Raw genomic sequence first — 71,017 nt, forward strand, 5'->3', positions numbered from 1 at the left:
TGGCTGCCCAGATGGTCACCGAGAAGGCCAGTGGTGCAAAGGGGAGGCCCTGGGACTCAGATGGCATGGGAGAGCTGCAGGACTGCTGACCCAGAGGTGCCCTCAAATGCCCCTGCTCTGTCAGTGACCTCTGCACTTTTTTTTTTTTTTTTTTTCGAGACAGAGTTTCACTCTGTCACCCAGGCTGGAGAGCAATGGCATGATCTTGGCTCACCACAACCTCCGCCACCTGGGTTCAAGTGATTCTCCTGCCTCAGCCTCCTGAGTAGCTGATATTACAGGTGTGCACCACCACGCTCAGCTAATTTTTATATTTTTAGTAGAGACGGGGTTTCACCATGTTGGCCAGGCTGGTCTTGAACTCCTGACCTCAGGTGATCTGCCTGCCTCAGCTTCCTAAAGTGCTGGGATTGCAGGCATGAGCCAAGGCGCCCGGCCCCCCTGCACATATCTGTGTCTCCTCACACGTGGTTCCTCTTCCTCATTGCCAAACCCTAGTCCAGCCTCTGCCCTCCCAGATGTCCCCACTGGCCTGTCTGCCTCAGTCTCCCCATGCCTGCACCATCCCACTTCACCTGCCACTATCAGACAATCAGACAAAACTGCCAGAAATACCATCATCCCTCCCGCCCCACTTGGAACCCTCAAGGCTCTCCGCTAGCAGCAGGCTCCTGTGCCTGCAGACAAGGCCTCCGGCTCCATGCGTAGTCCACGCGGGCCCTGTGTCAAAACCAGTGCTCAGATGGAGCACATGGCAGACTCTCAAAGCATGCTTGCTGGAAGAGTGCTCAGTTAAGCCCATTCCTCCAGGAAGCCCTCCCAGCCCTTGCATGCGGCTGATGTCACCATCTGCCTGGATGTATAGTAGTGTGTGCAGCAGACAGGGCCAGCCCTCCCTCAGAAACACCCACTTCCCCAACCCTGGTTGCTCCAAAGGTGGATGGGGCCTGTACACAGCACCCTGACTGATGACCCTATACTGTACCCAGCAGGTGATCAAGACCCCTTCCTCCCCTTGCTCCTGGAGGGCAGAGCTGGCGAGTTCATCCTGCACACACTGGGTGCTCAGCATGAGCCTGCTAGATGTCTGTCAAAGGACAGCCTCCGCCTCCACCTGCTCCTCTCCAACTGCAGGCTGGAGCAGGGCCTGCGGGGTCTGGCTTAGACCTGGGTTAGAGGCTTCTCAGTTCACTTCCACACCTTCGACATCACCTGATATTCCCACTTCCTTGGACAATAGGTCTGGGTGAGGCAAGGACAGCAGCATCTTCTGGTACAGCTGAGGGCAGTGGGCTTTAACTGGGCAATGCTGGAAAGAATACTGGGCTGGGAGTCAGAGAACCCATGGCTGATCTCTGGCCCTACTGGGGTAGGTTAAGGGGGATGATTTGTCTAACTTTTTGGGTGCCTCTCATAAGTAAGGCAGGATGGAAGAATGATCACCGTATCAGGCTTGGAAGCGGGAGGCCTGAAATAAATCCTGACTCTTTCACGTTGAAGCTGCCCTATCCTGGCCTCAACATTTATGCCATGCATCTCTCTTAATCCTCATTGCAACAACCTTGGGAGAGGGTTCGTTCCATTTTTCCCATTTTACAGATGAGGAACACTAAGGCTTAGACATAAGGTGCCTTATGCCTCAGTTTCCCACATACAGGATGAAGCCACCAATCCCTGCCCACCCACCTCAGAGGGCTGGTGAGGGTTAGCAGAATGGAGTTTGTGTGAGTAGGAGGTCACTACCCAGGATCCAGGGGGACTGATTGGTCAAAGAGTCCCCTCTGCAAGTCACCCCCCATCCAAGACTCTGCCCTTTCCTCTTTTCCAGGCACCAGATATTCTGGCCTCCCAGCCAAAACCCTGGGGGGTTCCTTTATGGAGAGAAGGCTAAACAGATGCTTGGTCCCTGAAGGCTCATGGAAGGTCAATGTGGGGAAGGAAGGAGGGAAAGGAGGAGGGAGGAAAGGATGGAGGGGAGAAGGAAGGGGAAAAGAGGGCTATTTCCTCCTGTCTTGCCTGATCCACCCTGCTCATGGCAGCCTTAGCACCAGCAGGCCTCCAAACTGAATCCTACAGCCCTCCACAGGCCAGCCTCCCTCACCTCTGGGTCTGGAAGTTTCAGCAGCCTCCTGTAGAAGCAGCCCCTGCCCACCCTTCAGACCTGCTTGTCTATCCTGGGTGCTGTGATCCTTCAGACGTCATCCATATTAACGTTTGGTGGCTCTGAGCCATGAGTTTGGTCTCTGGAGACCGCCCCGACCTTTCTACGTGAGGCCCCTGTTCCTGCATTCACCTGATTCCTCCTACCCTGCTGCCTCAGTCCTTGCTTTTGGCCCTGCCGGCTCCTCACAGTTCTGGCCATGCCAGCCCCTGCTCCCGCCCCACCCTGAGCTTGTGCTTTCCTAAATGGCCCTGAACAAACATGCCTTTTGTGTTCTGATGTTGGTTTCCGGCGTTTTTCCCCTGCCTTGCTGGGTCGCATTTCTACCGACCGCAGTCCTGCCCTTTCTGATGGACTATTTCAGCTCAGTAGTAGGCTGAGTTAGAAGTGTATGTAAAGTAAGGGTTAAGTGGTAAAATGCTGAGGCTTTAGCTGAGCAAGGCCGAATCTGAGCCAGGCATTGGCTGTTTGGATGCCATTCTTTGGCCTTTGCATTCCTGGCTGCGCTGTGGTGAGGTAAGGATGCCAACTGATTGACCTTGGGTCCTGGCCACAATGCCCCACAGGCCTCTCTTGTGACAGAGGGCCCGTGTGGTCCAGGGGTCCAGCCTGCCTCTCTGCAGCCCTCTAAGTGCTGAGAACGAAGCTGGCTCCCAATGAGTTATCAAGACACCTGTTGACTGGCTGCTCAACCCTATGTGGGTTCCCCATTTCCCTCTGGTTCCTCTACCAGCCACTCTCCACCAGGCAATGACAGCAAAGCTGACCCTGAAATACAAATCTGGTCTGGTCCCTCTTCCCCAGCTCAGAGCCCTTTAATAGCTTCTTCAGGTCCTTAGGGGAAGGGCCCCAAATTCTCATCTGTGGCCTGAAGGCTCTGTAAAGCCTCCTTTCCCTCCAACCAGCATCATTTCCCCTCAATCCTCCCACCTCCCGCCTTTATCTCTTCCCCCAGTAACGCAGCTCCCAAAGCAGTAGCATGGTCTCCTCTGCAAGCCTTCTCTGACCTCTGGGACCAAGCCAAACCGCCCTGCTATGGGCTCTCGGAGTCCCTCCTGGCTGTGGTTCCGAATCACTGTAATTTTACCTTTGGGTTATGCGGCCCGTGGTGGCCTCCCCTTGGAGTCAGTTAATCCATATGGGTGGGATCATATCTGTTTCGATCAACATGTGTGGTGCCTAATAGGTACTTAACAAATGCTGAATGAATTAACCACAGGTGTCCCGGGGCTCTCTGGATTTTTGTCTTGGAAATCTCTGTCAGTCCACTTTTCAAATCAACTTCCTGTGTTCCCACCTACACTGGAGTCTGGACTAGGACGTCAGGTCCTCCGGGAAGATGGCACTGGCTGAAATGGTGGGGTGGGGATGAGCCAGGTCCAGCATCCCTCTCAGGCCCTGTCTCTACCTGCACCACCCGGCTCTGGGTGAACATGGGGTTGGGCTGGGTTTGTTCTTTGGGTCGGAACTCCCTTCCTGACCACCTCCATACGGGGACGGGGGTCATCTCCAACGAAAACTGAATCCAACCAAAGAAATGAGCCCCGAGGGACAGCCCCACTTGGGGTATAACGTGTTTGATCTGTTTAAACATCTTCATGACGATATGTTGCAAGAACTCTGGGATCCAGTGATTCGACTTTTGGGAAACGGCTTCGAGGAAACAATCCCACATTGTTTGGAGAAGAACTGGGACACACAGGATGTTCCTTCCTCATCATAGCAAACAACTGAAAACACCTGCGTCGCCAGCACCGGGGGCTGGTTCCACCGTCACCATCAGTGGACGGAATGTGATGCAGTCTTTTGGAATGAACATTATAAAGTCTGCGTATTAAGGTGCAAAACAGCAACAAATAAAATGAGCAAAAAGACAGAATATATGATCCAGTGGTCTCCCCAGGATGAATCGCACACAGGAAGAAACACTCACAGGGACACTGAGTTGTGAGATGGGGTAGAATCTGGGACGCTGTTTTCTCCTTTGCTCTCCTTCACAGACTTTCATCCTGGGCCATGCCAGCCTAGCGTGGGCTCCCTGTCTGCTGCTGGGCTGCCTGCCCTCCCCAGAGCTGTGAGTTTCCTGAGGGCGGGGCCATCATACTCACCTGGGCACTGACTCCCTACCTTCGCTCCTATCTATGCACAAAGCCCAAGACCCTGCATACCCTAGGTGCTAAATCAGTGCCTATTAAAGAGGCACTGCAAGCACCATGACAGCAGGAGCCACAAGCTCTCCACTGGCATCTCCAGTGGTGGAACAAGGCAAGGCACTCAGAGATGTGCCTGCTATTTTGGAATGAATACAAGAGTGGGGCCAGGGAACAAAGATGGCATCGTAGAATGGTTAAGAACTACGTGTGGATGGTGGCTGTGACCCAATTTGTGGGAACCATGGGGGCCCCGGGTTAGAAGTGGGTTGTGGCTCATTTCCAGCAATCCAGAGACGAACTTTGAAGCTCTGCCATCAGCGACCTGGGGTTGAAATTCTGCCCTGGCCACTGCCAGGCTATGTGAGGCAAGTCAACATTCTCTGCCCCCACATCCAAGGTCCATCAGGGGCCAGGCCAGGGCAGTCCTGGGCATGAGGCAGCTCCGGCAGCACCTCCTCACCTCCAGCAAAACATGTTTGGCTGAATAGGCCACTGGTTGGCCATCTTCCTGCCCTCTGCTCAGTCTCCCTGGAAAGTGATGTCCTCTCTGAGGTTTCAGTGGCCATCCCTCCACACTCAGACTCCCAGGGTCTTTGGCCCCAGCCCTATCCTCTCCCCTGAGCTCCAGACCCAAAACCAACTGACTGTATGAATCCTCCAATTGGGTCCTCCAATGATCCCCAGTCTCAAATTCAGCAGGTCCCCACATGATTTTCGCACGCTGCCCACCACCCCTCTGGTCTCCCACTGGACACCCCACCCACCAAGGAGCCCCAGCCTCATCCTAGACTCCTGCCTCTCCACTCCCTATTCCTCACCAAGTGGGCTAATCTGCCCCCTAACTCTTCCTCACACCCTGAACCTGTCCCTCCTTTTTACCAGCAGGATGGCTAGGCCCCCGGCCACACTCTACCCAGCAGCCAGGTGATCCTCCTAGAGCAAGCTTGTCTAACCCCTGGCCCATGGATGCACGAGCCCCGGCATGGCTCTGAATGCGGCCCAACACAAATTCGTAAACTTTCTTGATACATTATGAGATGTTTTTGTGATTTTTTGTTTTTGTTTCTTAGCTCATCAGATATCGTTAGTGTTAGTGTATTTTACATGTGGCCCAAGACAATTCTTCTTCTTCCAATGTGGCCCAGGGAAGCCAAAAGATTGGACGCCCCTGTCCTAGAGGATCCGTCCGACCCTGTCATTCCCTGCCTAACCCCCTGCCGGCTCCTCTGTCAGTGAAGAGGTCAGCGTCCTCACATGGCCTACAAGTTCCTGCACATCCTGCTCTCCACCCTCCCGCCGGACTGCGCACCAGGCACCCTGCCCACGGCTCTGGTCTCAGCCCTTCACTCCAGTGACACCCTTGGGTGATATTTATGCGTCTACCAGGCCTAAGCTGAAATGTCCCTGCCTCTGGGGGGCCTGTCCTGACCCGCTGAGCCTGGGTCCCTTGACCTGAGCCATCATCACACCCACCAGCCCATCTGTAAAGCCGTCTGTCCATTTGTCTGTCGTCCTTCTACACCACCACCAGCATGATGGCCAGGCCCACGTCTGGGCCTTTGCAGTGTTTCCCTGGTGACCTAGGCAAAGTGCAAACGTTTGTTGAGTGAATGAAGGAAGAAGCCTCTCGGTGGCCTCATCTCTCATCCCTGAGGCAGGGTGGTGGGGCAGACGGAAACCATCCAGGCAGCCATGGCTCAGCTCTGTCCCAGCTTCACCACTAATTTGCTGTGTGCTCTTGGGGGAGCACTCGCTCTGTCTTGTTTCTTCATAAGGGGAGGGAGCTGGTTGGATGACCTGGTCTCTAAGGTCTCTCTCTGATCCAAGATTCCCCTTCTACACACCACAGACAGGCCGCTCGCTCCATTCCTGCCCATGAAACCCCCTTTGTCTCTACTGTTCCTCCCATGTGAACTGTCCCTCTGTCCCTCCTCTTTGTCCCACCTACCCAGTGCCAGTGTCTCCACTGTGTAAATTTCTAAATTCTCTTTTCTAGAGTTTTCTTTATAATGAACATGTATCACTTCAATTTTGAATTTTCTTTTATTATTTTGTAAGACACAGAAGTAACCTATGCTCATGATAAAATAAGAAGTCAAATACAGGTGAACCGCCCTAATCCAAAAGCCTGAAATCTGAAATGCTCTAAAATCCTAAATGCTCGCGACCAACAAAACAGCACAGGCGGTAAATTCACACCTGACTCCACGTGACAGGTGCAATCCAAACTTTGTTTCATGCACAAAATTATTTAAACTATTATATAAAATTACCTTTAGGCTATAAGTGTAAGATATATAAGAAAAAACCAATTTCATGTTTAGACTTGGGTTCCCACCCCCAAGTTCATTCATTATGCATATGCAAATATTCCAAAATCCAAAAGAAATTAGAAATCTGAAACGTTTCTGGTCCAAAGCATGTCAGATAAGGCATACTCAACCTGTAAAAGTATGACACTGGGCGCGGTGGCTCACGCCTGTAATCCCAGCACTTTGGGAGGCTGAGGCAGGTGGATAACCTGAGGTCAGGAGTTTGAGACCAGCCTGGCCAACATGGTGAAACTCCATCTCTACTAAAAATACAAAAATTAGCTGAGTGTGGTGGCGGGCACCTGTAATCCCAGCTACTTGGGAGGCTAAGGCAGGAGAATCGCTTGAACCCGGAATACAGAGGTTGCAGTGAGCCAAGATCATGCCACTGCACTCCAGCCTGGGCGACAGAGCGAGACTCCATCCCCCCCCCCCCAAAAAAAAAAAGGATGTAAAATACGAAGCGAAAATCCCTCGCCCCATACCACACCCAAAGGTGACCAACCACTATGACCAGCTGGCGCATTTCTATAATCAGAACAAAAATCAACACGTATTTATTTCAGCCAACACCAACAAACGAATGCTCCCACTCTTTCAGGTCAGGCCCACATGCTCACCCCTCCACACACGCTCCTCCAGTACTCCAGGGCTCTTTCTTTTTGAGGTGGCTCTGACATCAGACTGCCTGCCACTTACAAGCTCTGCCACTTACCTAACCTCCCTCTGCCTCAGTTTCTTCATGCAAGTGTGGATAATAACAACGCTCTGTTGATACAGTTATTGCGAGGAGTAAATACTCTTGCACATAGGAAGCTCTTAGAATGGTGCCTGGGTGAACTGAGTGCCTTCCAAATGTCAGCGCTTACCACTGTTATTGAGTAACTATCCTGTGCTGAGCAACAGGGATACCAAAGTTTGGGTACAGAACCCCTGTGTCTTCTGGGAGCTGACAGTGGCACTGGGGGTCAAGGCACCTGCGTGCGTGTGCATACACACAGCCCTGCCTACAGGTGGCTCTCCTCAGCCCTTAAAACACTCAACACATGTTATCTCATCTGATTCTTAGGATCATCCTGAGCAGGGGCCAGTGCTGGCATCTCAGAGGCTCAGAGGGCTTAAATGCCCAGTGTCAGGGCACACAGCTAAGAAGGGCCAGCCAGGATCCAAACCCAGGCCAGCTGGATCCATGACTCCACCAAAGAGCCACAAGAAAGCACTACCCACCCACCCAGGGTTAAGTGGAGCCCAGCCAAGCACAGTGAGAGGCGGGCCAGGAGAAAGGGCAGCGGGGGCTTCGGGAGCAGTGGGGCAGGCCAGCAGGGCCTGAGACACTGACGTTTATTATTCCCACGCGCTGGCCTTGTCTCCGCAGCCAGGCCACCATGTCCCAGAGGGCTGGCCCACGCCTCAACCTCGTGGCCTACTGCCACCCTCGTCCCATGTGCCGCAGAGCTGGCCACACATTCACTGGCTGGTGTCTGCTTCCTCAGCTCCTCTCACTAAAGCATCCATGACACCTGGGGAAGCAGGTTGAGGAGGAAAAGCTGCCCGCTGGGCCAGAGGCAGGGCCGGGAGGTAGAGAGGATTGAACACGCACAGACCTGGGTCCCGGTGTGGCCTTAGCCTCTGACTATTTTGGAGTCCCCAGAGGAGCCACCCTGCCTTTGTTAATCTCAATCACCTCGTCTATAAAATGGGCAGACTGTTACCCTCTCTTGGGGCAGTTATGAGGGTTAAGGGAGGGGCCTTGGGAAGATGCTCTGGACAGCAGCGAGCCGTAGTGTTGTCTGCGAGTGTGGGGGCTGACACACTTGTTGAACACTGACCTGATGTGCTTTTTCTCCTTTCCAGGCAAGAATCAATATTAATGAGCCCACTTAACAGATGGCACCCAGAGAGGACAAAAACCTGCCTGGGTAATGCAGTTAGAAAGTAGTGGAGCTAGGATTTGAACCCAGGTCCCTCTAAGCCCCATGTGCTTCCACTGTAGAGGCCTCCAGGTGAGGAGGCAGTATTTGCATGGAGGCCTCATGTGCCATGCCAGGTGGAGTCTCAGACCTCAGCCTGTGAGTCTAAGGCATTATCAGAGAGCTGCAGCCCTGGAGCCTTCAGGCCCGGCCTCCTCCATTTGGCTCCCTCTGATCCTCCCAGCTCAGCTCACGGCCTCGGGGAAGGTTTCTGGGTTTGATGATGCCATTAGAGATCCCCAGGGGTCTCTGCCCACCTGAGGACCTGGGAGCCAGTGACCCCTTGCTCCCAGGAGGGGCTGGCGCCAATAGCCCAGCTGGAGCCTGGCTGGGTGGTGCCCCAGGAGAGGCGAAGGCGCCAGTTCTTGAGATGGGGAAACAATGAGGTATATCTAAGCCTCCCTCTCTAGGCCCGGAGCAGTGACTTCGGCCTCTTCCTCCCCACCAACTAGGGGTCAGAATTATGGGGGAGGTACATCTGTTCCTCCTCCACACAACACTCACCCTTCACTTCTCTGAAATGCAACGGCCCTAACACCAGATTGGGGGGTAGGGGTGGTGGAATGGGAGCTCAGGTCAGGGTTCTGGGTATTTAACCCAGCAGGGATCTCCCTCCACACCCTCGCTGGCCCTGGCTACTCCCAAGCCGACTTCCCTTCCCACAGCCAGGCCTAGGATTCCCCAGGTTGAGGCTGAGCCTTCAGCGCCTGCCCTGAGAGACACACCTGCCCAGGTCGGTGCTGCCCAATCCAGAGGGGCCTGGCGGCCAGGCCTGGCAGGTAGGCCCATCTGGGCAGGCAGGGCTCGGGGAGGGGCCGAAGACATCCTCCTCCCAGCACCAACAACGTCGTTGCCCCAGGAAACTGCGACCCCCGCCCCTGCAGGCTGTTCCCAGCTCTATTCAGAAACCTTCGAACTGGGCACAGGCTAAGATGCAGCTTGCCTGCCCGCTCCGGGATCGCCCCGACCCCAGACCCTGCCGCAGCCCGGAGGTTGGGGAGAAGGCGGCCTCCGAGCCCCCTCCTCCAATTCCAGCGCAGACCTCCCAGCCTAGGACAAGGAATGGCGGAGGGAATAGCCTCATGAACATGCAGCGGCTACCAGTCCGGACTTGAGGCTGGCGGGGCTTCTTGGGGGGCGGGGTGGGGCTCTGTCCCGGGAAGAGACCCCATTCCCACTCTGCCCTCTCGTTCCCGGGTTCCCGAGGTTCTGGGGTGGGGGGCGGGCAGGGCAGCCCAGGCGAATCAGTCCCGGCTGAAGGGCGAGGCGCGCGGCGGCTGGGGACTCTCACCTGAAATTGGGAGGTGACGCGATGTGCAGCCCCAGGAACGGGGAGGCGGCGGGCGGGGACGCGGCCCCCCCGCCCAGGCCGCCGCTTTCTCGCTCCGCCATTCTCGGGCACAGCCCTGGCCATCCGGGCGGAGCGCGGCGCGGAGGAGGCGGCGGCTGCGAAGGAGGCGGAGGCGCGGCGAGGGGGCAGCCTCCGCCGCAGGGCTCGGGCTAGGCGGGCGCGGCGGGCGCACCTGTGTCTGGCAGGGCGCGGCACCGCACCGCGCACGGCTCGCGGGACTGGCGAGAGCGCCCCGCGCGCGCCCCCGGGCCCCGGCCGGGGTCTTGCGCGCCCCGCCCCGGCCCCGCCCCCACCCTCCAGCCCCGCCCCCGGAGATGGCGCTCTCCGCGGTGCTGAAGCCACGGCCCCCGCGGCCCTGGGCTTGGCTCAGCCCCGCCCTAAATCCGACACCGACTCTCCTCCACCCCGTGGCCGGTGTGGGCCTTATCCCTCCGGGTGGGCTTAGTGCCTGGGTATCAGATGACTAATGGCAGGACACTGGACCCCAAGATCCAGGTTGGCTCCCCGCAGCAGAGACCAAGAAGGCAGGCGGAAAAGGAGGGTAGTGCAGGAAGGCAGAGAAAGGAGAGGATGTCAGTGGGCTCTTATAGCGTACAGGTTTGGAGTCAGGTAGTGTGAATTCACTGGCTCCACAAGTGACTGGACAGTGGGGCCTTGCATTAGTGACTTCAGAGCACTAAGGTTTGGTCTTCTCATCTGCGAAATGGAACAATAACGGTCCCTCTCATGGTGGTTGTGAGAATGTAACGTAACACAAATGTGTTGCCACTGAGACCCGGAAACACTCCACCTCCTGCGCTGGGATCCAGGCCTCACCCCGGTCCTGTCCCATTACCTTGAGGGGACCCTCCCAAAGACTCTTCCTAGAGGCTGTCCTCTCTAAAGATTGACCCAAACCTCTCTTCAGCCCCAAGCAGCTACTCGTGGTGAATTGAGCCATCCGGGCTTCTCAGTCTCTCGCCAGGACCTTCCCAGCGTTCTTCTTAGCGCCTCAACTTCATTTCCTGCAAAGCACCCCTCTTCTGCACCCACACACACACATTCTAAGACTTGGGGCCTTTCCCTCGGCTCCCACTGTTGACTTCTTGGGGTCATTTTGGTTGTTTCTGTTCCCTCTGGCACCTCCATCCCTGCTAGTCTTTGGCCATGGTTTCTTCCTCATTGTCTTTCCCCTAAGAGGGTGTTAAGCCTGGACTTTCAGGCCTTCAAGGCCCTGTGTTTCCCGATTGAGTTATTTCACAGAGTATGGACTGCCAAGGCTAGGGCCCTAGCTTTGGTGGATCATAGAGCCTCTGGCCAAACCTCATTGGCTTCTCTGGTCCCTCAAGAGAACCCTGGAGACCCTGTCCCCAGGGCAGGACAGGGCAGAAAACGTGCAAACTGTGCCACAACTCGTGGAGTCCTATTTGCAAATCTGGACCGCCGACCAGTCATGCTGGCCCCTTTCCTTCAGTGCAGCACCTAGTAAGGAGTTGGAGGCACCTGCCCTGCAGAAGGCAACCCTCAACCTCCAGCCTTGAGAATATCCCAGGACCTAGAGCCAAAGGTCATGGCTGCTTCTCTTTTCCCTACCCTTGGGGCCCAGAGGGGTGGCCACTACTTTCTCAGCTTTCGGCTCAGGCCCCTTTCACTGGGCCTTCACGGTAACCATCTGCTGCCATGGCACCTGGCTTTTCCTCTCAGGAAAGTAGTCCTGCCATCATGGCTACTAATCGTTCCTTAGAATGCGGACTTGCCTCAGCTATGGAACATTCTCAGCAGGTCAGGGGTGTATGTAAAGGACAACTCCCTCTTCCAGAACTTTTTGCTCAAGACAAAGATACCTTAGATCCAAAGGTCAACCCAAAGCCATTATTAGAGAGAAGCCAGGAGAAGGGCAAGAGGGAAAGGCAGGCCCAGGTCTTGGTAGGAAGGAGGCCAGCAGGAGGAGCTTCAGAGCAGAGAGAATGAGACAAGTCCCCAAGGCAGGTTCCTCCCCTTTCCTCCTTTCTCACTCTGTGCAGGCCAGACTCTGATATTCTTGGCCTTTGCCTGGACCTCTTCCCACAAAGTTGGGGTGTGAGCTAATAAAGCCTTCAGTCCAAGGCTAGCATCCCCTAGCATGGAAGCAGAGCACACTGCACAGAAAGGTGCCATTCTCTGGCCGGGGGGCAGGAGACAAAGCCAGCATCCAGGCACTCTAGGCTTGGCTGTGGGCAGATCTCAACCACCTAGTCACAGCCAGAGAGTCTGCATCCCCTACTCACAGCTCACCCCTGGGCTGCAGCTTAAGTGGCTGCACTGAATTAAAGGATGGATTGAGGGCCTGGAGAAGGCCCTGCACTGACTGACCCCCAGCCTGGGGGTGTTTAAGTGGGCTGCGAGGCTGGGTGGCACTGCAGGATGGCACTCAGGACCCTCACTCTGGGCCCAGAGTGCTCTGTACTATTCTGGCCAGTTGACCCCCAACTCTTGACCAAGCTGCCCCAGTCTGCTTTGGCTGCTTCCCTTCCTAAGGAGGAATAGGAGGCTCCTGACTCCCACAGAACCAAGATGGGGTGGCCGATAGCTTCATTCAGGCTCAGCCTTACCAAAACCCTGGTTTCCAGACCTCCCACAAGATTGACGACAGCACAACCTTACTCAGACAGGTCAGACATTTATAAAACAAGTGAATATTCACAAACAAACTATGGGAGAAACACACTTTCCCAGCAATAGAAAATCTCTATAAAGTGCATTTTGCCCGCAACCATCTCTTCCCCATGCTGACCCTTAGGTCAGGATTTGGGGCATTGTTCCCAGGGAGCCCTCAGGGCCACCTGAGCTGGGAGAAGGGAGGCATGAAGCCACTGTGGAGCTCCAGGCTACTGGACATACCCTCTCCACCCTGCCCCTCCCTCCTGGCTCCAGGAGTGCACTGACAGGTTGCTGGCCTGCCAGGGATGGTGGAGAAGTAAGGGGAGGTGGTTCTGCCAACCTGTACCTTAGGAGAGAGCCAGCATCAGACAGGCAGGAAAAGAAATCATCCTGCTACCTGAAGGCACTGCTAGTGAATACTGAATGTGGGCCTCAGCCTTTGGCCTTCCCATGGTCTCAGATTTGTCCTTCCAGGTTTGCTTTACTCTCTTTCTGGCAATGGCCCCTGATACTCTTTCCTCTCGGCTGGGGCTGAGGGAACAGGGAAGCCCCCAACCCAACGCTCTGAATGCACACCATCCCCTGTGCCCTGCTCCCCTCCAACGATGACGGGACATTTCTAGTGAGGGTGACATACATACAACAGTTGGACTCTAAAGGCAGCTCTCTGGCTAAGAGAACCTGAGGACAGGCTTCCAGGAAGAAGCCTGTCAGTGTGGTGGACAGCTACAGGAGATGGGTCTGGCCCCAGGGTTCTGGTCCAAGGACAGAGGACAGTGAGGGATCGGGCTGGGGCCAAAAGAATTAACAGATCTGAGGCTAGGAAAGGTCACAGGGGAGGTAGAAAGGAAATGGCCCAAAGGCCAGCTTAATGATACATGTGAGGACAAAAATCCAAACAGGAATCAGCCTCATAGCCACACACACACATACACACACACACATACACACACACACACCACATACACACACACACTCTTTGTGGCTCAAGTGCAGGCCACAGGGTGGAAGGAAGACTTGCTCTCGTTAGCCACTATTGTCCTTTCCATGACATCTTTCTCAATGCAGGCCTTTGGCAGTGGGAAGGAAGAGGTGGGAGGCACAGGCCACTCCTGGAATGCGAGGGTTGGCTTCTCTGGGTCAAACCTCCCACCTACTGCTCCTGGAAGGGATGGTGTGCTGGGTGTAATCTCTGCTCGGACTTTTGCCAACTGCCCCTGGCAGTCCCCATCCCTGAGTCCCTCCACCTGAGTCCTTGGAGCTCAGCTACTGGGAGAGCTGACACGGCAGTCTGGATGCTGACAAGTCCAGGGTAGCCCCTGGAAGCCAACAGAACAAAGACTAGAATGGTTTCCCTGGCTGGGTGTCAGCTGTCCTCACTGGCAGCACTGTGGTGGTGCCTTGGAGTGTGGCCAGAGAAACCAGGGGACCTTATGCCACTGGAACCTGGGCTCCTCCTGGCAGAGTGACTGAGTTTGACCCTGGCCCCTCCACAGCTCCTGGGTAAGCTCTGAGGCTGGCTCTCAGCTTCTGGGAAAGGAACCGTGACAGCTGGGATTCTAACTTAGGTTCTAAATCCTGAAAAGGTAGGTGTGCTGTCTTAGGCTCCTATTACAGTACCAGGCATATCCCACACCAGTCAGGTATCTGCATGTACTTCTGTAGGGTGGTGGAAACTTTTTAGATCTGTCTATGGCCTCATATGCTCAGTCCCAGATGCCCAAGGAAGAGCCTGGGACTGAGCCCAGTAGCAGAGAATTTTAAAATAAGAAAGAGAGGCCAGGTGGCTACGTCTGGACAGCATCCATCCACTCTGGCCTGCTCAGCCTCCAGGTCAGAAAGCAGGAACTCAGCAGGGCTCTGGCTGCCTCCAGAATCCCATGCTTTGGACAACAGCCAGAACTGCTGCCCTCCTGCTCCACAGTCTGACGTGAGGAGGGAGGGAAGGAGGTCTAGGGAGGCAGATGCCAGAATCCCTGCTAGGGTCCTACCACTAGGTTCTGTTCAGACAAGGCAGCTGGCTTGCAGGGACAGGTCTCGGCTGAAAGTCACTGCCATAACCTTGAGTCTTGTGTCTGGAGGCCGCGAAACAGCACTGGTGTGCTACAGGTACTCTCCTAGCCCAGGCAACATTCAGAATCACGAGTGTCAACAGATGCATGCACACGCAAACAGGCACACCACTCCCTCCTCTGCACACGCGCATACACACACACACATGCTCGCTCTATCTCTGCCCGGTGATCAGCTTCTCTGCAGGTTGTACTCTGCTGCCGCGGTGGCTGCTTGGGCACCCAGGCTTTGCTCACGGAGCAAGGGCTCTGCAGCTGGAAGAGAAAAACAAGTGCAAAAGGAGCATTCAGGAGGCTGCTCAGTTGCCCAGGGACACAAGCTCCTCTGGCTGCTTCTCTGGGGACACTCAGAGTGGGAACTGGGAAGAGCTGAAAGAGTGAGCTGAAAGGGCCATGGTACCTGGGGACAGGTTGTTGCTGGGATGCCACTGGGATGAGAGAATACTGCCCCTCTGAAGTGCTGATGCAGGACAAGCTCCCCACTGCAGGCCCTCCACCCAGGGCTGCGGGCAGCAGAGGAGGAGGAGGAGGAGAAGGCTATGTGAGAGTCACGTGAAGCCTTGGGGGATACTTGCTCAGATATGACAAGGGCAGCTTCTGAATCAAGGCACAGCAGCTGCTGCCAGAGATGGAGAATCAGGAAAAAATGGCTGGAAGAGAAGCCCGCTGGGACCAGTAATTTTGAAGAGTAAGGCAATGACTGAGTTTAGAATCAGCAGGTGAGCACATTTCCACATATAGATGAAAGCACCCTGGCACAGTGCTGGAAGATTGTGGGGGCAGGAGGGAGAGAGGAGACACAAGGATGACTCATTTTAAAGATTTATGACATCCGGAATCTGGGGCAAAGAGAAGAAACAGCTTCATCCCTGATAACAAAAGAAGGACAGGGTGTGCCTGTCACAATGCTGGGTTATCTGTTTAAATAGGTTTAGTGTGTCTGAGAGTCTAGAGAGACACACAGCGTCCCATTAAAAGTTTGTGCAGTTTAAATGTGGGTGAGGTAGGTAATAAGTAGGCTTGCTAAGGTACTACACACTTGTGCTACGGCTGAATTCTGCCCCCCACAAAATTTTTAGATTGAAGTCCTAACTCCCAGTACCCCAGAAGGTGACTGTATTTGGAGACAGGGTCTTTACAGAGGTAATTAAGTTAAATGAGGTCATTAGTGCAGGCCCTAATCCAATATGACTGGTGTCCTTAAAGGAAGAGGAAATTTAGACCCAAACAGTACAGAAGGAAGACCACGTGAAGATATACGGAGAAGATGGCTGCTTATAAACCACAGAGAGGAGCCTCAGAAGAAAAGAAGCCAACTCTGGCAACATTTTGATCTCAGACTTCTAGCCTCCAGAACAGTGAGAGGACAGATTTCTGTTGATTAAGCCATGCAGTCTGTGGTACTTTTTCATGGCAGCCTGAGCAGACTAACAAACTTGAGATCCCAGTAACCTTGAAGCTTGCCCTCCATTTTTGTTGAGAAAACAGAAACCAGAGAGGAGAAGGAACTTGCCCAGGACAACAGCATTCATAAGTGGCAGAGCCAAGAAGGAAATCCACATCTGTCTGATTCTCAAATCTGTATTTTTACCAGCAAATAATCTCTATATGATAGTATTGCTCATTAAGACTTTTGGGGAAGACTTCTAGAAGAAATTCAACATGGCAGCATGAAGACTAATATCCAACAGACATACATGTGAGTTAAGCTGTTACTCAAAAAGGGAATGCTCTTAAAGTCAAAGACATTGGAGGCAAGGATTCAGTATTAGTCTTCTGACACATGCGATGCTTTTAAGGCCACATACTAAATCTGAAGCAGATTTTATCTGATGATAATTTATCTGGAAGCTGGGCAAAATAAAGAGCAGACATAAGAGTGGGTACCTGTATAGGTCAGAACTGTGTCTTATTCTTTTTTTTTTTTTTTTTGAGACAGAGTTTCACTCGTCACCCAGGCTGGAGTGCAATGGCGCGATCTTGGCTCACTGCAACTTCCGCCTCCCGGGTTCAAGTGATTCTCCTGCCTCAGCCTCCTGAGTAGCTAGGATTACAGGCATGCACCACCACACCCAGTTAATTTTGTATTTTTAGTAGAGATGGGGTTTCTCCATGTCAGTCAGGCTGGTCTCGAACTCCCGACCTCAGGTGATCCACCCACTTTGGCCTCCCAAAGTGCTGGGATTACAGGCGTGAGCCATCGAGCCCAGCCTTTTTTTTTTTAAATAGACAGAGTCTTGCTCTATTGTCCAGGCTAGAGTGCAGTGGTGTGATCTTGGCTCACTGCAACCTCTGCCTCCCAGATTCAAGCAATTCTCCTGCCTCGCCTCCCAAGTAGCTGGGACTACAGACACCCACCACCACACCTGACTAATTTTTGTATTTTAGTAGAGATGGGGTTTCACTATGTTGCCCAGGCTGGTCTCGAACTCCTGATCTCTGGTGATCTGCCCACCTTGGCCTCCCAAAGTGCTGGGATTACAGGCGTGAGCCACCACACCTGGCTGTGTGTTTTATTCTTTAACATGTGTGTTATTTTCAATAATTTTTCCCTTTAAGCTTGTACTATAATAACCTAGCCATTTTTTTTTTTTGCTACAAATAAATGTATGTATTATTAAGGTGTACATGTGTTTATTGAAATATGCTGATTGTGAGTGTATACTCCACACACAGGGCTCTCTCTGACCCCTGTTGTTAAACTAAAGAGATGGCTATTCTTCTGAAATAGAAAACTCAGGATTGCAGGATATACCACAAAAGGTCCTCGTTACCCAATACCTCCATTTTTTTGTGTGTGTTTTATCCATTTTCAGGGATGGGGGAAGATAAAGAGTGCATGAAGACTCCTTAGAATAACTGCTATTAATCTGGGGTTTCTGAACCTTAAGGAGTCCAAGGATAGGCTTTGGGGCAGTCCATGGAGCCTCTGGAGTGATGTGCACATTCCTCTCTGTGTGTGAACATATGCAGTTTTCTGGGTATGGGTTCTATCCTCCATTAGACTTTCCAAAGTGGGGAGTAACCCAAACAGGGTTTAAGAACCAATGTCTAAGCTTAGAAGATAAGGGGGTGAGGTATAGTCAGGTGGATATAATAACAATTCAGACATATGTTGACTTCAGCACCAGTTAGTTTTGGGCACGCTAATGAAGGGAGGTGGCAGTGTCCTGGCCTCAGATAAGCCCTAGTCACCCAAGTCCCTCTATGATGGTTCCAAATCTACCAACGCAGAAAACCAAGGTTTAGAAGAACCAGCTTGGCCTTGCCTGCAAAGCTAGTCAAAGGCCTATTCAACTAGTTACTCAAGCTGCTTGATCAGCAGATAACTAGTTGGTGCTGTGCTCTTGTCCTCAAGCTAGGGCATGTGTCTGTAGAAAAGGGGGTCTGGGGAAATCAAATGAAGTCTTGCAGAAAAATGATGACAGCGGGACTAAAGGGAAGGGAAGAACAGCCAAGGGGAGGCACCAAGGGAGAAACTAACTCATAAAACATTCACTGAAAAATCAGTATCTTAGTTGTTCAACTCTTCCAACCTGTCATTAATACAAGAAACACAGACGTAACTAGAACAAAAAGTAGCGGAATGACTGTCTCCCTCTGCACCCCAATGTTAGTTAGCATGGCCTCCTGGGTACCTTTGCCCTCACACCCCTTCCCATCCACTAGATGCTATCAAGAACCCAAGTGTATAAGTCCGCCTGTCCCTATGCTCCTCACTCTGGTGGGGTGGATGCACGTGTGCAGGCATGAGTTTATGCTGGCAGAGGGTCCACAACAGCTGATGGTTTGGAGGAAACTTTGTTTGCAGACTGTCACTGAGTCTCAATGTTTCCCTCTCCCCATCATATTGGGCAAGGCACAGTGCCCAAGAGCTTGAGAAAGGCAGAGGGTTTGCTACCTGCTTCCAAGTGAGGGCCAGGGAAGTACAGCTGGGCCTGGATGGGAAACAGAGCTGAAGCTCTTAGCTCAGTCTCATTCCTCAGGTCAACCACACCTTTACCCCTCCCACAGCATGCAGATCATGCAAGAAAGTGGAAGGGACAGCCATCAGTCAACGTCTACTTATGAAGTACCAGGGAAAGCGCTAGGGGACATGAGTCTAAACTTCTTATTTTCAAGGCAGGAACTGAGAATCAGAGAGGTGAGACTATTTGGGTGGAGTCTCACAAGAGGCAAGGGGCAGATCTGGGACACAGACACTGGCCTGAGTGTAATGCGGGCAGGTCCGGGACGCAGACACTGGTCTGAGTGTAATGCTCGAAGGTCTGGGACGCAGACGCTGGCCTGCGTGTAATGCTTGCAGGTCTGGGACGCAGACGCTGGCCTGCGTGTAATGCGGGCAGGTCTGGGGCGCAGACGCTGGCCTGAGTGTAATGCGGGCAGGTCTGGGGCGCAGACGCTGGCTTGAGTGTAATGCGGGCAGGTCTGGGACGCAGACGCTGGCTTGAGTGTAATGCTGGCAGGTCTGGGATGCAGACGCTGGTCTGAGTGTAATGCTGGCAGGTCTGGGATGCAGACACTGGTCTGAGTGTAACGCAGAGCTCTTTGGCCAATGCCACACTGCCTCTACTTCCACTATTTAGCATTTTACCAATTGCTAGTGCCTTTCACCTTACAAGGACAGAGTATACAACTAAACTAGTGTCAAAAAGATATCAAGGAGAATCCAGAAGTCAGGTTTTACTTGATGATTTACCCAGTCAGGCTTACTGCAGGGCTAACAAAAGCTGGCGGGGGAGGGGAAGAGGTGATCCTTGGCCAGGAACCTTTTGTATTCAATGGGGCTTCTCTCCACAGATCAGTCTGTACCAGCAGAAGGGCAAATGGAACACGTGAGCTGTTCTCCCCACGGTAAAATAATTGGACCAATGAGAGAAATCTGTACACAATTCAAGGCTAATGGAATCCGAAGCAGTCAGCAGCTTTGGGGATTATGGGGAACCATTTGAAACAATAGCTATTTGGGGGCTGGCTTGTTTTTCAGTTTAGCGAATGCTGTGAAATAAAACTTAATGCAGAACAGACAGCTGGTGTGGATTTGAGGTAAGTGTGGAACCTACTGATTGGAGGCCATGTTTTCCTACCAGATCAGTTTAAATTTTAAGTGACTGTCCACCCTGTACACTGCCACAGGTCTGAGGCATTAGAAAAACAGAATCCAGAACTATAGAGCTCAGAGCTAAAGGAGACCTCAAAAGGCCCAGGATGTAGCCTTCAGGCTGGGGAAGAACGACTATTCACATCTTACACCTAAAGCATGGCAGAAGAGCTATGGATCCAGCCCAAAGTCACACAATTTAAAATGACAGAGGAAATGGGGGACAAAGGGACAAGTCTCCCCAACTCCCACCCCGCCCAATATAATATGATACTAATTTGGGCTACATAGCCACAGCTCTGTAGTCCATTCAGCTCAGGGTGCTGGCTCTGACTGAAGTAACCCCAACATAATCAAAGACACCCGGAGAAGAAAGTGCAAGATGATAATGTGATTCCATTTGTATAGTGCATTTTACATATTCAAAGACTTTTCACATGTGGTTTTTCATTTTCTTTCCCTAACATGTAAGCTTGATGGGTAGGGCAGGTGACAAGATGCTATTATCACTGTTTTACAGATGAGGATGCTAAGCATCTTTAGGCCCAGGTGCCTCTGCCAGCACATGGTGAGACATGGAATACTCTCCTTTCAGCTGTTCCTCCCTAGTCTGTCTTGGAGGGAAGTCTGCACCTCCCCAAGTCCTCTGACCTCTGGACCCCCAACCTTCACAGTCTAGCTGGTCTAACTCCCCACTGAGCCACCACTGGAGGGCAGAGTAAACCTCAAGAATCAGTCCTTAAAATCCCAGTAGGCCGACAATCTTCTGGACTCCAGGGCAAGAGATGGGTGCTTACCTCTGCACCCTTGTCATGTCTTCCCTTGGAATCACTGCCAAGCCTCTCAACTGGCTTTCTCGCTCCCACCTGTTCCTCCGCAGGTCCTAGCCCAATGCCTAATTCACCCTCCCAAAATGCCAATTTGATCATTCCTGTTCCAAAATGTTTCTTCACTCCCAGAGAGTACACCAGCAGACTCACATGCCTGCCATTTACAACCCTCCATCATCGGACCCAACTGTAACCTTGTGTTCCTCTACAATAATAATCATAACAATACCTATAATAATTGCTGCTTACCAAGGACTTACGAGCCACACACTTGAGAAGTGTCTTGCCTATTACGCAGTCACCGTTAGCCGTCTACCAGTATCCACACTTCCTGGTTAACAGAACCTAAAATGTGTTGAGGAGGCAATGGGCGTGGCCCAGAAAATGGATTTTGATTGGTCTAAGTCAGTGATTCTCCAAGTATGGTCCTGGGACCAGCAACCCTTATAACACAGAACTGCAACCTCTTCTGTGCCCTGACCTTACTTTCTTACCCAGCTTTATTTTATTGTTTTCATAGCACTTACGGCCTCTTGACATTTTCTTTTTTTTTTTTTTGGTGAGACTGAGTCTCGCTCTGTCACCCAGGCTGGAGTGCAATGGCGTGATCTCAGCTCACTGCAACATCCGCCTCCCGGGTTCAAGCGATTCTCCTGCCTCAGCCTCCCAAGTAGCTGGGACTACAGGCACCTGCCACCACGCCTGGCTAATTTTTTATTTTTAGTAGAGACGGGATTTCACCATGTTGGCCAGGCTGGTCTCAAACTCCTGACCTCGTGATCCACCCGCCTCAGCCTCCCAAAGTGCTGGGATTACAACCATGAGCCACCATGCCCGGCTGGCCTGTTGAAATTTTAAATATTTATTTGTTTACTGTCTGTCTCCTTCCACTAATATGCACCCAAGGGGGAAGGGACATTGCCAGGCTTGTACACAACCACATCCCCCAATGCCTGGAACGATGTCTGGCAAAGTATGAGCTCTTGATATGTGTACGGAAGGAGTACAGCTGCCCTTGCACTTCTCTTTCCTCTTTGATCAAGAATTGACGGCTGAAGCGGGGGCTGCCATCCAAGCCCAGACCACCACCACTATTTCTGGGTCCCTTGTTAGGTAAGAAAAATAAGCCCCTATTTGTTTTAGCCACAGTAATTGAGCTTTCTATTATTAGCAGACCCCTACATTTCTAGCTGACACATACAGATTTTTTTTTTTTTTTTTTGAGACGGAGTTTTGCTCATCACCCAGGCTAGAGTGCAATGGCACAATCTCAGCTCACTGCAACCTCTGCCTCCCAGGTTCAAGCGATTCTCTTGCCTCAGCCTCCCAAGTAGCTAGAATTACAGGCATGTGCTACCATTCCAGCTAATTTTCTATTTTTAGTAGACACTGGGTTTCTCCAAGTTGGTGAGGCTGGTCTTGAACTCCCAGCCTCAGGTGATCCACCCACCTCAGCCTCCCAAAGTGCTGGGATTATAGGCATGAGCCACTGCGCCCAGCCCAGATTTAATCATTTAATTGATGCAACAGCAACTTAATTTATAGGTGAGGAAACTGAGTCTCATAGCAGTTAAGTCATTTGTACAAGATCACATAAACCTTCAGCTGTTTTTCTTGTTCTAAGTGCCCTGCTCACTGCCTGAATCCAATTCACTTTTCAGGCCCCCTGGTGCAAACTTCTGTGATGTGTTTCCTGATTGTTCCAGACCACACCAGCTCCCTTCTGCTAAGCTTGTATAGTCTGTATCATTTATCCAGGAATTCTAGGTTATTGCTCCTTTTTATCTAAGCAGACTGTTCAATTCTTGTGGATGGACAGCACATCACATTTTACATGTTTAATGCTCCCCCTTCTTCACCCACCTGCTGGCAACAATTTCATGTTGAATCGGACACCATTAACTTACTAAGCAACCTTGACCCAGACATTTAACCTCTCTGTTCTTTGGTCTTCTCATCCGAAAATCAGAGTGTCAGCCTGGCAAGTTCCAAATTTGTAATACAGGATGAACTTTGCTTAGTATCACAGAGCTAAGAGATAACTGAGAGAGTAGTAGGTTGCTGGTACTCCCAGGAACAAGACAGCACACATCTGTCTATCAGCAATGACTATGTCAAAGAGCCCAGAAAAGGTGAAGGGTGCAGGCATCAAATGCCCATCTCAGTGAGCACACAAATCCAGACACTCAAACCAGACGGCTGCAGCCTGGCCCTGAAGAAAGAGGGATCTGATAAAAAGAACCTATCAGCTCCATGGAGAAAAGTCACCCTCCATGACGAAGACACGGTGCATAAGGAACAGCCTGAGATGATGACTCAGAGGGGACAGGAATTTACATTTCCCCAAGAGGGGCATAAAAGGTCCTTCCTGCTCTGGGAAAGGAGAAGCCAGTGTTTTGACGACATTCGGGAGGCTTCCAAGATGAGCGCTGCCAGGGAGGTGCAGAGCTGAGGCCACAGGATGGGTGAGAAGGGAGGAGAGGCCGTAAAAGCAAAGATGATGACAGATTGCGTCTACTGGTCCTCAGGCAGGGCTGGACCGAGTGAGACACAGCACAGCCCTCTGTCCAGGCTTCTCAAGGTCAGTACTGCCCTCCACTGGCTGGCCTACAGAACACAGCCTGTTGGAGAGCAGGGGGCCTGGAGCAGCCTCAGACCCTGCAATGGGCCTTTTCCCCACTGCTTCACACACAGGTCTCAGCTTTCTTTTTGTTGAGCATGACTCACTTTAATAGGTAGAAAGTGCCACCCCTCGCCCCCATGCCTCCCTTTTCCCCTTAGCTAGCAAAAAAAAAAAAAAAAAAAAAAAAAAAAAAACAAACCAGAAAAGGGCTTGACTTTTAAATCTCTGATAAAAGTCAGAATGGTGGGATTTTTGAGCTGAAATCCTAAAAGTCATGCAGTCCCACCAGATTGTTATTATTATTGTTTTTAGAGATGGAGTCTCACTATGTTGGTTTGGCCAGGTTGGTCTTGAACTCCTGGCCTCAAGCGATCCTCCCACTTTGGCCTCCCAAGGTGCTGGGATTACATGCACGAGCCACCACAGCGGGCCCAATGGTAAGGGTCACACGGATATGATCCAGAAAGTACTCATTCCCTAAGCCAGGATTGAACCCGGCTGCCACTGTAAAATGGTAAAGCTTTAGTGGCTGAGCATTGGGTGGTCCCACCAGATTTTCATCTAGTTTGTTATGTTTTAACCTTCAGCTGGCAGGGCAGTAGGCACCCCCGCTCCCACCTTCCTTCCTGAGGTTGAATCTAGACTGCTGTCACTCACTCTCAGGCATCCTTGCTTGGCAGCTCTGGGGTTGGCAACTCTGCCACCTTGGCCCGTTTGCTGAGTTCTTCACCAGGTGGTTCCTCAGCTGCTTCCAGCTTGCGTTTGGGGGATGCTGGGCCACTGGGTAGTGGTCTTGGGCCTGTAGGGAAGCGTGTCAAAGGGTCACACAGACTGTGCATGCAGCCAAAGTGACCCCACACTATGCAGCAGCAGTCTTTAGGGGACAGGTAGCACACTCATCAATGGAATGCCAGCATGCTGCTCCTCAGACTTGCCCCTCGGCCTTGCTTTCAGCAGTGACTTTGCCTGGAAATGTGCAAGGAGAACATGACCGAGCAGGCCTGCTGGTAGCAGGGCCAGCTTTTGGGCCCCAAATGGCATGGGCTATGGGCCAGAGACTGACTTGGCCTGCCTGCTGTCCTTGCTTTGAAGGTGAGGCATTCCCTCTGCAACCCTGAATCAGCCTCCCTGAGCAGCAAAGAGCAGGGCCCCTGAGAAGGAGGCATGCTGCCCATGGAGGCAGCCTACCTGGCCCAACTAGAAAAACCCGTGTTCGTGCCATCTCATGTTACTCATCTTCATCCCCAAGAAGGGAGGAGGCTCCAAATGCAGCAAATCTGTCCAGTCTTTCTCTGTGTGGCCACCACCCTGTCTGTGCTGCCTCCTCTTTGGCCTCCCTATGCCCGCTCTGGCCTACACTGTCCAATCTCTACCCAGCAGGCCAGGGAGTTTTTTCAGACCTAAGTCCAACGATGCCCTGCCCTACTGACCATCCTTCAGTGCACTGAAGGCTGAATCCTAGTCCTCGTCTTGGACATCGGGCCTGCCACATGCTGCTCATGCTGTATCTTGTCCTCATTTCCCCAGCTCCTCACTGGGACATGCCGCCACACTGACCTCCCTTCGGTTCCTTGAATGGGCTAAGCTTGGTACTGCTTGTGAGCTTTTTCTTGCTACTCCTTCTGTCTGGAATGGTGTTTTCTCAGTGTGTGGCAGGCCTGGCTACTGCTCATGACGTGGGTCTCTGCTTACAGAGGTGTTCCCAGACTGCTCCAATCTCAAGTGACACAGAAGAAACTTTTCTTTCCCAGTCCCTCTGTCAAGGCACTTGACTTTCTTTTCCTCCAAAGCACTGGTTATCTGAAATGATCCGACTTGGTTCCTTTACTATCTGACTGCCCTGGGTGGAATATAAGCTCCATTGGGCAAGGCCTCCTTCTGGCCTCAGTCCTGAATGACTGAAGTGCTGGCACAGGCCACAGGAGGCCATTGGAGGTGGGCTGCTGCTGCTCACCTGAACTGTTCACGCTCCCAGCCTGGCTCGAGCTGGGCTCTGCCACAGGGTGACTGAGGTCTTCCACACAGGAAGGGACAGATGCCAGTAGACCTGGGAGAGAGGCGGGGAGTAATCAGAGTGCCATCCCGCAGGATTGCAGAGGGTTACAGGGAAGGATGAAGCAAGTTGGGGTGGGGAGGATAGGAGCAAGACACTGAGGTTCCATTTCTTCTCACTGCCCCACAACTACCCAGGGAGGCCCAGTCCATCCCAGCCTGCAGTGTCCCATACCCAGAGAAGGTGTCAACCTGAAAGACAGCACTCAGCCTCCCTTTGCAAGTATCTGGCCATCCCCATCTGGCACCCCCGAGCCTGCAGGTGCTGTCCTTCCCTTCAGTGAGCTAGGTGTTTGTGTCCTTACAGAGTCCCCGGTAACGCGAGAGCTGCTGGTAAATCTGCTTCATTCGTTCAATGTTCAGCCGGCTGGTCTCGGCATGGTTGACGATGGGCCGTGGGTAGTCCACACCAATGATGCACTTGGCTGCCTTCTGAATTGACTCTGGGGCATTCCAGGGTTCATAGATGTATCGAGAGGGGAACCCTTTCAATTTTGGCAGGTATCGCCTGAAATAAGACACACCAGATGACCCATCAGCATACCTAGACCCTCCTTCAAAGGGCCCTGGGTATCTCATCCTAGTAGGAGGCCACAGTGGTCAGAAGCCAGAGAGCGTGGTCTGCATCCTCACCTGATGTAGTCTCCACTGGGGTCCGTACGACGGCCGAAGCCCACAGGGCAGTAGCAGTGGAAGAACTGCTGGAAGAAAGCACTGCAGGACAGCCACATCCAGCTGCCTGCGTTCACGCTGAAATCTGCATCCAGGAGCAGTTCATCAAATACCTAGATAGGGGAGAGGATGATCAGCCTCCTTGGGGATCTGCTGCCATGTTTTTTCCCAAGTCACCACAGTGCCCCCAGGAGCCAGAGCCCTTCTGCTGAAGGCAAGCCACAGAGGATCTGGAGGGGATCTCCTGGACCCAGAAATCCCACCCCATCCCTCAGCCCAGAAGGGGGCTGCCCTTTGCTGGTCCTGACCAGAGGGTACAGGTCAGCTTTTCGCTGAGAGAGCACTCACCCGGACCCCGCTCTCCCAGCTGACCCAGAGGTCCCCGCGGGTCAGGAAGCAGGCCACGGCGTGCCGGGCCAGGTGGTGGATCCAGCCCTCCTGCCTCAGTTGAGTCATGATGGCATCGATCCAAGGGAAGCCTGTCTTGCCCTCGGCCCACTTGGCCAGGGCCTCAGGATTGCGGTCCCAGGGAATCTGGATGCAGATGGGGTTCCCCTCCATGCGGTCAAACCTGGGGTTGTTGGTAGCTGCCGTGTAGAAGAACTCTCGCCACAGGAGTTGCCCAAATAGGGAGAGGGGAGGTGTGCTGTTCCGCTTCACCTGAGGGGTAGGGGTTGCACATGGATACGAACACTCACCCAGCTCTTAGCATGATGCCTCTCAGGTCTCTTCTACAAAGGAATCTGGGCCCTCCACAGACCTGGCGCTCAACTCCCAGATGTGGAGGGACTATCCCCTAGAAGTGGCACAGTGTGCCTGCAGGTGCAACACCCAGGCCCTGCCTGCACTGTGCCACTGCTCTGAGCAAGAGGAAAGCTACAGAGGGCCGGGCAGCAGGAAGGGGCCTCACCACACGAATCTACACTAGGACTCAAACTTCCCAAGGCTGGTCATGTTCCTTGTCTTCAGAGTTCCTTGTTTGGGTCCACCTTCTAGAAAGTCAAAAGGAGTTTTCCTATCAGCGCACATGAAAAATACTCAGTCTGGGCCGGACGTGGTGGCTCACACCTGTAATTCCAGCACTTTGAGAGGCCGAGGCGGGTGGATCACAAGGTCAGGAGATCGAGATCATCCTGGCTAACATGGGGAAACCCCATCTCTACTAAAAAATACAAAAAATTAGCCGGGTGTGGTGGCGGGCACCTGTAGTCCCAGCTACTGGGGAGGCTGAAGCAGGAGAATGGCATGAACCCGGGAGGCGGAGCTTGCAGTGAGCCGAGATTACGCCACTGCACCTCCAGCCTGGGCGGCAGAGCGAGACTCCATCTCAAAAAAAAGAAAGAAAAATGCTCAGTCTGGATTTTGGTTGAATAAGTTATACACACAGCCTGGATCTGGGGCCATAAGGTAATTAAGAAATCAGACCTCCAAGCAAATAATGACTTCCCTAAAGTCACAAGATTACTCACCAAACTGGCAAAGCTATTCCATGCCACAAAATCTCAATAATGGCAAGGATAAGGAGATAACATTAAAAAATGTAGATAGAGCCAGGTGTGGTGGCTCACATCTGTAATCCCAGCACTTTGAGAGGCTGAGGTGGGTGGATGGCTTGAGCCCAGGAGTTTGAGACCAGCCTGGGCAACATGGTAAAACCCAGTTTCTACAAAAAAATACAAAAAATTAGCCAGGTGTGGTGGCACGCACCTATAGTCCCAGCTACCGGGGAGGCTGAGGTAGGAGGATCACCTGAGCCCGAAAGGTTGTGGCTGCAGTGGGCTGTGTTCACACCACTGCACTCCAGCCTGGGTAACAGAATGAGATCCTGTCTCAGAAGCAAACAAACAAACAAACAAACAAATGTAGACACAACGGCTAGGCATGGTGGCTCATGGCTGTAATCCCAGCACTGTGGGAGGCCAAGGGAGGATAATTGCTTGTGCCCAGGAGTTCGAGACCAGCCTGGGCAACACAGCAAGACCCTATCTCTACAAAGAATGTAACAAATTAGCTCTACTTGAGAGGCTGAGGCAGGGGGATTGCTTGAGCCTAGGAGTCTGAGGTTGCAGTGAGCTGTGATCAGGTCACACTACATTAGCCTGGGTAACAGAGCTAGACTTTGTCTCTTAAACAATAGAAACAAAAAAACAGGCACAAGATGAGGTGATCACTCTGAATGTTGACTGTGTTGCCCTCTCTCCTTCTGGGGACAGTTAACACAGGCTTATTTGCTTCTTGTCTATATAGCACAGCTCTGTGTGCAGCCCCTCCAGACCACTCCCTCCATCGCTGATGGGCAACTGCTGTTTCTGGACTCCGCTTTTGAATGCTGTAGACACAGCCCCAGAGTGGGCAGCTATGCTCTTCCACTTCAGACTGGCTCCAGCCTCACCCTCTCCATGCCTGTCACCCTGGGGACCTTGCCCCCGTCCACCAGCTGCTGGTGGATATGCCACCTCTAGGGTCACATCTGATGCCTGCTTTACTGCCTGTCCTTATTCTCTACATGATGGTCTGGGCTTCATTCTGGTAGGCAGTTCACTCTGTGCTTGGCTCTGCCCTCTTGGATACTGACTCTTCTCTCCTCCTCTGGACTATCCACACACACTTAGGCCCTTCCAGGGGCCACAGCCCAACCCCCTCCCACCAGTGCCTTTTTTAGGGTGACTGACAAGCCCAAAAGGCCTGGCTGCAGGCCTTAGCTGCAATGTGTACACATATGTCCCCCTTACCTTTTTATACAGGTCCCACAGGCGGTAGTAAAAGAGGCGGCAGGAGAGACAACCAAAGCGCAAGTAGGGACTGAGGCCCGTGGGGCTGGCCAGGAGGGAGTTGGCATTCATTCGGGGTCTCTCATAGTTGGCAACCCAGGCCTACAGCAGAAAGAGAAGGTGGTAAAAGGAAAGGCCTGGATGTTACAGAGGAAAAAATGGAGGCATTGGGTGGTTAAGGAACTTGCCTACAGTCACAGAACAGCCAGCCATGGAGCCAGCACTTGAACACTGTGCTTGTCCAGCTGATTTTGAAATGAAACCACCATCAGACCAAACAACGAGGCCATGTCCTTCCCTGACTTGCTCTTTAATTTGCAGGGTGATTGTGAACACGTTATTACGTCCCTCAGCTACGTATCTATTAAATAAGAACAAAATTTCCAGTCTCCTGCGGATTAAAATGAGTTATGAAAGAATTCTGAAAGCACTGAATGAACTCTCTAATTATACAGCAGGAAACACGGTTTCTACTTTACAGAAAAGAATCTCTCTCTCAGTCCGTCCTCCAGTCACTAGTGGCCCTGAGGTTATATTATAGACACCAGGGACTTCGCACTATTGTTCAACAGCAGCTGGGGAAGGAGGAAACTTCTAATCCATTCCTGGGGACCAATGGAGTCATTCATTTCTGGGGCCATGTGTCATATAACATTATCGGCCATGTTTTTATCATCACTGGTTGCTGGCATAGGACTTTACTTTCCTGACTCGCAGTTCCATGCAGTCTCTCACGACTTTTTTTTTTTTTTTTTCTGAGACAGAGTTTTGCTCTTGTCGCCCAGGCAAGATCGTGCAGTGGCACGATCTCAGCTAACTGACACCTCCGCCTCCCAGGTACAAGTGATTCTCCTGCCTCAGCCTCCCAAGTAGCTGGAATTACAGGTGTGCACCACCGCGTCTGGCTAATTTTTATATTTTTAGTAGAGACGGGGTTTCACCATGTTGGCCAGGCTGATCTTGAACTCCTGACCTCAGGTGATCCACCCACCTCGGCCTCCCAAAGTGCTGGGTTTACAGGCATGAGCCACCGCGCCCGGCCTATTTTCACTTTCTTAACTTCCAACATCCTTTACTCCTCTCCATGATACTGTTTCACAACCTTGACTCTCTTCAGGCCTCCTGCTCCAACACTCTGCTGGATACAGAAGCCATCAGGTGGGAAACACCTCTGCTTTCAGCCACTAAATCTACAAAGTCACCTGCACCCACACCTACCCCTCTTACTCCTCCCCTCCTGTGACTCCGCCCAAGACCAAGACCTCCGGCTGCTCTGGAAGCCCCCTTTCTTCCTTCTTTTGCATGTTCAACCTCTTTCTTTCTAACTCTTCACTCCCAAAACACTGAGGAAATAATCTCGTTTCTCCTTTTTGCAAAGACAACAAAATAAAAACAAAGGGCTTCTGGCAACCCTGTAGACTTGGGTCCTTTTTCCTCCTTCACAGCCCACCTCTCTGCATTTCCCCTCCCCTACCTCCCCTACCTCCCAATTTCTGGCCGACCCCATCCTGGCTTCTGCCTTGACCACCTGACAAGGCTGGCTCCCACAAGTCTCCTGTGACTTCTGTGCCAGAGTCCTGTAGGCACTTTCTGTCATTGTATTTTGGGATCTCTCAGCAGCACTGCACCTGCTGACTATGCTGTCTTACCCTCTGGATTCCTTGGCCTCTGTGACTCCACATCACCTGGTATCTCCCAGCCGCCTGGAGCTCTTGGTCTTTCACCAGCTCGATCTCCTCTGCCTCTCCCTTAAATGTGGGCACCCAGGGCTCAGTCCTAGGTTCTCTACTCAACTGTGTGCCTCGGCAAGCTTATCCAGGCCCATGGCTCCCGGTTCCACTCCTTTGCACACAATCACCACATCCATACCTCTAGCCCAGGTTGCTCCACCCAGCTGCCTGCTAGAAACCTCTACTTGGCTGCCTCTCAGGCACCTCAAAGTGGATGTGCCCTTTTCTTTCTTTAAAACCACACTCCCACTGGCCTCCCTACCTCAAATAATACACTGCTGGCTACTTAGCTGCCCAAGGCACAATCCTCCCCTCACCAAGTCCTGTCAATTCTACTGCCCAAATATTTCCAAATCTGTCCTTTTCTTTCCATTCCCTGCTGCCACCAACCTGGTTCAGGCTAGGTCATATCTAGACTGGACAATTATGACAGCCTCCTGACTGGCCTCCCTGCATCCACTCCCATCCCCTGCTAACTCGTTCTCCACACTGCGACCAGAGTGATGTAATGCCTGTTCCGCTGGATAATGTGCACAGTGGGCTTCCTGTTGCTCTGAGGACAGAGCCCAAATCTTCACGAAGGCTTTTGTGGCTCCCCAGCACCCAGGCCTTTCCAGCTCTGTCTCTTGCCCCTACTCTTTTTTTTTGAGACAGGGTCAGGGTGGAGTGCAGTGATGCGATCTCAATGCATTTGAACCCTCCGCCTCCCGCTGCCCCTCCTCTTTACGCATCTGCTCTCACTGGCCTTTGCCAGTGCACAAGCAGCTGTTTCTGGACCACTGCCTTGCTTTCCCTCAACTTCACCTGGTTAACTGAAACTCTTCCTTCAAGTCGCAACCTCAAGGCCACCTCCTCTGCAGGTAACCCCTGTGGTATCAGGTTAAGTACCTCTAACAGACACTAGGGATTTTTGCCTGCGCATACCTTTGCTAGCCCCCCGCTTTTAAAACATTTTTATTTTGAATGAAACATGGATACAGAAAATCACACAAATGTGTGACTTAATGAATTATTCTAAGGCAAACCACCAAGGTTTGGGAAATAGCTTTGACAGCCACCCCAAGAGTCTATGTGCTCATCCCAGGAATAGTCCCCTCCTGTCCCCCAACATATATAACCCCTACCTCAGCTTTTATAATACACACTTTCTGAATTTCTGAAATGTTTACATTTTTCTATTTTGGCAAAACATGTTTGAAAGGAAGGACTTTATTTTTTCACAGTTATTCCCCGTGTTAAGTAGCTTCTTTTTTTCACCCAAATGTGTATTCCTACGTGTTATAATTTAGTCTTGGGCATTTAGAAAACTTTATTTCTGCCTGAGTGCGGTGGCTCACACCTGTAATTCCAGCACTTTGGGAGGCCGAGGCAGGAGAATCACTTGAGGTCAGCAGTTGGAGACCAGCCAGGCCAACATAGTGAAACTCCGTCTCTACTAAAAAGACAATAAGCCAGGCGTGGTGGCATATACCTGTAATCCCAGCTACTCAGTTTTCTTTTCTTTTTTGTTTTTTGAGATGGAGTCTCACTCTGTCACCCAGGCTGGAGCGCAGTAGCGTGATCTCATCTCACTGCAACCTCCACCTCCCAGGTTCAAGTGATTCTCATGCCTCAGCCCCGAGTAGCTGGGATTACAGGCACACGCCACCACGCCCAGCTACGTTTTGTATTTTTAGTAGAGATGGGGTTTCACCCTATTGGCCAGCCTGGTCTCGAACTCCTGACTTCAAGTGCTCCACCCGCCTCGGCCTCCCAAATTGCTGGGATTCTTTTTCCTTTTTTTTTTTTTTGAGACCCCACTCTCTGTCACCCAGGCATGAGTGCAGTGGCACGACCTCCTGGGCTTAAGCGATTCTCCCACCTCAGCCTCCCAAGTAGTTGGGACTACAGGCGCATACTGCCACACCCGGCTAATTTGTTTTTATTTAGAGACGAGGGCTTGCTATGTTGCCCAGGCTGGTTTTGAACTCCTGGGTTCAAGAGATCCTCCTGTCTTGGCCTCCCAAAGAGCTGAGATTACAGGTGTGAGCCATCATGACTGGCCTTAAAAAAAAATGTTAATAGGTTATTTAAATTTCTTTTAATCTGCACATTTCTGCCATTTCTTTCTTTTCCTTTCCATTGTTCTGGGAAAGAACCCAGGCCATCTGACTTGCTGAGATTCCCACAGTCTGGATTTTGCTGACTGTATACTCATGGTGCAGTTCAACAAGTGTTCTGTCCTGTGTATCACCTGCACATTGGTGGCTGGTACCAGAAACTGGACTGGACTCAGGTTTGATCCCTTTGACAAGACTACAGGGGGCACATAATGCTTGCCTCCTTCTATGGTGTCAGCAGTCACCAAAACATAATGCGTCTTCATTGAGGGTTACAAAATGGTGGTATTCAAATTCTATCATTCCTTTTTAATGTAATAATCAGAATACTCTTATAGAGAGATGCTTGCCCTCCTCTACCACTGGGTAACCCAGTGGTAAAGATCATGTAGCTTCCTCCGCTCTTCAGTAACAGCATTTCATATTCCTGTGGAGAACCAGCCTTCCCTAATCTTAGTCCGAGTGGGTAAAGCAGAACTAAACCTACCTTCCAGTTCTGGGAGTGGACTCATGATGCAAGTCTGGCCAGGTCCTATACCTGGCCGCAGTCATTGAGTCAGGGACAGTCCCATGACCCAAACCAGGCCAATGAAAACACGCCTTGGGAATTTTCCTGATGCTTTTGGAAAAGAGGCACATACCTTCTTCTATCTAGTATTGCTAAACAGACTGAAAATAAGCTGCTGGTGACCAGCTTTGCCACTGATCAAGGAAAGCCTCTCTGAGGATGAAATAATAGAGAGGAAAGCAGAGCTGAAAGATGGAGAATGCATTCCTCATAGCATTCTTTGGAACCTGGATCCAGCTGTGCCTGAAGGCTACTCTTAGTTATGGAACCAAACCTAAAAAAACTTTCCCTTTTTCAAAAGCCAGCTTGCAAGCAAAACTGATTGATATAATCCTCATGCTCTTTGCTCCCATAACACTCTGAACCTTCCTTTCTAACCCTTAGAACTCTGTAATTCCTTGTTTAATGTCCATCATTTCCAGAAGACTGTTTCTGGAGACAGACTTCATGCCTATCTTGTTTTGCAGTCTTTCTAGAAGCTAGAACATCCTGGCACAAGTAGATGCTCCCTTCAGATTTGGAGAACTGAAGGAAGCTAAAATAAACATCCTGAAATCAGGTTCAACTCCTGTATCTCTAGCACCATCTGTTCTCCCAGATGTGCAGGACACAGTATTTCCTCTGGCCACCACAGAGTCTGAATGCATCCATGGCATAAGGGCCCTTGAGAGAAGGGGCCCGCTGGGGGTATGTGGAAAAGGAGCTCCTGTCAGTGACCCAAGGGGCATCCCTCTACAAAATGTTTTCCAGCTAATAAAAACTAACCACAGACAATAGCTCTTTATAGGTTTAAGCCTTATTCTACTCCTGCAATCCCATTTGTCATCTCCACCCTTCTGCCCCTTGGCCCAACCTTTATCTTCAAACTGGGCCCAAGAATCTCTAGATGAAGCTTTTAATGTGGACAGAGATAGCTGGTCTCATCCTTTAAGTCTGTGGGGCTTGCTTTGGGCCCAGGCTGATGGTAACACCCAGGTAGAAACATCAAGGCTGTGGGCCTTCGCTGTTGACTGGACACCTCCAGGGCTGGAGAACATTCTTCCCAAGTAGACTTGCCTTGGCTTCTTTGTTCTATTATCATCATCATCTGGCTGCTGGGCAAAATACCTATATACCTAGCCATCTTAGCAGGCATAGAAAAAGCTGAGATTTTAAAAACCAGTTGCAGGGGGCAGGAAACCAGGAGCTCACTGTTCTCAGACATGAGAACTTTCTCTGCTCCTCTAGCTGCGGGGCGGGGAGAGGGGGAAGTGAGGACCTTGTGACACTGTGCCTCTGAGGCCTGGGCTTCTTTCCTCCCCAGTTCTCACTGCACTGGGAGGTGGGCCATTTGCTCTGTGTCCAAGCAAATGGAAATCAACACGCTGAAAGAGTTCCAGCAAAAAGGTACGGAGACACATCAACACAAAATAATCTTACAGATTTTACTGACCAGATATCCTCTTAGTAGGGTGAATCTGCCCACAGATCAAAGAAAAGCAATCCGACATAGCTTTAGAATAACATAGAACATGGTCTTACTGTATTATAAAGTGAGCATTCCTAATTCAAGACTCTAAAATCTGAAACACTTTTGGTCCCAAGCACTTTGGATAAGGGATACTCAACCTGTAATTACTAACTTTGTGACCTCAGGCACGTTACTTAACCTCTCTAAGCCTCAATTTTGTAATCTGTAGAATGAACAGCTTAATACCTACCTTGTAGGGCTGTTGGAAATATGAAAAGAAATGCCAGCAGGTACTTAACTCAGAAATGCCAAGCCTAGTGACCAGCACATGGTAAGTACTCTCTAAATGGTAGCTGCTGTTAGTGTTGCTGTTGCTATGGCCATCAGGAGGATAGGAGGATTTTTCATTTTCCAACCAGTGTGAGCTAAGAGGGACTAAAGGACATGGACATCCCCTGCTGTGTAGACATGTCTCTGCAGCTCTGTGTCTCAGAAACAGCCCATACCTTCCGTTCCAAGTGCTTATCCAGGCGGGCCAGAGCTTCTGTCTCTCCTCCCTGCCAGACAGCTGGACCAAGTCCTTCAGTGGGGAACCCTGAAGAGAAGGAAGGGTCACAAGACAGGAGGTTTGACCATTTCAGTGATAGCCTGGCACAGCTGTTCTGTTATTTGAACTTTATGAGAACTGAACCATAGTGTCTCGGTGCTACTGGGGGTGAGGTAATCCTTAAAGTTTTAGCGTTTTCTAGGTCAACTTGGTTCTCTTCCCACAGTCACTATTTTCTCTGCTTTCCCCTGCACCCTCATTACTCCAGGCAGGTGAGAACAATCCTGGACCTCCTGTCTTTTCAGATTAGCTGGCAACTGTGGTTTTCAGGTGAAAAAGGCTAATAGCTTTGTTCAGATCAAAAGATTGGAGGGGTGGCTCACATCTGTAATCCTAGCATTTTGGGAGGCCAATGCGGGCGGATCACTCGAGGTCACGAGTTTGAGACCAGCCTGGCCAACATGGTGAAACCCTGTCTCAGCCGGGCGTGATGGCTCACGTCCGTAATCCCAGCACTTTAGGAGGCCGAGGCGGGCAGATCTCGAGGTCAGGAGATCGAGACCATCCTGGCTAACACGGTGAAACCCCCATCTCTACTAAAAATACAAAAAATTAGCCGGGTGTGGTGGCGGGCGCCTGTAGTCCTAGCTAATGGGGAGGCTGAGGCAGGAGAATCGCATGAACCCGGGAGGTGGAGCTTGCAGTGAGCCGAGATTGTGCCACTGCCCTCCAGCCTGGGTGACAGAGACTCTGTCTCCAAAAAAAAAAAAAAAAAAAGAAACTCCATCTCTACTAAAAATACAAATATTAGCCAGGCATGGTGGCAGGTGCCTGTAGTCCCAGCTACTCAGGAGGCTAAGGCAAGAGAATTGCTTGAACCCGGGAGGTGGAGGTTGCAGTGAGCCAAGACTGCGCTACTGCACTCCAGACAGGGCAGACTCCATCTCAAAAAGAAAAAAAAAAAAAAAGGAAAGGGGGGGGTGAGGTAGTGTAGTTAGTAACCTGAGAGGCTGACAGACTCCCTGCTTTCAATAGAAGCATTACTAGCTATACTGTTACTGAGAAGCCCACAGACACCAGCACCAGGCAGTGCCTGTATTGTCTGTGAGAGGGAAGTACAAAAATGGAGGCACAATCTAGAACCAGAAACAGAAGATTACATGTATGAGTATGAACAGAACAAATACTAGAAGGACATAGTTTAAAATTAATTGTGGTTACCTCTGGGTGGTGGAGTAATAGTGACTGCCATTTCCATCTTTGTTTTCCTGTGCTTTCTAACCTTTCTATAATAACATGCATTACTTTGACAAAGAATTTCTTTACACGAAAGGAGGCACCAGCACAAGCGGCTCTGGGCAGGAAGTACGCACCCAGCTCCTCCAGGGAGGGCACACCGTAGGTCTCATCATGGTTCTCCTGGATCTCGGCCCTGCAGCTCTCCATCTGCTGACTGGTCACCGAGCCCACCGGCTTCTTGGGCAGCTCCATGCGGCTGATGATGGCCTGAAAGCGCTTGTACGTAAGGGGTGGCTTCTGCCCATTCAGCTCAATGATCCTGGGAAGCCCAAAGCACAACTGGTGTTACCCACAAGGCCCTGTGATTTGGGTCCCTGCCCACCCAAAAAAGAACCCAGACTCTGAAGGTTTGAGGGTGGCTTTCCTCATCTACTCACAGGTCCCACGCCTGAGTGGAAAGGAGGGGGCAAGGGAGGCCACATCTCCATTTTACCGAGAGGGAAAATAAAGCCCAGAGAGCTGGAGCAGGTGCCTCAGTAATGGAGCAAGGCAGGGCCAGAGCTGGGACTCAATTCCAGGTTCCCTGGTGTTGACGCAGAGCTGCCTAAAGACAGAGACTGAACATATCTCTAATCACAGAAAAATCCCTACTAACCAGCTTGGCACTTGGCCTATCTGTCCAAGCTACGGGAATCCCCATAGGCCTCTACCACCATGTAAGCCCTGGAGAAAGTTCTTTGATAAGAGCTGAAGACATGTTTTTTTCTTACTCTAACATCATAAGGAATAGCAGACATGTTCCTTTCTTGGAAAATCATGCCATTCTTAGCCTCCATTTATTAGAACATAGAACAGAGAGATGGAGGACAGCTTATCTTCTCCAATACAGAGACTGGGGCTAGAGTTCATAGCCACAACTGATAGTTAAAGAGTGTCTTGTAGTTTACAAAGTATTTTTCATGACCAAGGGAAACATAACTGCACTCATGCAAGAAGGAAGGAGTATCAGAGGGCGAAGAACAGAACGGAGGTTGTTTATATAAGGATGAATTAGGATGGTATGGAGTCACATTCCCGGGGCTCTTCCTGGCTAAGAAGTAGCTTACGCAAGGCCCATCTGGCTGGGTGAGTTCATTTCTCAGTTTGCTCTACCTCGCTCTCCCCGCGTTAGTGGAGATATATGGTCGGCTGCTGCCTCTGCTGTGCCTCCCCCTCCTCTGGCACGCAGCAGGAGGAGGATCTCCACACCCAGCCTTTCCTCCCGAGGGCCCGGCTCACGTGCACAGCTGTGTGACCTGGCTTCTTGGCAGCCAGCACTGGGTTGGGGAGTGGGGGTGGGGAGCGGCGGCGGCTGCTGGCTTGGCAGCAGCAGCAACAGCAACAGCAGCAGCAGCAGGAGGGTGACAGCTCTGGCATGGCAGGGAAGGGGAGGAGAGGATTTCCTCCTAGAATCTCTGAAAGCACAGAGGCTGTCACCAGGGGAGGAGGCTCCTCTGTAGTTAGCAGCTCCCTGCAGGGATCTCTAGAGCCCTCCCCACCACCAAGCAACATGGCCTGGAAACCCAGATAGTCATAGAGCCCGGGGAGCTCTTTTTTTTTGACACAGGATCTCGCTCTGTCACCCAGGCTGGAGTGATGTGGCATGATCACAGCTCATGGCAGACTCAAGCCCCTGGGCTCAAGTGATCCTCCCACCTCAGACTCCTCAGTAACTGGCACTACAGGCATGTGCCACCATGCGTGGCTAATATATTTCTTTATTTTTAGTAGAGACGGGGGGTCTCACTAGGTTGCCCAGGCTGATCTTGAATTCCTGAACTCATGTGATCCTCTCACTTGGGCCTCTCAAAGTGCTAGGATTACAGGCATGCGCCAGCATGCCCAGCCTAGGAACTCATCTTAGGTACAAAAGCTGGACCTGTGTGAACAGAGGTCTGTTGGAGGGGTAATAGGCAGGGTCCACTAAGGTCAGAGGGCAGCTGTTGTGCAGGATGGAAGTGGGAGTAGGAGGCACAGGTGGGACTCGGGCATACTAGGAGCAGATCTGTAGAGACCCTGAGTGTGGGTCCTCACTGCTTCCATGCCTTGGGCCTAACAAGCCTCTCTGCCACCCCAATCGGGTAAAGTTCTTCGTGACCTGTTCTACAGGCCCTGACTCTGGCCTATTCTCTTCCAGCTTCTAGAAGATGCCATGCCTCCTGGGTCAGGTGGCCCTAATGATGAACCTCTCTGAGTTCCACTCAGCAAGGGCCCAAATTACTAACTCTCACAATTGGTAACCTGACCCCTGGGCCCCATCTCTTACCTTTCCAGGTCATAGAGTGTATGAGAGTTCTCGGTCACTACTTCCACACCAGCCTCCTTGGCCATCTTCATGATGGCTGCATCTCGTTCTTTCCCAAAGGGTTCAGAGTCATATTCAAAGGTCAAGCGGGTTACTCCCCATTCCTGTGGGGAGAGGATCTGTTATGCTCGACACTGTGTTTGGGGAGGAGGGGAAGCTGGACTCTTCCTTCCTTCCTGGGAGAGAACAGAGCTAGTCTAGAGACCTGTCTGATGGGCAGCAAACAAACTAGGAACAGGGATTTGATCTGGAAAGCAAACAAGTTGAGGTTCAGAAAGTTTGAGGAGGACAGGCAGTGTGGTGAAGCCAACAGCACAGCAACAGTGGAGTCGGAAGAGAGGTAGGCAGCCTTGTGCACTTGCTGTGTCCTTGAGGTAGGAGAATGCGGCAGGAGGCTATAAATACAATGCTCCTGGGAGACCCCCAGTCCCAGAGAGTGGCACTGACTCACGAGTGGGACAGAACCACAGCCTTCCACCTGCTCAGCAAGCTTTTCCCAGAGCTCCTCACAGCCCTGCAGACTTGTGGCCTAGTTTTCTTGGCAGAGTTGTGCTATGTGAAGTGTCTTAATTGTTTCCACAGCAACACTCCTGAGGCCAATAGCAAACAGAGCTAATAGGTTCCAGCCCTGAGAGAGTCAGGAAAGGAGAAGCGATCCTTAGCCTGGAGGTCAGAGGAAACTGACCAGAGGGGCTGCATGTTGGAAAGAAGGAAGTTCTTTCCTAAGCCTTTAGTCATTTCTGGTAGGAATTTCTAGATCTCATGGCAAGCTGGCCCAGTGAATGGCTGTACAGACAACCCACAGAAAACCCTAGAGCATTCAACTTGCAAGAAGAAAAACACATTCTCCAAAGTCTCTGGTCATGGTCTCTGAAAGCTCTGAACCACAGGGGCAAATGTCCTGGCCATGCACAGACTGGTCTGGTCCTGACTCAGCCCTGCCTGGGGAGTGGGTCCTTAGCAGGGCCAGTTATCCCTCATTCGAGGATACCAGCATTAAACATTGATTGAGCCCTTGCTATAAGTCAGGTACCATGCTTACAGTTCATATAGATTACATCACTGAATACTCATTGTAACCTGTGAACAATAACAATATTATTAAATGACATTTTCTCCAAGAAGCCTTCTTGACCTCCTCCTTCACTATAATTCTTCTGCACCTTGTCTTTTTTCCACTGCAGCATGTATTATATGACAGTGATACACTTGCCTGTTTCCCCCATTAGTGTGAACTCTCAGAGCAGAAACCATGTTGTCTTGCTCATCGTCATTATCCTTACACCTAGTATGGGGCCTAGTACCTAGCAGAAGCTCAATAAAAATACATTAAATGACTGAATGGATGACCTAGCTATAGCTCTGGGCTAGAAGTGGGTTGGCCTCTGAGTTGCTGGGGAAGAGAAGGGCAATGTTGAGGGGAGAAGGGAGGCAAATGTATTTATATGGTATGGTGGGTGAGGACACAGCTTTAGAGTCAGAATCCAAGATCATCACTTGTTAACTTCACAACCAATTATTGTTTCCTCACCTATAAATCGGGATAGCAGTAGCCACCTCTTAGACCTGCTGTGAGGAAGAAGTGAGTTGATGTAAACAACACTGGGAACAGCGCTTGACTCATAGGCAGCCCTCAATGAATGTGGGCAATTACTAGCACTGTGTGATTTGTACATGTATGCGCAATTATGTGTGGTGGTGCGGGGAGGGGAACTGAAGGATGATGTATTCACTAAGCCCTTTGCCTCGACATGACTTTTCCTTTTGTCTCATAGTTAGGGTGGAGAGGGGCAAGACAATCATTGTGTGCTGCTGAGGATGATGGCAGTCTGTCCCAGAGCCGTCTGTCCATCAGTTCCTGTGCTTCTGTGTGGGCCTTAGAATATACTTTTAAAGGGATTGAGGGAAAAGTAGACTGGCCCCCTGATACTGCAAACAGAAACCTATGTGGCACCAAAATGAAGATTTCTATCAATCATTTATCCCATGGGAAACAAGAAAGCTTCTTCAGAAAGGCTGACTTTTCCCAATAAGCAGAGCAAAGCAAGATGGGAAACACACCTTGCTAGAAATGAAACCCCACCCTCAAAGTCTGGCCTAGAAGGAACCCTAATAAATCTTGCTGGCTTGAGCCAAGAAAACATCGACAGAAGCCAGTGGCATCCGGGGTGGAACAACTTACCACATCCTATGTCTGGACTGAGCTGAGAGCTTTCCAACAAGACACTGGTTTCCCAGAATTTTTTTCCTTAACACAGTTTCCATTCCAAGAGAAAGCTAACTGGCTGCCTTTGCTCCCAACTTCTCTAGCAGCAATAGCCAGACCAGCCCTGATGTTTCCATTCCCTCAGTCGGAATATCATCTCACTCAGCCTGTGGGGAAACCCTCAGGGACAGAATCTCACTGTCTTCTCTGGGGCTCTGCACGCTTACCTTGAACAGCCTTGGGAACACGTCGGCTGGCTGTCCCCGGACTACAAACAGGCGGGAGTTCAGTTTCCTTAAACTTGTGTCCAAATCTTCCAGAGACTGAAGTAGGAACCTGCAGAGTTCACACAGGCCTTGTTAGTGATAACATCATGAAGAGTGGCTCTCTTTCCTAACAAAGCAGGGAGAAACTGGTTCACTGTTTATGCCCAACAGGCAGTCTCATGATCACTAGGGCTGGAGAGGCCAGGGTTCCAGCCCAGGAGGGATGTGGTGGTGGATCAGCGCTGCTCTGCTTCAAACCCTGGCCTTGCCACTTACTAGCTGTGTGACTTTAGGCAATCACCTAACCTCTTTGTCTGTTTTCTCACCAGTAATGTGAAGCTGATGTTAGTACTTCATCAAATTGCTAAGAAAAGAAAATCGAATAATGTGTGAAAAACATTTAGCACCGTGCTTGGCACACAGACATCACGAGATAAATGTGAGTTGTTCCTAGTGTGGTGTTTCTGTGTGATCAGAGGCAAGTCACTTATTCCCTCGCAGTCTCGGGGGCTAGATAAAAGTATCTGCCCAGCACGAGGTTGTTGTGAGACTCACATGGGAGCCATCTGAAAAGCCAGTGCAATACCGTGGTATGAAGCTTTAAGGTCCTCTTAGCAGAGGAGCAGACTGCCATAGCTGGGAAAATCCTCCTTACTCTGGTGGAAAAGACTCCTTGACTTTCTGCACGCATGCTGTGGGCCATGCGTATTTCTGCTGCCACAGCCTCACAGCCCGCAATGGGTCCCTAGTTCCCACAGCTTTGTTTGGCAGATGGCTTACTCTCCAGGCTTCTCCAAGGTTCTGGTGATCAGGTTCTCATCCCAAGAAGGAGAAGGCTTTAAAAGGTACTTCTCAATAGCTATCTTCACATTTTTGTGGGGGTGGGGATGGGGAAGACTACAGATAGGCAAGAACTTCAGCAGCAGACCTGGATCACCAGGGGAAAGGGAAACGAAATTAACACTTGCTGAGTGCCTTCAGTGTTTTATTTTTAAGTTAAATTAACATTATAACCAGATAAACTATTCATGTGGCTCAAAATTCCAGAGACAAAGCAGTACACAGTAAAAAGGGCTTTCCCCTCCCTCCCTCCCCAGAGGCAACCAAGGTTATCAATGGGATTTTGGTTCTGTCATGCTTTTTAAGTGCATTTCTGCATTTAATTCTCTCAACTGTTTTGAAGGAAATAGTACCATCCTTATTATATAGATGAGGAAACTGAGACACTCAGATGTAAATTAATTTGCCTAAGACCATAGCTGTTAAGTGACAAAGCTGGGGATTCAGGAACCTAGGGTGGTCACTCTGAAACCCACATTTTCCTCTCTGTGCCTTTTTTTTTTTGAGACGGAGTCTTGCTCTGTCACCCAGGCTGGAGTGCAGTGGCGCAATCTTGGCTCACTGCAACCTCCCCATCCCAAGTTCAAACAATTCTCCTGTCTCAGCTTTCCGAGTATTTGGGGTTACAGGTATGTGCACCATACCCAATTAATTTTTTAAAAAATATTTTTGGTAGAGATGGGGTTTCACCATGTTGGCCAGGCTGGTTTTGAACTCCTGACCTCAAGTGATCCGCCCGCCTCAGCCATCCAAAGTGCTGGGATTACAGGTGTGAGCCACCGTGCAGGGCTTTGTGCCCCATTTCTAAAGATTTCTAGTTGTACGCCAACTCTGCTCCAGGGCTGAGATTCTGCAGGCCCTCAGGAGTTTGAAACCCTTTTCTCTAATAGCAATCTGACTACAGGTAGTCCACTGGCATTCTCATCTTTCTCAGGAACCCACAGGCCAATCTGCATATGTCACAGACACCTCCGAGGCACCTGCTCTCTACCCCTTGGGTCTCCGCCCATCCCCAGCATTCTTCTCTGTCAACAATAGGAATGGCACATCACAGTCACATTCTCTCACTACTGGAGGCTTACAGAAGCAGTGACTATTCCCAGGCTGTCAACTAGAACCAGTTCCCACTGCTGCCTCTGACGTACACAACTTGACACACTCCTACGGCCAGTGCCACCGACCCACATTCTAGCACGGGCTGAGCCCTGGGCTCGGCTCAAAGCATCATGTCTGCAAAAGAGCATGTGGAAGACTCTCTGAGGGGTTGGGATGGAAGACTAACAGGTTGAATGCTGCTTTATGCAAACCAAAAGCTCCACCTCTGTGAATTTCTATTTTTGAAAAATTGACACCTCCAGAAAAGGAAAAGGGAGCTGCAAGTGCGTCACTTATGTTGGCCTCCCCCAAGCTTCACCACTCTTCTAGAAGGAAAAGAAGAGAAATCCATGCAAATGGTCTCATGCCATCTGAAACCTGGACTCTGCCAGGTAGAATGCCTAGGGTTAGGAGCGGTGATTTAAATTCTATAACCCCAGGACACAGGGTCCTCCATCTGCAGCTCCCAGGATTGTCCTTACTGTGCGCTTCAGGGGCCTTTTCCTTCACAGTCCACGAGGCTGCATAGGACTTTGATTTGAAGCTATAAATAAGGTTGGAATGCACATGAAATCTAGGTTCCAGAACATGTAGCAATCTGCCTTCTATAGAACTTTATTTTTAGACCTCATTTACTAAAAGGAGAAATTCCTCGTAGCATCTCTAAAGTACAGCTAATCCTATGAGAGCCTTTTCTTCTTTCACAAGAGATGTTTACAGCAGAAAGCAGAGATGTGAGGCTGGTAGAAGGCCCAACTCTGAACCCAGCAACTCAATAAAAATAATGATAATAATGGCAATGACTAACATTTAATGAGCGTTTACACTGACAGGCACTATTCTACTTGTTTCACATACATTATCTCATTTAATTCTCAAACAGCCGAATCAAGTAGGTACTATTATCATTCCCATTTTACAGATGAGGGAATTGAGGCATAGAGAGATTATGGAACTTGCCCAACATTATTTATCTAATAAGTGGCCAGAATTCAAACCCAGGCAATCTGTCAGGCTTGACATGCTTGTTTTTAGCCAGCCACTGCCTCTCAACAAACAGAGCACTGAGGTTGTGCTGCCCAGGGCTCAGCCGTTAGGGAGCACCAGAGGCCAACTCAAAGGCCAACAACACCTCTGCTGCCAGATCTTTCCTCCTCTGAGTGTGGTCTGACAATCAGCAGCATTGGCTATGAAACACCCAGGAGTCTGTTGAAATGCAGAATCTCAGACTCTAACCCAGACCTCCAAAATTAGAATCTGTATTTTAGCAAGATCCCCTGGTGATTCATTTGCATATTAAAGTTTCACAAGCACTACTCTAGAACACTGAACTTTACTTCTAGCCTCTGTTACAAGTTGCCTTTCTTTGCTTCTAGTTTGTTTCTACTAAACTTTCTCTCTTGGGCATCCATATTTCTGCCTCCCCTTTGGCCTGCTAGAAATGCTCTGCTTCTTCCAACTTCCCTCCCGAGTCAACCCAGGAAGGGAGGGCTCAGGACAGCCACCACACGGAGGCAACAGGCGGAGATGTGAGGAGGGTCCCCAGTATCTCCAGACTCCAGGCAGCGAGAGAATGCATAGAATGAGAAGCCACCACTAGGGTACCACCTTTGAGGCCTGCCAGGTGACAGCTGTCCATCACATTTGGAGCAGTGCCGCGACTGGGCAAAGGCTCACTGGGCAGGTATATGCATTCTTTCACCAGAGAGAACCCTGGGCCTTCTGTGGTGCCTTAGAACCCTCCTCTTTACTCCAATTTCTCTTTACTCCAATGAGGGGACTCTGAAGGAAACTGGCCTGGCATTGGAGGTGGTGGTGTTGGGGGCTGGCACTTCACCCCTGGCAGCTCTTAGCTGAGCTCACATGGCCAAAATTCAGAGCACATGGTCCTGGGAGAGCAAAGCTTACCCTTTGGATTAGACAACATGTGCAACTGAATTACATTATTACGTAAGTGCTCTGGAGCCAGAGGCAGGCAGAACTAGAGAAAACCAGACTGGGATTTCCAAAAATACAGAGAGGACACTATAACTCAGGGACTCTACAAGGCTAGCCTTTAGAATAAAACAAGCAGATCCTTTGATTAAGTACTCACATTTTGGGAAGGCCTTCTCTACGGATGGCTGTCTCTACTGACCCTGTGTTGAGGAATATTTTATTTATTTGTTGTTAATAGGGGGAGGGAAGATAACAGTGAATTCTTTTGGGTCCAGGCTGTCCTTGACCAAGTTCTTCTGCTTCAAGCCAAGGTTATCTAACAATAATGATGATACCATTGGCTGGCACAGATTGGCTACATAGGATATTAATAGAAATTAACTTTTCCTAAGTAATTAAGAGCGCTTAAGCCCCATGGAAAAGGATAACCTAAACTCACAATCTCTGGCAGGGATTTATTTCTAAGTATCTGAGTGATACTTAGAAATACTTAAATATTAAATACTTATTATTTTAAAAATATATTTATTCTTTCCTAATTTCAAAGAGAAAGATGAAGGTTTTTATCCCCTTTGGGCAAACAGAAACATTTCCTTGGCAGTAGAACGGTAAAGTGTCTCTCTCAGATATCAATGTGAATAGCTCAGAGAAGCTCCTGTTTCCCTGCCAGTAGACTAGCTCTCAACCCACTTCCCAACAGTCCAACAGTGTTCAGCTCTCAGCATCTGGGAAGAGAGGCACACTTGTTCTCATGGCGCATCCTGGGAAGTTCTCAGTTTACCCTATTTACCAATTCTGAGAGAAAGGGGCTGAGAGGGAACATATTTTATTTTTACAAATTCCCTCTGTCCCGGAAGCTCCTGAAAGAGGTGCAGCACAGACCCAGGGACAAAATGATTTAAATAAAGTGGAAGAGGAATTGTGGCTAACACCTACCTAAGTCGCAGTGGGGAGAGAAAGGTATTGAAAAACCACAGAGCCCATTTTAAAATCTAGGAACTGCTCACATCTTCCTTTTGTTTATCTTCTTGCTGCAGTAACTCCTTCTAGATGTAGCAAATTTGGGGGAGGTGAGGCTGGAGAAAATGTGAAAGGGTTTATAGCCAAGCAGCACTTGGGAAAAAAAAAAAAAAAAGTCCTGAGGCTCATATAGCTACAATTAGCCCATAAACTTCCCACCATCACCAAGGCAGGGAGTATACTAGCCTTCTTCTTGCTAATCAATGTGTGTATTTCTTGGTTGCATTTCTCTGTCCTTTTTTACTCCTAGTGCCATTCATAGTTATTTTAATCTGATTTCATCTGCAGACAAACACTGTGTGGGAGTCAGTGTAGGAGGAGCAGGAGGGAAATAGAGTCACAGATTTTGGGTCCTCCCCTCCTTGCAGATGTTCCCTTGCCTTCCTAGGGAGGCTTCTCAGAGGCAACTTAAGCAGCTGCAGAGCTAGGACCTTATGGTGCAGCACAATTCTCTCAGACCACTCTCGGAATCCAGAAACAGCCACGGGACGATACTGCAGTCATGTAAAGATATGGCTGGCTCCAGTCCTCCCCTCTATCCCCAACTTTGTGCACAAGAGAATGCAGCTCTGCCTTCAACTGATCCAGGAAGCAAGCAGAATGGTGGAGGTGGTAGGAGTGTGTCTGTTACCAGGCCCAGGAGCAGTTATTATATTCAATCTGTTTGTGTTACTTCACCTCTTTCTTCTGAACGCCAAGACTAATTAGACTTCCTGTCAATGCACTGCAACACACTTCCTAGGTTGCCCAGCTCAGGACTGAGGTTCTCTAGTCCAGTGCTTCTCAAGCTTTGCTGCAATAAGAGTTTTAAAAACCTTAATGCCCAAGGCCGGGCACAGTGGCTCATGCTTGCAATCACAGCACTTTGGGAGGTTCAGGCAGGCGACTGCTTAGGACCAGGAATTCAAGACCAGCCTGGAGAACATGGTGAAACCAAAAAATACAAAAATTAGCCAGGCATGGTGGTGCAAGCCTGCAGTCCCAGCTACTTGGGAGGCAGAGGCAGGAGGATCGCTGGAGCCCAGGAGGTCAAGGTTGCAGTGAGCTATGATCATGCCACTGCATTTCAGCCTGGGTTGTCACCTGAGCAGGACCCTGTCTCAAAAAATCCCACAAAAAACCAAAAACCAAAAACCAAAACCAAAACCAAACAAAAAACCCCAAAACCTTAATGCCCAGGCCATAACCAAGAACAATTCTAACAGAACTGGGGGAAAGGGGTTGGGCACAGTGGTTCATGCCCTGTAATCCCAGCAGCTTGGGAGACCAAGGTGGGTAGATCACCTGAGGTCAGGAGTTTGAGACCAGCCTAGCCAACATGGTGAAACCCTGTCTCTACTAAAAATACAAAAAAATTAGCCAGGTGTGGCAGTGGCCGCCTGTAATCCTGGCTACTTGGGAGGCTAAGGCAGGAGAATTGCTTGAACCTGGGAGGCGGAGGTTGCAGTGAGCCCAGACTGTGCCATTGTACTCTATCCTGGGCAACAAGAACAAAACCCCATCTCAAAAAAAAAAAAAAAGAATTGGGGGAAAGGGGCCCAGGCATCTTTTAAAGATCCTTATGGGATTCCAATACATAGCAGCCAAGATTGAGAACCACTGCTCTAGTCTGTCCCCTTATCTTATGTTTCTCATGGCACTTCGTTTCACTAAATTATGGTTGTTTGCTGGTCTTCTTTCAATAAAATGTAGGCTCCAGGAGTTCTGGAGCACAGACACATCTGTTTATTCACTGCTGTATCCCTAGCAACATCTAGAGCACTACCTGGCAGATATTAGGCACTCATTAAGTAATCAATTAATATCTGCATTCCTACACAGCCTCTGACTTCAGGATTTGACTCAGGCATCTGAGCCACATTCCTTTTCTCCTTCACTAGATTGACAGCACAATCACAAAACGATGACCCACCAAAAATCCATAAACACCTGGTTCCTAGCAAACTGGAGTTTAATCAACAGGAATTTTATTGTTGATTTTTAATCTCCCCTATCAAAAAAGAGTAGGTAGTACTAGGCAGTGTCCCCCAAAACCCAATAAAAGAAGAAACTCTGTGACAATGTAACAAGAAGGTAGTCGGATTCCATTTGGCTGGCTCTGACTGGTGCAGGGCAGTCTGAGGCTTGGCTTAATGTCCACACTAGGGATGGTCATTTGATGATGCTTGTCAAACCCAACCTCCTATCTGTAGAAAACTGGAGCAGAGACAGAGCAATAAGGCAGCCTGAAAACTGTGGGCAGGCTCTCCAAAGGACTCTTTAATTGTTCCTTCTATATAAACTGGGCAAGAGGGGACACTGAACAGACCTACTGCTAGGAGCACTTACTCTCTTAGCAGGGTACACACCTTGGAGAGAAAAGAATGGTGTGTCGAGAGCCACGGTATCCTGGAAATAACCCTGTCCATCGGTGCAACAAGGCCACAAGCAAACATTCCCCAGAACAATGTAAACAAACCCAGCGACTGCCACTAGGTGTTCTGAAGAGCGATGGGTACATGATGTCTCAAAACTCTTTAATTTGAATACTGCATACAAAGAAAATACATTAACGACCTGTTCATCTTTTTCCATGATCATGTCGACTCCATCTCCTGGGGGGTCATCAGAGGGGCCCTTGATATCATGGGCTCCCTACCCTTAGCACAACAGTTCATAGAAGTCTCATCTCTAATGGCTCAATTGTCCTCTAAAATCATGACAAGAGGATGACGGGGTGACACTTTGGATCCTTTTAAATTTTTTTTATCGACGTCAAAGCTCCAGAGCAGGGCTTAAACCATTTTGGAGAATCCCCTGGATTCTCTGGAGCTTTGAACACAACGCGATTCCACCTGAAGACACCTTTGGCTTCTTTATTTATAATATAGGGGAGAAGACTTTATTTAATGCTAAGCCAGGGTCACCTGACACCCCTAGAGGCAGGACGGTCTGGGCGCAGGGAAGCCAGGATGGGTGGTAGGGCGGATTCAAACAAGCCAGAGGCTTAGGAATGATCTCCCCGAGCCCAGCAATGGGCTCTTTACTTGAAGAATGCGAGCAAAAACCCGTCCCGCCCTCACACCACAGTATCTCCCTTCTGCCCCTCCCTGAGTAGACCATAAGAGCCCTAGACCAGGAGCCCCTGTTCCGCCACTCACTGGCTGCAAGTCCTTGGACAGGTCGACTTTGGGTCTCCAGGGCCCAAGGGTCTCATCTGTACAACGGGGATCATGATCTCCGTTCCACAGGCAGTTGTGAGGCTCAGAGGGGTAACAGTGCCAACGCGCTTTGTCAGAGGCTGAGCCCTGGCCCACCGGCGCGTTAGGACCATGACGAATTACTTCCCCGGTCTCGGCTTCTCCACGGCCTCCCAGCCGTGGAGAGGTTGAGAGAATCGTGCTGTTCGCCGGTCACCCCAGGGTCAGCGTCCTGGCTGCGTCCCCGCCACCCCGCCCCGGGTCCCCTCACCTCCATCGGTTGATCCCGACTGAGGAGGAGGCCGCGAACCACGGGTCGAGAATGTAAACGCAGCGCACGCAGCGCGCCCCGCGCACGGCCGCCAGCAGCGCCGGGTTGTCGTGGAGCCGCAGCCCTTTGCGGAACCAGTGCACTGAAGAGGCGCCGTCCGTGCCGGGCGCTGGCGCCGGCGCCACAGCTGCCGCCGTCGCCACAGTCGCCGCCATGACTGTCCAGACTGCTCCGGCCACCCCCGCTCCGCCCCGGTAGGCGACGCGGACCCCGCCCACAGACCGCCCAGTGACCTATGACGCCGCAGCTCCTCCCTTCGTCCCCGCCCCCAGGGCCTTAGAGCCCCTGTGCCATTGGCTGAGTGCCTCCCGCCCGGCGATTGGCCCAGAGACGCCAGAACAGGCCCCGCCCCCTCACGTTCCTACCATGTGTGGGTCCGCCTGGGTGGAGCTGGTAGGCGGACAAGTGACGCAGGCTGGCACAGTCCGCGGAGGGCCGGGAGTGGGCCGAGTCTCGAGGTACAGCGGATCTCTTACACATGTCCTGTTCAGGGCCTGCTTCTAGAAGAAGCTGCCTGGGCTGGTAGGGGTTGCTGTGACTACAGCCAGAGACTTGCAAAACTGACAACTGACCTTCCTTTTATCACCAACATCGTCGCCAGCATCATCTACATCATTCTACTACAACTGCCATTTATTAAGTGCACTTTATATGGCAAGAGACATGATCATCTCCTTACGTAGTCGGTCTCATTTACTATTCTGAACTCAGCCCAGTTACATTCATTTAACGAACACCAGTGGAAGAGCTGCTGTTATTTTTGTTTTACAGATGAAGAAAATGGAGGGTGCCGCAGGTTGAGCGACTTGCTCAGTATCATAAAGCTACTAAGAGGGATTTCACCCAGATTATTCTTATTTTGAAACTTCTGCTTTTATCCACGAAGCTATACTTCTCTTTGTGCGAAGATCCTTGGTAATTCCAAGTGGCAGAGTCCAAGGATGGGGAAGGAGTGCCCTGATACGCAGCATTAGAGGATTTGGGAGTAGGGACTGGGAATGTGGAGGACTTGAGCTCGTAATTATGCCATCAGATGAATTTATTTTATTTTAGTCTGTTTAGTAGATCCAGTGGTACTATTGTGTGCAAAGCACTGTACTGGATTCCGGGTGGGGTTCAGAGATGTGGAGGACACTGTCCCCATTCTTCTGGGACGCCAGGTGGAACCCTCTTATTCCTCTGGCGTCTAGCATAGAGCTTGCTGATTGACTGACTAAATGGCAAGAGAAGCTATAAACACCAGCAACAAGGTGTTGGGGAAGGCTAAGATGGCTTAGTCAAGCTGCAGCTTTGGGGTTATCAGGTGGAGAACAGTCTGTTTCAACCTGGCCCTAGGTTGAGCCCATGCTTGGAACCCTTCCTGGACCTGGGACAGTGTGATGAAAGCATTTAGCAATTTAGTCTGCAATTTAGTGGCATTAATTGGCACCACTCTCTAAACCAGTGTCACTGCAATCCTAGGCATTCTCTGCCATTTCCAGGGCTTTTCACAAGCTGTTCCCGCAGTCTAGATCACACTCCCTCTTCCTTCTTTGTTTCTAACTCCAGTTTGCTCTGTATCATTGTTCAGTGTAGATGTCACCTTCATGCTGTCTGATCCCAACCTGAATAGTGCCCTGTCTCATTCTGTGCTTCTTTGTGGTCACTTGTCTTGGCACACAATACTGGAATTTCTTGCTTAAATGTCTTAATGCCCCATTAAAGTATAAACTCCTGGAGAGCAGGGGCTGTGGCTTATTTACAGTTGTATGTCCAAAGTCTAGCTTAGTGCTTGGCACCTAACGCTCAAGGATTATTTGAGTAAAAATCGAACTAGAGTCTCATATTGGCAGGCTCTTAGAGGCTTATCCTAGTCCCCTTACCTGGCCCTGTCCTTATTTTTGAATTTCCTTTCCAAATGCTTGCTGAATAAATCGATGCCACCTTTCATTACTTTTATTTTAAGGTTTTGTGTTCCCCCTCTCCTATCCCCTCTTCTCTCCACAAGGCTGGTGCTTTGCTAGGAATGGAACAGAGTGTAAGGAGGTGTTTCTCCCTTAAACAACCTCAGAGATGAGTCCTCTTCCCTTTTTCTCCTCTAAATTCCCGTAATGCTGTATCTGTATTCTGTGAGCCCGGGACTGTGCTTGTCTTACTTATCAGTGTCTTCCCAGCTGGCACTCTGGTACCTAACATATAGTAGGTGCTCGAAAAACATTTGCCAAATGATCAAAAGTCATTTCCCTCCCCTCCACTCTCTCTCTTATTAAGCTATCATGAGAGGCAGTGTGGTGTAATGGTTAAATCCTAGGCTTCGCACATTGGAGTTGCTGAGTTCAAATTCTAGTTCTGCTTTTATTCTCTGTGACCTTGGATAAGCTAGTTAACCTCTCTGTTCCTCACTTTCTTAATCTTTGCAATAGGGTGATAATAGCACTTAGGATATACTAAGCATTTGTACTGTATCAGCTACTGTTATTCTGAGCAGCAGGACCTGTGTCTGGTTTTGTCTTCCTTGTAATGCTCAGCCCTGGGTCGTACATGTAATGTGGGCTCCATAAGTTGCTGAGTAAATAAAATATTTTACTCATTTTTTAAAAGTCCTCGAAATTTTGCCAATAATGAAAAAAGTAATCAACCTCAGTTCCCAAAACCTAACAAATCAATTATTTCTTATCTTCATGTTGCCTTCTAGACTTTGTCCACAAACACCTAAGCAGACTGTAATCAAAGCAGAGGTTCAGTGCTCCATGGTTTGCATGGTTTGTTTGTTCTTTTTTTTTTTTTTTTTTTTGAGACAGGGTCTTGTTCTGTCACCCAAGCTGGAGTGCAGTGCTGTGACCCTAGCTCAATAACAGTTTCAAACTCTTGGGCTCAAAGGATCCTCCTGCTTCAGCCTCCTGAGTAGCTAAGACTACACGCACACACCAGCATGCCCAGCTAATTTAAAAAACATTTTTTTTCTTGGTAAAAACAGAGGTCTTGCTATGTTGCCCAGGCTGGTCTTTAAGCAATTAACTCCTAGCCTCTATCAGTCCTCCCTCTTTGGGCTCCCAAAGTGCTGGGATTATAGGCATGAGCCATTGCACTCGGCCCAGCTTTTTTGAAACTTAAAATATTAAGCCTGTTGTATATTGCTGCATCATTACTTCTGTGTTTTTTTTTTTTTTTTTTGTGGTTTGTGTTGTCAAGTTGACAAAGATGAACTATTAATACTTCATTGAATAATTGCATATTGCTTTAGTATATTAACAGTGTAACATTCAAGAATCGGGAAGCAGGTTGGGTGCGGTGGCTCATGCCTGTAATCCCAGCACTTTGGGAGGCCGAGGCAGGCAGATCATTTGAGGTCAGGAGTTGATCTGGCCAACATGGTGAAACCCCGTCTCTACTAAAAATACAAAAAGTAGCCGGGTGTGGTGGTGCGTGCCTGTAATCCCAGCTACTCGGGAGGCTGAGGCAGGAGAATCGCTTGAACCCGGGAGGTGGAGGTTGCAGTGAACCAAGATCACACTCCAGTCTGAATGACGAAGTGAGACTCCGAAAAAAAAAAAAAAAAAAGAATAGGGAAGTAAATCTGACACTAGATAGAATAGGGTGCAAAGTCCACTTTGGGTTTTTACACTTTAAAAGGGACACGGAGAAATTGGAGAGAGACCAAAGAAACTTGTACGTTGCTAAGGAAGTGAAATATAATGGGGTACTATTGTCTCTTCGAGAGAAATAAGAGCTAATTTTTGACCTCATAATAATGCACTCTAGTGTACACCTTGTAAAAAGTACCTCCAAAGAGTGGTTGTCATGAGGATGTCAAACAACCTAGTTTACGCTAGGAAGAGTGAAGATTGGAGAGACTTCTTAGGATAAGGTGCTTTAAGGATGAGATGAATTAGCCAGGAACTGAGTGGCGTCTTTCTTCCCTGAAGATGCTTACGCAGATAGATTAGTCCTGTTTTGTCTCTTTTTGTTAATGTCCTGCATGGAGACTGGATTAAACAACTTTCTACTTTGGCTTTGAACCGCGCTTTGGGTAAATATTTGATGATTGGCTGAAAGGTAACCGGGCGCGGCGGGAGGGACTTCCCCGGCGAGTTTAAGTTACCCGCGCCCTCTAGTGGTAGGACTGGGACAACGGCGGTTCGGTTTTCGGCTGTGCGGGGAACACCAGGACCTATCCAGTGTGCAGCCGCGGCATCCCTGTTCCCAAGGCTTCACGCAAAGCCTACTTTGATGTAGTGACGTAAAATGTTTGTTATTGGAACTGTTCAGCTTGAGAAGCAGTAAAGCTTATTGAGAGCATAGACCGTAAAACTAAACTCCCTGCGTTCCATTTCCAGATCTGACATTAACTAGCAAATTACTTAATTGGGCGAGCTACTTAACCTCTCTGTGCCTTAGTTTCCTCATTTGTAAAATGGGGATGATGATACTAATAATAAAGGACAGTATGAAATTAGAGAAAGGTGAATAGACTAATGAGTCAGAATTGAGAATCCAGAAACAGGTCCACATGAATCTGGACATTTTATTCACGACAAAGATGTCTCTGTAAAGAAGTGGGGAAAGTAATGGGTCAATCAGATATTCTATTGTAAAAAAGTGAAAGTTGACTCCATCTCACAACATACAAATCAATTCCAGGTAGATTATATGCTTAATGTAAGGGGTAAAACAATAAAGCTTTAAGAAGATCGTATTGGAGAATATCTTTGCAACCTTGGGGGAAGACAAACATTTCTTGAAAAAGACATGAAAAGCACTAACCGTTAAAGAAAATATTGATGAGTTGGACTATGTTAAAATTAGGAACTGCTGATCAAAAAACATTATTCAGAGAGTGAAAAAGCAAACCATAGAATGAGAAAAGATACTTACATAATATTTATAATTCTTAAAGAGCTCAAATCCAGAATATGTCAACAGCCCTTAGAAATCATAATAATAAAAAAAGATAGGCAACCCAATTTGAAACTAGGCCAGAGACTTGAATAGGCACTTTCTGTGGAGTCCTAATTAAGCAAAAGGAGTCAGACTGGTGAGATTGAAGGAAAGCAAAAAGAAAAAGCAGATAAACTGTAAGTCTGCCTTTCTTTGTGGTCCAAGACACATTGCCCTTCTGTGCCCAGCTATCACCAGTCCCTTGGCTGATAGAAAAATACAAGTTAGCTCACTGCAACCTTGGCATTATCAGCACTGCACAAAGCCCTCTTCAGTACACAGCACAAGCACCATCCTATAAAATCCCCAGCAAGCCTTTGTCTCTTTGTAGTCAGTTCCTTTCTTGCTGACCTGCCCATTGCACCCTTGTAATGTATTTTCATACTTTCTCTAATAAATCTGCCTTTCTTTACCTACAACTGTCCTGGTAAATTCTTTATACTGCCTGCACGACACTGGCCCCAGATAGTGGCTACCTGTGACACTTTCCACACACCCTCGCCCCAAAGAATGGATATTTAAGTGATCAATGAACACATGAAAAGGTACTCACCTTCATTAGTTCATTAGGGAGCTACAAATTAAAACCACAATGAGGTACCACTACAGGCCCACAAGAATGAATAAAGTTAAAAGGATTGGTAAAATCAAGTGTTTGGGAGGATGTGAGCAATTAAAATACACTGCTGTTGGGATTGTAAATTGATACAACCATTTTAAAAAACTGTCTGTTATTATATATTAAATTCAAAAAGCCAAATACCTTACAAATCATGAACGATATATTCTATGATGCAACAGTTTCACTCCTAGCATATACTTAACGGAAATCCATGCACATGTGCACCAAAAGACATGTGCAAGAATGTTCATAGCAGTATTATTAGTAATAATAATAAATCAGGGATAACTCAAAGGTCCATCAGCCAAAGAATAGATAAAAAATTGTGCTGTATTCAAACATAGGAATACCATACAAAAAACCTACAGTTATAGGCAGCGGTAACATGGGTGATTCTCACAAACTTAAGTGAAAGAAGCCAGAAACCAAAGAAAATATTTACATATGTGATATGATTTGGCTCTGTGTCCCCACCCAAATGTCATGTTGAATTATGATCTTCAGTGTCGGAGGGACCTGGTGGGAGGTGATTGGATCATGGAGGTGAATTTCCCCCTTGCGGTTCTCATGATAGTGAGTTCTTACAAGATCTGTTTTTTTTTTTTTTTTTTTTTTGTACTGAGATGGAGTCTCGCTTTGCCGGCCAGGCTGCAGTGCAGTGGTGCGTTCTGGGCTGTCTGCAAGCTCCACCTCCCGGGTTCATGCCATTCTCCTTCCTCAGCCTCCTGAGTAGCTGGGACTACAGGTGCCCGTCACCACGCCTGGCTGATTTTTTGTGTTTTTAGTAGAGACGGGGATTCGCCGTGTTAACCAGGATGGTCTCGAGCTCCTGACCTCTTGATCCACCCACCTCGGCCTCCTAAAGTGCTGGGATTACAGGTATGAGCCGCCGCGCCCAGCCCAAGATCTGGTTGTTTAAAAGTGTGTAGCACTTCCTCCTTCCTTCTCTCTCTCCTGCACCCATGTGAAAATGTACTTGCTTCCCATTCGCCTGTCTGCCATGATTGTAAGTTTCCTGAGGCTTCCCCAGCCCTGCCTCCTGTACAGCAGGTGGAACTGTGAGTCAATTAAACCTCTTTTCTTTATAAATTACCCAGTCCCAGGCAGTTCTTTATAGTGGTGTGAGGATGGAAAAACACAATATGTATATATCCACTACATAAAGTTCGCAGTCAGACAAAACTAATGTGTGAATAGCCAAATAAGTAGAAACAACCCAAATGACTGCCTTCTGATGAATGGGTAAATAAAATGTCTCTCCATACAATGGAATATCATTTGGCAATAAAAAGGGAGTATTGGCCGAGCACAGAGGCTCACGCCTGTAATCCCAGCACTTTGGGAGTTTGAGGTGGGCAGATCACCAGGTCAGAAGTGCGAGACCAGCCTGGCCAACATGGTGAAACCCCGTCTCTACTAAAAATACAAAACTTAGCCGGGCATGGTGGTGGGTGCCTGTAATCCCAGCTACTCGGGAGGCTGAGTCAGGAGAGTAGCTTGAACCTAGGAGGTGGAGGTTGCAGTGAGCTGAGATTGTGCCATTGTACTCTAGCCTAGGCGACAAAAGCAAGACCCTATCTCAAAAAGGAAAAAAAAAAAAAAAAAGGAGTGTTGTGTTGATACACATAACAACACTGATGAACCTTGAAAACATTATGCTAAGTGATAGAAGCCAATTACAAAATACCACATATTGTATTATAGAATTCCATTTATATAAAATGCCCAGAATAGCAAATCCATGGAGATAGAAATTGATTTTCTAGGGCTAGGAGGGCTGGGGGTGAGGAAAAGGAGGAGTAAACACTAATGGGATGATGAAAATGTTCTAAAATTGATTGTGATGATGGTTGTATAACTCTGTGAATATACTAAAAACCATTGAAGTGAGCTTACCTTTAATAGGTGAATTGTATGTTATGTGAATTATTTTAACAAAGATATTATTTAAAAACTTATAGACTATTATTAATATAAATAAAAAGTAAAATAAGCCTCAGAACAAGAACAGGATTTTATTATTATTTTTTTAAGACGAGGTCTCAGGCCAGGCACAATGGCTCACGCCTGTAATCCCAGCACTTTGGGAGGATGAGGCGGGTGGATAACCTGAGGTCAGGAGTTCGAGACCAGCCTGGCAAACATGGTGAAATCCTGTCTTTACATAAAAACAAAAATTAGCCAGGCATGATGACTCATGCCTGTAGTCCCAGCTACTCGGGAGGCTGAGGCATGAGAATCACTTGTACCCAGGAGGCAGAGGTTGCAGTGAGCCAAGATCATACCACTGCCCTCCAGCCTAGGCAACAAAGTGAAACTCGGTCTCAAAAACAAACAAACAAACAAACAAACAGCAAGGTCTTGCTCTGCTGCCCAGGCTGGAGTATACATGTCATGGCTCACCACAGCCTCAACCTTCCACGCTCAAGCCATCCACCCACCTCAGCCTCCCAAGTAGCTAGGCCTGCAGGCATGTGTCACCACACCCTGCTAGTGTTTGTATTTTTTCATAGAGATCGGGTTTCTCCATGTTGTCCAGGCTGTTCTCAAACTCTGGAACTCAAGTGATACGCCCGCTTCAGCCTCCCAAAGTGCTGGGATTACAGGCACGAGCCACCGTGCTCAGCCAGGACTTTGAAAAGACAAGTATTCCACTCAGAAATTCTATTTTTCAAATTATACTTTAAGTTCTGGGGTACATGTGCAGAACGTGCTGGTTTGTTACATAAGTATACACATGCCATGTTAGTGTGCTGCACCCATCAACTTGTCATCTACATTAGGTATTTCTCCGAATGGTATCCCTCCCCTAGCCCCCACCCCACAACAGGCCCCAGCATGTGACGTTCCCCTCCCTGTGTCCGTGTGTTCTCATTGTTCAGCTCCCACTTACGAGGGAGAACATGCAGTGTTTGGTTTTCTGTTCTTGTGTTAGTTTGCTGAGAATGATGGTTTCCAGCTTCATCCATGTCCCTGCAAAGGATATGAATGCATCCTTTTTTATGACTGCATAGTATTCCACGGTGTATATGTGCCACATTTTCTTTATCCAGTCTATCTTTGATGGGCATTTGGGATGGTTCCAAGTCTTTGCTATTGTGAACAGTGCTGCAATAAACATGTGTGCACGTGTCTTTAGAGTCAAATGATTTATAATCCTTTGGGTATATACCCAAAGGATTCCTGGATCAAATGATATTTCTAGTTCTAGATCCTTGAGGAATCGCCACATTGTCTTCCACAATGGTTGAACTAATTTACACTCCCACCAACAGTGTAATAGCATTCCTATTTCTCCACATCCTCTCCAGCATCTGTTGCTTCCTTTTTAATGATTGCCATTCTAACTGGCATGAGATGGTATCTCAATGTGGTTTCGATTTGCATTTCTCTAATGACCAGTGATGATGAGCTTTTTTTTCCATATGTTTGTCGGCTGCATAAATGTCTTTTTTTGAGAAGTGTCTGTTCATACCCTTCACCCAGTTTTTGATGGGGTTATTTTTTTCTTGTAATTTTTTTTTTTTTTTTTGAGCCAGAGTCTTGCTGTGTCTCCTAGGCTGGAGTGCAGTGGTGTGATCTTGGCTCACTGCAACCTCTGCCTCCCGGGTTCAAGCAATTCTCCTGCCTCGGCCTCCCGAGTAGCTGGGATTATAGGTACGCACACCACACCTGGCTAATTTTTGTATTTTTGGTAGAGACAGGGTTTCACCATGTTGGCCAGGCTGGTCTCAAAATCCTGACTTAGGTGATCCACCTGCCTCGGCCTCCCAAAGTGCTGGAATTACAAGCGTGAGCCACCGCGCCCAGCCTTTTTCTTGTAAATTTGTTTAAGTTCTTTGTAGATTCTGGATATTGGCCCTTTGTCAGATAGATAGATTGCAAAAATTTTCTCCCATACTGTAGGTTGCCTGTTCACTCTGATGATAATTTTTCTTGCGTCCTGAAGCTCTTCAGTTTAGTTAAATCTCATTTGTCTATTTTGGCTTTTGTTGCCATTGCTTTTGGCGTTTTAGTTATGAAGTCTTTGCCCATGCCTATGTCCTGAATAGTATTGCCTAGGTTTTCTTCTAGGGTTTTTATAGTTTTAGGTCTTACATTTAAGTCTTTAATCCATCTTGAGTTAATTTTTGTATAAGGTGTAAGGAAGGGATCCAGTTTCAGCTTTCTGAATATGGCTAGCCAATTTTCCCAACACCATTTATTAAATAGGGAATTCTTTCCCCATTGCTTGTTTTTGTCAGGTTTGTCAAAGACCAGATGATTGTAGATGTGTGGTGTTATTTCTGAGGCCTCTGTTCTGTTTCATTGGTCCATATATCTGTTTTGGTACCAGCACCATGCTGTTTTTGTTACTGTAGCCTTGTAGTATAGTTTGAAGTCAGGTAGCATGATGCCTACAGCTTTGTTCTTTTTCTTTAGGATTGTCTTGGCTATGCGGGCTCCTTTTTGGTTCCATATGAAATTTAAAGTAGTTTTTTTCCAATTCTGTGAAGAAATTGGAATTTAAAGTAGTTTTAAAGAAATTTAAAGTAGTTTTTTTCCAATTCTGTGAAGAAAGTCAGTGGTAGCTTGATGGGGATAGCATTGAATCTATAAATTACTTTGGGCAGTATGGCCATTTTCATGATATTAATTGTTCCTATCCATGAACATGGAATGTTTTCTCATTTGTTTGTGTCATCTCTTATTTCGTTGAGCAGTGGTTTGTCGTTCTCCTTGAAAAGGTCCTTCATATCCCCTGTAAGTTGTAATCCTAGGTTTTATTCTCTTTGTAGCAACTGTGAATGGGAGTTCACTCATGATTTGGCTCTCTCTTTGTCTGTTATTGGTGTATAGGAATGCTTGTGATTTCTGCACATTGATTTTGTATCCTGAGACTTTGCTGAAGTTGCTTATCAGCTTAAGGAGATTTTGGGCTGAGATGATGGGGTTTTCTAAATATACAATCATGTCATATGCAAACAGAGACAATTTGACTTCCTCTTTTCCTAATTGAATACCCTTTATTTCTTTCTCTTGCCTGATTGCCCTGGCCAGAGCTTCCAATACTATGTTGAACAAGAGTGGTGAGAGAGGGCATGCTTGCCTTGTGCCGGTTTTCAAAAGGAATGCTTCCAGTTTTTGCCCATTCAGTATGATATTGGCTGTGAGTTTGTCATAAATAGCTCTTATTATTTTGAGATATGTTCCATCAATACCTAGTTTATTGAGAGTTTTTAGCATGAAGTGCTGTTGAATTTTGTCAAAGGTCTTTTCTGCATCTATTGAGATAATCATGTGGTTTTTGTCATTGGTTCTGTTTATGTGATGGATTTTTTTATTGATTTGCATATGTTGAACCAGGCTTGCGTCCCAGGTATGAAGCCGACTTGATCGTAGTGAATAAGCTTTTTGATGTGCTGCTGGATTCAGTTTGCCAGTATTTTATTGAGGATTTTCGCATCGATGTTCATCAGGGATATTGGCCTGAAATTTTCTTTTTTTGTTGTGTCTCTGCTAGGTTTTGGTATCAGGATGATGCTGGCCTCATAAAATGAGTTAGGGATGATCCCTCTTTTTCTATCATTTGGAATAGTTTCAGAAGGAATGGTACCAGCTCCTCTTTGTACCTCTGGTAGAATTTGGCTGTAAATCCGTCTGGTCCTGGACTTTTTTTTGTCGGTAGGCTATTAATTACTGCCTCAATTTCAGAACCTGTTATTGGTCTATTCAGGGATTCGATGTCTTTCTGGTTTAGTCTTGGAAGGGTGTATGTGTCCAGGAATTTATCAATTTCTTCTAGATTTTCTAGTTTATTTGTGTAGAGGTGTTTATAGTATTCTCTGATGGCAGTTTGTATTTATGTGGGATCAGTGGTGATATCCCCTCTCTTATTTTTTATTGCGTCTATTTGATTCTTCCCTCTTTTCTTCTTTATTAGTCTGGCTAGCGGTCTATGTGTTTTGTCTAGTTCCTGGACTCAATGATTTTTTTAAAGGATTTTTCGTGTCTCTATTTCCTTCAGTTCTGCTCTGATCTTAGTTATTTCTTGTCTTCTGCCAGCTTTTGAATGTGTTTGCTCTTGCTTCTCTAGTTCTTTAAATTGTGATGTTAGAGTGTCGATTTTAGATCTTTCCTGCTTTCTCTTGTGTGCATTAGTGCTATGACTTTCCCTGTACACACTGCTTAAATTGTGTCCCAGAGATCTGGTATGTTGTGTCTTTGTTCTCATTGGTTTCAAATAACATCTTTATTTCTGCCTTAATTTCATTATTTACCCAGTAGTCATTCAGGAGCAGGTTGTCCAGTTTCCATGTAGTTGTACGATTTTGTCCACTCAGAAATTCTAAAGTCTAAATACATTATTTACATTAACTTTGAATGAAGTTTTTCACTGACGTTGTGGGGTCTTTTATTTACCTGAATTATGATACCTTGGTTTAGTGTGTACAATGTTTTAAGTGAATTAACCTGGCCAGGCAGGGTGGCTCACGCCTGTAATCCTAGCACTTTGGGAGGCAGAGGTGGGCGAATCACCTGAGGTCAGGAGTTCGAGACCAGCCTGGCCAACATGGCAAAACCCTGTCTGTACTAAAAATACAAAAATTAGCCGGGCATGATGGCGCGCACCTGTAATCCCAGCTACTCAGGAGGCTGAGGCAGGAGAATCACTTGAACCTGCCAGGGGCAGAGGTTGCAGTGAGCAGAGTCATGCCACTTCACTCTAGCCTGGGTAAAAAAGCGAAGCTCCATCTGAAAAAAAAAATTAATCTATTGATGTCCATATTTAAAAGATTCTGAACTCACAAATTAAAACAAAAAAAAATAAAAACTAATCTATAGTATTAGACATCGGACATCAGGATATTGGTCGCCATTGACTAAGAAGGATGGGATAGTGTGGGGGCTCCTGGGAAAGATTTTAGGGTGCCTATAATGTTCTGTGTAATGTGTTTATTTTATGGTAACCCATTGTGCTGTATTCTTTTATGATTCTTTTTTTGTTTGTATATATGCTACAATTTAATTTAGAAGTTTAAGAAGAAAAGATGGTGGCTCTGGGTGGGTCTGGCATGGTGAGCTCAGAATACCCCCATTTGTTTCTGCCCTCTCTGGCTGTATTAGCCCCAGAGAGTGGCCCCCAAGGGTTTCCCTGTAGTGCCCTGGGTTCTGCACAGAGACATCCTCTGGCTACACAGCTCCTGTGAAGAATGGTGGATCTCTGGCGGTTTCCCTAGAACCCTTCTGAGACTGTTCTGCTGGTTCTAGGAATTGAGGAAGTTGGACCTGTGGGACCTAAGCTCTTAAAGCCATACACAGGTTTTTGCTGGAGGCAGGAAGTAGCTAGTAGCATCCTTTTGTTAAGTCTTACCGGGGCTTGCACTATTTATCCAACAGCATGGGAAGAGGAGACATTGAGTAAAGTTGGGCCTGGCCTCCTGCCTGGCACCCTGACCTGGTAACCTAGAACAAAGGGCCAAATAAATGGGCACGTGAGTGCTTTCTTATCTTCGCTACAGCTGACTATGAGTAGATCGGATGTTCCTTTCCAGCCGGGATGTTCCTTTCCAGCAGTGTGGTCATCAGATAATGGAGTCAAGGGCTGGTGGGAGGGAATGGGAGGTGTGAAAGAAAAATATCTTGGGCCCCCAAAATCACTAAGGAAAACTCCAGCTGGAAACTGCTTAGGGCAAACCTGCCTCCCATTCTATTTAAAGGCACCCCTCTGCTCACTGAGACAGATGCACATCTGATTGCTTCCTTTGGAAAGGCTAATCAGAAACTCAAAATAATGTAATCATTAGTGTGTCACCTATCTGTGACCTGGAGGCCCCTCCCTGGCTTCGAGTCTTCTCGTCTTTCCAGACTGAACCAATGTGCTTCTTACATGTATTGACTGATGTCTCATGTCTCCCTAAAATGTATAAAACCAAGCTGTGCCCTGCCCACGTTGGGCCTCTGTCTTCAGGACTTCCTGAGGCTGTGTCTTCAACCTTGGCAAAGTAAACTTTCCAAATTAACTGAGACCGGTCTCAGATTTTCTGGGTTCATAGGAGGCTATGCTCAGATCACCTGGGACTGAGCCCTTACTCAGTTCCACCACGCAGAAAAGCTGCCCTTAGTTTCTCCTTGAGAGACAAGGGGCCAGCCTAGATAGTGGACTCTATATTAAAGTACAAACAGGCTGGGTATGGAGGCTTGTGCCTGTAATCCTAGCACTTCGGGTGGCTGAGGCGGGAGGATCACTTGACGTCAGGAGTTCAAGGCCGTAACGAGCTATGATGGTGCCACTGCACTCCAACCTGGGTGACAGAACAAGACCCTGTCTTAAATAAATAAATAAATAAAGCAAATACAAGAAAGCAAAACCAAGAGGAGGGGCTCCAACCAAGAGAACAGGGGCACGTAACCTTGTTTAATTTCACATGTTGTTGCTCAAGAAAACAGTAACCATTCTTAAAGGTCAAGGGAAGGAAGAGGGGTGTGTGTGTTTGAGGGCCCCTTAGGGGCTTTTAATGGGATTTGCAGTCAGGTAGACCTGGATTCAAATTCCAGCTTGGATATTTGCTGTGTGGCCTTGGACAAGTTGCTTAACTTCTCTGGGCTGCAGTTTCCTTATCTATAAAATGGAGATAGTACTATTACCTCCCTCTGAAGGCTGTTGCAAGGATTCTGATTGCTAAATTGTGTAATGCACACTGCACACTGCCTTGCACATAGAAGGTTCTCGTTGAATGGCGGTCAGGATGATCACGTTATTATCGTTACTGGCTCAGGTGTGTTTTTCTCAACCTTGTTATTTCAGACCAGACAGTCCTGTGCTGTGGCGGCTGTCCTGAGCACTGTAGGATGTTTAGCAGCATTCCTAGCCTCCACCCACCAGATTCCATAGCAACTCTCCAGCTGTAACAGCCACATGTCTCCAGACAGTGCCAAATTACCCCTAGTTGAGAACTACTGAGCTGGAGGTAAATGCCTGGGAGATTGAGGGAGTGATCATGTGGGTTGATCCAAAAAATGTGATCCAGACAGGAGGATCTGATGTGGTGGGGGATGGAAATGGAGGAACAGGATGGGCCAAGGGTTAAGGAGCCAAGTAAAACCAGCAGATCCCAAATGAGCAGAGAGCGGGGATAGGCTCTGAGCAGAAATGGGCCCGAAAATCCCAAAGAGGGTAGGTCCAACAGTTTCATCTGGGTTTCTGTTGCTTTGTGTAATGGAATTTGTTTTTCCAGTTGTAAAAGTAGTGTAAGTTCATTTTAAACAAGTTGGCAAGTTCACAGAAAAGCCAATCAGAAAATAAAAATCTTGGCTGGATGCGGTAGCTGATGCCTGTAATCTCAGCACTTTGGGAGGCCGAGGTGGGCAGATCACCTGAGGTCAGGAGTTCTAGACCAGCCTGATCAACAGGGTGAAACCCCATCTCTACTAAAAATACAAAATTAGCTGGGTGTGGTGGCACATGCCTGTAATCCCAGCTACTAGGGAGACTGAGGCGAGAGAATCGCTTGAACCCAGGAGGTGGAGGTTGCCGTGAGCTGAGATTGTGCCATTGCACTCCAGCCTGGGCAACAAGAGTGAAACTCTGTCCCAAAATTAAATAATAATAATAATAGAAAAATCTTAAGTAATCCCAGCACAATTACACAATAGAGTGGGATATGCTCATTTGTTCTTTTTGTTCTTGTTGTTTAAGAAACAAATGTTTCTTAGTGGTCACTGTGTGCAGACCCTGCTGGGTGCTGGGGTGTCTGTGTGGGTGGGTGATTGGGGACTGTTCACATGCTCCGGACAAGACAGCGTGGGGGACAGCCTTGACTGCAAGTAGGCACAGTAGGGGTGGTGTGGTGGGGAGAGCAGAGCCTGTTCCTAGGGATGCTGCTGGTCATTTTTGTCCTCTTCTCCTGGCCTCCTCCTTTGAGGATCCATGCAGTGCCCTGGTCCTGGCTCCCTGATCTGGATCTTTTTGGAATCTGCTCATTCCTTTCCATCCACACGGCCCTGCATAAGCTGACCCCATCCACCTTGTTAGTTTCCTCCTGCCATGCTCCGCTTTGCTTTCTGTGTGCACCAGCCACCCTGATGTTCCGTCCCTGCCTCACCTGTATCCTGTTTCATTTTCTTCAGGTTTTAAAAATTGTGGTAAGGCCGGGCGCGGTGGCTCAAGCCTGTAATCCCAGCACTTTGGGAGGCCGAGACTGGCAGATCATGAGGTCAGGAGATCGAGACCATCCTGGCTAACATGGTGAAACCCCGTCTCTACTAAAAAATACAAAAAACTAGCCAGGCGAGTTGGCGGGCGCCTGTAGTCCCAGCTACTCGGGAGGCTGAGGCAGGAGAATGGCGTGAACCCGGGAGGCGGAGCTTGCAGTGAGCTGAGATCTAGCCACTTCACTCCAGCCTGGGCGACAGAGCGAGACTCCGTCTCAAAAAAAAATAAAGAAAAAAGGAGAGAGAGGTGAGCATCAGACTTTGCCTTGTACCCCAACATACAGGCCCATCCCACTAAAATTCAGCACTGAAAAGACTCCCAAAACCCCAGACTTCAGGCTGGCACCCACAGACTGAGCTTCCAGGACTGACCCAGCCTCATGCTGGAACCCGTAGCTCCAGGTCCCAGGGCTATTCAGCTCCAGGTCCCAGGAACTAGGTCCCTGGGGCTGCCACAGCAGTATGCTGACTTTAGTGGTCCCAGGTCCTGGAATGCATTGGCTCTGGACTGGCCACAGCATTGAGTCAGTCCCAGCTGCCTGGGGATCTGGTCCGACTTCTTCCAGGCCTGCTCTCACAGACTTCTCTAAGCCTACCACAGAGCCTAGCTAACCCTAGAGNTTTTTTTTTTTTTTTTGACAGGGTCTTGCTCTGTCACACAGGCTGGAGTACAGCAGTGTGATCATGGCTCACTGCAATCTCGACTTCTTGGGCCCAAGCCATCCTCCTGCCTCAGTCTCCAGTTGTAAAAGTAGTGTAGCTGGGTCCCAGCTGTGTAACTGGGACCACAAGTGTGTGCCACCATGCCTGGCTAATTTTTATATATATATTTTTTTTCTTTTGGAGAGATGGGGCTTCACTGTGTTGCTCAGGCTGGTCTCAAACTCCTGGGCTCAAGCAATCCTCCCATGTCAGCCTCCCAAAGTGTTGGGATTACAGGTGTGAGCCACTGCACCCGGCCTGACCATTTTAAAGCATACAATGCAGAGGCATTGAGTACATTCAGTGTTGTGCAACAATCACCACTATCCATTTCCAGAACTTGTACCTTATCCCAAATGGAAACTCTGTACCCATGAAACAATGACCCCCCATTCCCCCTGCCCCAAGATCTCAGTCACCTCTATTCTATTTTTGTCTCTATCAATTTGCCTATTCTGGGAACCTCGTATAAGTGGAATCACACAATATTAGTCCTTCTGTGTCTGGCCTCTTTCACTTTAGCCCATGATTTCATGTATCAATACCTCATTCCGCTCTATGCTGAATAATATTCCATTGTATGTCTACATCACATTTTGTTTATCCATTCATCCATTGACAGATACTGATTTCCACCTTTTGGCTGTGGTGATTAGGGCTGCTATGAACCTCAGTGTACTTTTCTTTTTAAACAGCTTTATTAAGATATAACTTACATACCCAAAAAAAATGCACCCAGTTAGGTGTACAATTCAATGCTTTTTATTATAGTCACGGAGTTGTGCAACCACCACCACCACCATCTAATTTTAGAAGATTTTCCCTCACCTCCCACCCCCAGCTCTAGGCAGCCAGGGATCTATTTTCTGTCTATAGAGATTTGCCAATTCTGGACATTTCCTATAAATGGAATCAGACAATATGTGGTCTTTTGAAGCTGCCTTCTTCATTCAGCATAATGCTTACAAGCTTCATCCATCATCACCTGTTTTGTAAGTGAAATTGTATTAGAACACAGCCCTGCTCATTTGTTTACATCTGATCTACGGCTTTGAGCTTCAAAGACAGAGTTGCAACTTACAAAGTTGCATGGCTCACAGAATCAAAAGCAGCTACTATCTACCCTTTCACAGAAAACATTTGCTGACTCCTGATTTATGCCCTTCAAGTTGAGTTTTCTGGAGTCTAAACCGATAAAGGCACCAAAAGATAAAAAGCAAAAAGAGGCAAAATTGACGCCAAGAACCCCAGGCCTATAAAAGCTACCATTATTGGGCCCCCACCATAGTGTAAGCATCCCAGCCAGCCAGGCAAAGAAACACAGCAGAGGCAGAGCCCGCCTCACCTGGGAGGAGGAAGGAGACATATTCAACACCAGAGACAACTTTTTCCAGCAGGCTCTGATCACTCAGGGCACCTTATAGAAAATGCATTGGCCTTCCCCAGGAAGAGCAAGTGAAGACACCATTAGAGGAAGGGGGTTCAGCAGGCTGGATACATGGCCCATAGTGACTCTGGCAAGCTGGTTCAACATACAGCAAAGCTTGGCAGATCCTGAGGTATCAAAGAATTCCCCAAGGCCCTCCCCAAATTGTTGCAGGCCAAAATGGTTCATACTCATTTTTAAATTTTTATTTATTTATTTATTTATTTTTTTGAGACAGAGTCTCACTCTGTCGCCCAGGCTGGAGTGCAGTGGCCGGATCTCAGCTCACTGCAAGCTCTGCCTCCCGGGTTTACGCCATTCTCCCGCCTCAGCCTCCGGAGTAGCTGGGACTACAGGCGCCCGCCACCTCGCCCGGCTAGTGTTTTGTATTTTTTAGTAGAGACGGGGTTTCACCGTGTTAGCCAGGATGGTCTCGATCTCCTGACCTCGTGATCCACCCATCTCAGCCTCCCAAAGTCCTGGGATTACAGGCTTGAGTCACCGCGCCTGGCCTATTTTTATTTTTATTTATTTTTTTGAGACAGAGTTTCACTCTTGTTGCCCAGGCTGGAGTACAGTGGCATGATCTCAGGTTGCAGTAGCTCACTGCAACCTCTGCCTCCCGGGTTCAAGAGATTATCCCACCTCAGCCTCCTGAGCAGCTGGGATTACAGGCGCGCACCACCATGCCTGGCTAATTTTTGTATTTTTAGTAGAGATGGGGTTTCACCATGTTGGCCAGGCTGGTCTCGAACCCCTGACCTCAAGTGATCCACCAGCCTCGGTCTCCCAAAGTGCTGGGATTACAGGCGTGAGCCACTGCATCCAGCCTGTTGTTATTATTATTAATTATTATTCTAACAGAAGGCTTGTTGTTATAACTATTATTATCAGCAGTAGCAAAAGCAACCACACAGCTCCTCTAGTTCTCTCTTGCTTCCCTGCCTTGCTCATTAGCAAGAACACAGTAGAGAAGGGCAGTAAAACCTTTCACACACTCAGAGAGCCTGTGAATGTTTTTTATGATACTAATCGCTGCTGGAAAATGGTAGAAGCAGCCAGACCGATCCCCTATGGGAAGCTTCTCTTCTGTGGAGGTGGAAAAAGAATGGCATTTGAAACGGGACAGAAAATAGTCACAATCCCATTAGCTCTGGTTGGTACAGATACTGCCACCTTTGCCCTGTGGGCTCTGTGTCCTACTGGACCTCCCACTGATGTGATAAGCTTGCAAAGAATTTATCCTCTAAGAAGCTGTGAAACGATGGCCTGATGCTGAATTTGGTCCACATATGTGCCACACAGCCCCCACGCACAGTCTTTTATAAATTTGAATCTTCTTTTAAACTCGGGAAATTGCACGTAAACTTTCAGATTTCCGGTTTCTCTTGCAAAATTAGAAATTCCAGCCTTTGAGGCCCACATTCCCAAATGGCAAAAAATGATGAGAGCTGAGGAGTGGCTCCCCCATGCAGAACTGTCTAGTTTACCATTGTCTCCATCCAGCTTGCTTTCCTCCTTTATGTAACTAGTTGTCCCCGTTGGGCTTTTCATTAGGAATTCACTCCTGTGATAGTAAGTTTCATCTTATCTGAGATTGCAGCAGCAGGGAAGGAGTGGAGATCCATTTAGCAGATGAAGGCATCAGGGATGGATGCAGCACTAAGGTCCACGCATCTCTAGTTCCTGCCAGCATAGCCCTCTCCCACCTAGCAGTCTAGAAGGCTGTTCTGGCAGGCCTCAGAGCTGAATCCATGAGCCCACATAGCAGAGGGGAAAAAGCCTTGCCATTCTTTCTCCTGGAAGCTTCCATCTAATAATCACACTTGCTGTTTGTGTGCCAATGTGCTAAGCAATGCAACATGCATGATCTCATCCAACCACTGCACTGCCCTCTAGAATAGAAATTGTTATGATCCTCACGCTACAGATGAGGCAACCAAGGCTTAGAGACATCATTTGCCTGTGGTCACACAGCTAAGAAGTGGCTGGGAAACTGAGGCTGTAGACATGTTATCTTGCTCTTGCAAAGTCACCCAGCCAACAGATGGCAGAGCGGGGATTCCATTGCAGGGTCAACTGACTCCAAAGCCTAGAAGCTGGAAAACTGGAGGCCAGTGGGGCAAACTAGTTTAGCTGGCAGTATTTTTGAAAATTTGGACTTTTGGCTTTTCGCTGGTCTCACCGGTCCCCACTTTCTCACAGGTCCCACCGATGCTGTTGCCTCACACCCTGGCCTCTTTCCTCATGCATGTTGCCCGCCTGGCCTCAGGAGGGGTGACAACCTTCACATCCTCTGCACGTTCTCTTACCTCCCAGAGTTCAACTCTGATGGGCTTGAGCTCTCAGTTCTAGGACAGAGATGAAGGTCTGTGTTTGTTTCTGTGGATCCTACCCCACCAGGTTTTGGGAGTTGAGAGCAGAGACAAATGGAATATGGTTTGGTTCGTGTTCAGTTCCATGGCTATGATGCCATTCCAGAGCCCAAGATTTAGAGGATTGATCGGGTTGGTTCCAGGATCCACTGATTCACTGCGGTGGTGACTGAATTGATTGTATCGTTTTAAATCATTTCTCTACTTTCTCTCCCTTTGAGATTCAATCCAAAGTGATGGTGCTTTAGATCAGGGGTTTTCAAACACAGGTGTGGGTTCTGTGTCTCATTTGCTTTTCTGGGAGGAGGTAGGCAGGAAAACCCATGGGCAGGCATCATGGCAGGAGTTTGGGATCAGGCTGAATGGGGCTGAACTGTTACCCGGATTAACCAGAAAGCCTAAGGAGTGGATGAAAGTCCAGGAGTGGAGCCTAGGTTGGTTCAGGGGGAAGCAGGGAAGCCATAGAACCGATGAAAGGCTGGGAATAGGTTGAGAAGCACAGTACAGAGTAAAAGGAAAAGAAGGGGATTGTTTGGAGGTTGAGAACCCAGGCAGGTGCCCGGGAGCTTACTCTGACAGATGCTGTTGGGTGAATAGTTTCAATTCAAGCCCCGCTGGGCTGCATCATCCCATTGTTCTAGTCATGGGTTCTTAAGGCTTAGAACAGGACCATGTTAACCACAGAACAGAAAAGCTGAGCTAAGCCAGCTAAGACACTTTAGCTGCATGGGAGGGAAAACCATTAAAAGAAGCATAAATGGTGCATAAGTTGGTTAGTTCTAAAGTTCAGTGATGTCACCGAAGACTCAGGTGTCCTAAAGTGATTGCCCTCATGGTCCCAAATGGCTGCCACAGCTCCAGCCATCATGCTGAGCATCCCTCAAGAGACCAGAGAGGGAACATTCCTGTTCTGTGTCTCTTTTGAAGAGTTGGAAACCCTTACCAGAAGCCATTAGTAGACTTCTCATGCCTCATTGGCCAATCCTGCTTAAACTCATAACTGACAAGGAGGCTGGGATGATCAGAATTCATTCTAATGAATCAAGATTTAGTGCCACCTCTCCCTTCTCCAAGTCTTCGCAGAAGAGAAAGGAACAAAACTGTGGCTCTGTATGCAAGGATGAAAGAGCAGAGATTGGTCCACAGGGACTTCTACTCACTCCCCTCACTGAAATCCTATGGCCAATGTGTGCAAGGCTCCCCCTACCCCTGTTACTTTAACTACATCTAAAGCACATCCTC

General features: G+C 48.8%; 2 protein-coding genes across 2 annotated transcripts in view; both read right to left on the minus strand.

Moving 5' to 3' along the window:
* The window catches only part of MAPK8IP1 (mitogen-activated protein kinase 8 interacting protein 1), a 20,946-nt gene extending 10,620 nt beyond the window's left edge, over positions 1-10,326 (minus strand). Inside the window, exon 1 of the mRNA XM_025357960.1 lies at positions 9,888-10,326. Coding sequence (XP_025213745.1) covers positions 9,888-9,988 — 101 coding nt within the window. The 5' untranslated portion in view covers positions 9,989-10,326. The remainder of the gene's footprint in view (positions 1-9,887) is intronic.
* A 2,239-nt stretch (positions 10,327-12,565) lies between these two features.
* CRY2 (cryptochrome circadian regulator 2) lies at positions 12,566-49,779 on the minus strand. The gene is made up of 12 exons (XM_025356177.1): positions 49,480-49,779; positions 41,098-41,206; positions 38,626-38,768; positions 36,455-36,639; positions 35,041-35,129; positions 28,649-28,789; positions 26,265-26,576; positions 25,878-26,029; positions 25,550-25,752; positions 25,147-25,239; positions 23,850-23,991; positions 12,566-14,893 (listed from the first exon to the last, which is right to left on the minus strand). The coding sequence occupies exons 1-11, from the start codon at positions 49,692-49,694 to the stop codon at positions 23,852-23,854; spliced, it is 1,782 nt and encodes a 593-aa protein (XP_025211962.1). The 5' UTR covers positions 49,695-49,779; the 3' UTR covers positions 12,566-14,893; positions 23,850-23,851.
* Positions 49,780-71,017: the final 21,238 nt, after the last annotated feature.

The sequence above is a fragment of the Theropithecus gelada genome, chromosome 14 (genome assembly GCF_003255815.1).
Source record: "Theropithecus gelada isolate Dixy chromosome 14, Tgel_1.0, whole genome shotgun sequence".
NCBI classification, from domain to species: Eukaryota; Metazoa; Chordata; class Mammalia; order Primates; family Cercopithecidae; genus Theropithecus; species Theropithecus gelada.

Coding starts and splice junctions, on each gene's coding strand:
- CRY2 (XM_025356177.1), bottom strand. CDS start 49,694: ATGGCGGCGACTGTGGCGACGGCGGCAGCTGTGGCGCCGGCGCCAGCG. Junction 41,207..49,479: donor GTCGGGATCAACCGATGGAG/GTGAGGGGACCC, acceptor TGAACTCTGCAG/GTTCCTACTTCAGTCTCTGG. Junction 35,130..36,454: donor GCCCTCCCTGGAGGAGCTGG/GTGCGTACTTCC, acceptor CCTTCTCTTCAG/GGTTCCCCACTGAAGGACTT.